The sequence below is a fragment of the Loxodonta africana genome, chromosome 7, assembly GCF_030014295.1.
Source record: "Loxodonta africana isolate mLoxAfr1 chromosome 7, mLoxAfr1.hap2, whole genome shotgun sequence".
NCBI classification, from domain to species: Eukaryota; Metazoa; Chordata; class Mammalia; order Proboscidea; family Elephantidae; genus Loxodonta; species Loxodonta africana.
Window position 1 is genome coordinate 30,810,472 of NC_087348.1, and position 72,089 is coordinate 30,882,560.

Here is a 72,089-nt window from a genome sequence, read left to right on the forward strand (position 1 = left end):
TACTGGTGAAGAGTGAGCATCTTGGATCAAGTAGATGCATGAGACCATGTGGGCAGCTCCTGTTTGGAGAAGAGATGAGAGGGCAGAGGGGGTGAGAAGCTGGCCAAATAGACACAAAAACAGAGATTGGAGGGAAGGAGTGTGCTGTCTCTTTAGAGGGAGAGCAACTGGGAGTATATTGCAAGGTGTATATAAATTTTTATAAGAGAGACTGACTTGGTTTGCAAACTTTCAGTTAAAGCACACTAAAAAAGAAAAAAAAAAAAAGAATTACAGCAATTCCCTCATCTCTCAAATGGCCTGATAATTACATAACTAGGAACTGGCAGACCTCGGCATAAAAAAAAAAAAGTTCAGAAGTTTAGAGCCCTTACACCCCTGGTTTTGGATTTTAAAAAGGTGGTGACACTATATCCCACAAAAAGGATATATATTTCCTGATTTATGTTAGATGTATAGTACCTTCTGTTTGTAGTCGTTAGGCGCTGTCTGGTCGGTTCCGACTCATAGTGACCCCATGCACAACAGAAGGAAACACTGCCCGGTCCTGCACCATTTTAGTGGTTCTCTGTTTTCTCCTGTAGCATGTAGGTTCTATTCATCAAAAACTTAATATTAATGTTATTGAATTCATAATTGCCTGTCTTGTCAGCCTGATACATTCATTATGCTGCAGCTATTCTTTTAAAGAGAATAGATTCCTTTTGGATCTCAAATCCAGAATGCAAATGCGGGGTCAAACTCTTGCTCAATGGAAATACCTCAGGAAGTGTATTCCATCTATGGGTACTCAACAGTATGAGGAGAAAACAATATCAGCACAAAGTCTGATGTCACAACAACCAAGACAGAAAGTGAGTATAAAAGCGTTAGTTTAACAGGAAAAAATCTTTAAAAACATGTTATTAAAAATATATATACAAAAAGTGGAAATGTGGAACATGTAGAAAGCTATCTAATCAAACTAATAATTTGTGAATTTCAAACAAATATTAAAATAGAAAAAATATATATTGGTAGGATTTATGCTCAAACTTCATTAACGGTTCTTCTGCAAATGGGTTGTGTTCTTCCTGAGTATAAATTCATTCATGAGAAAAACTTTTCCGACTCATTGACCAAATGTGTCTGACTTTGAATATTTCAATGAAATGTCTCCAAAAAGTAGACTGGGAGGGCACAAAGTTACTCTTCTTCTTCTTTTTTTAGATGCAAATACTGGAGAATTCGGGCAGTTCTCATGATATACCACAGTGTGAGACCAGGTAGATGACCCTGCAAATCTTTTCGGGTTGGTTCCTCTGCCATGCCCACATGTTGTTGGTGTTAGTTTCCAAGTCAGCTCTGACTCATGTCTACCCCACGTGTGTGGAGTAGAGCTGCTGTCACAGGGTTTTCAAGCCTGCGCCCTTTCAGAAGCAGAGCTCCAGGGCTATCTTCCAGGGCACCTCTGGGTGGGTCTGAACCACCAGCCTTTCAGCCAGTAGTTGAGCGCTTAACCACTTATTTCTTCAAAAAGCCTTGGCTCCTTTTATTGAAAAATAGTATTTAGAAACTAAGATCTGGATGTTAGATGTGTTTATTGGTATCACTTCTAACCCCTTTCAGCCAACATAACTGAGAATTATTGTATGTATACTAAGATATTTAAATACACAATTCTATATTTCTGTGTCTATTTTTCTATGTCATGAATTTGAGTGCATATCATTATCTCCAACTTTAACCCAGCATCACAGTGTTTATTCTAGTTTTCTCCGTTGCTTATCTTCAACATCTTTTTCTGACAGTGAAAAGCCCAGCTCTCTTCCCTACAATCTAATTACTGATCTGGTCAACTTGATGGCAAATAGTTTGAGAATTGCCAGTCTATAGTAACCTCCACATAATTCAAATACAGCTCAAAATATCATCTTGGGACTGTGAAACCCAAAATATTCTATAATACCACCTAGTTTAGTAATTCTCTGACTTTAACTTCCTAAGGAGCATCCAGAAATTCTGCTTTGCCAATGTACTCTTTCTTACCAATACTGTCATTGACATATGACTGAGCCTCCCCCATTCTTAAAAAGAAAAAATAAGACCTACTAACATTTCAAACTGGGGCAATTTTACCGACTACAGTGTCACTCATGAGAATGCAAGGTGCGTCAGGGCATGAGCAGCATTGCCAGTCAATCCTAAATGCGACACTCACAAAGGAAATGCTGACATATGGCAAAATTTGAGATCTAGACAGCCTATGTTTGTTGGATAAATGATTATTCTAATAATTTAAAGAGAGTACATTTTATCTTTAATAATTTTCCTAGGGGAAAATTAGATTGTGACAGTTATTATGTGTGGGAGATTTCTTAAGTTATTGAGATGACATTGAATTCACTGGCAGAGTTGGAATATCAGGGATTCCATATCTATTACCATTATTATAAATTAGTTTTTCAGTATGAAGAAATCTCTAAACTGAATAATGTATTTACCTTGTTCGGATAGGCTTAGTCCCAAAGTTCTCACCTAACAATCCCATGTCAAATTCAGGAGGGACTGTGATATTATTAATAGCGTCCCTGTGGAATCTTCTCAGAGGAGATGGCATGCAAAGAATACCTTGCCACAAATATAACAATAAGTATCTCTGTTTGATTGCTTACTTTTTGTTTGATTGTTACAGAAGTTAAATCTATTTTTTAAAAAACCCAAATCTATATTACTTTCACTCATATACCATACTGTTACAAGACTTTTGACAATTTTAGCATTTTGATGAAAAGAATACTTCATATTTTGAAGACTTTACCTATAAAACAGAGGTAATAATGATAACTACTTAAAAGTTAAAAAGACGTGGTGGTGCAATGGTTAGGTGTTAGGCTGCTAACTGAAAAGTTGGCAATTCAACTCACCCAGAGTCTCTGCAGGAGAAAGACCTGGCAATCTTATTCTGTAAAGATTACAGCCTAGAAAACCTTATGGGGCGGTTTTACTCAGTGTCTCGAGGTTGCTATGAGTTGGAATCAACTCAACAATATCTAACAACACACAAACATTATTAATAGAAAATAAAGATTGATAATTTATGTAAAACGATTAGCATACTGCTTGTATATTTGATAAACTTATTAAATGATTGTCATTACTACTGCAATAAAAATCTTAATGATAATAATGTGGTATGGTTTCGGATGGTAAAATTAAACATCGAGCTTCATCTATACAAAGTAATTCTTAAAATCACAAGGAATGATATTTACAATATCAACATAAAATATCAAATCTACTAGACAACACTGACCGTTGATTAAGCTTTATTATTTCTTAATCCAACAAAATTGCAAAACACAGGAGAGTATCCAGTTCAACAAAATGACCAGAGTCTACAGATAAATTTATATATCACATCTTTTCAAAAAATTGTAATATGTATTTAATTTGTGCAAGATAGTGTTCTAGGTCCTAAGAATACAATGATGAATCCAACAAATTTTTCTCCTCTTATAGAATTTCTATTCTAGTGGAAAGATTAGTAATAAATAAACAAGCATATAACAATACTATTAGATAGTGAGAAGCCCTTGTGACTATGGTGGAGAAGTGTTCCAGGAAGAGGAAATAGTAGATGCACAGACATTGAGGTTACAACACAATTGCCATGTTCTAGAAAATGCCAGAATGCCAATGTGGCTAGAGGGTAATAATCCAGGCAGAGAATTGCAGTGGGAAAAGAGAACACTTGTAAATGATAAAACAACTATCATTCTAGAGTCCTAATCCACAACTAATAGGGTCACTATGAGTTGGAATCAACTTGATAGCACACAACAACCAGTTGAATAAGCCTAGGCAAGTCATCAGAACTTTATGTTAGTTCCCCTGGCCATTCATTACCATCAATATGTTGACATATTTCTAACGGGGAACAACATATTGATCAGCAATGTTGTTTTCTGCACCAAGTAAGAGGAGTGTGAAATCAGTAAAATCCTTCCTTAATACTCTTCCACTGAAATGTCTTCAACTAGTAGACCGATATCAGTAAGAACAGAAGAAACTAACAAAAGACGCCCTTGACTAGTCAAACGGCTTTCTACGAATTGACTAGGCATCCAAAGGACTATCTTCTAAACCCCTCAACTTAGGGAAAAGAAATATGAGGCATCCTAGAGAAAAGCTTTCTTTGATTAGTTAAGTTAGCATTGTGACAAAGCTTTTAGTTGATACTTGGCATCATAACTTGTTTCCTTTATTTTAGGACAAAATTCCAGATGAATAGCCCTAGTTACAGAACGGGCAACTATAGTAGATGCTTTAGGAAACAGAGAGGTCACATAGACCTTTGGAATCTTATTTCTCAGAAATTCAGAAAAGCATAATTAAGTATGGAAACCCATGTTGTTGTTTTTTTTTGCATGTCATTGAGTCAATTCCAACTCCTAGCAGTGGTGTATGGCAGAGTAGAACTGTTCCATGAGGTTTCTTCAACAGTAATCTTTACAGAAGGAGATTTCCAGGTCTTTTCTCTCAGGGGGTGGCTGGTGGATTTGAACTGCAGACCTTTCAGTTAGCAGTCAAGTGCTTAACCATTGAGCCACCAGGGCTTCTTATGTAGAAACTCATAGACCCACTAAAAACAAGAAAGAGTATATTTTAGTATGAATCCACTTGTTGACAAATGTTAAAACACTGATATATTAATCTAATCTGATATTCCAAGGGGAAAACTCCTTAATTTACTACATTAAATTTGTTTATATGAGCAGCCAAGCTCTGTTCATTGGGCATGATCTTTATAGCATGATTGTTCATGCCATTATGCACTATAAATCTTGTGTGTGAGGAGATATGAGAGCTAGGAAACTGGTGTAGCAGGGCAGCCGTAGTCATAAATTGCATATAGACACTTACAGTGGTTGTTACAAATCTGAACGAGAAGCCCGTGAACTTACATTAAACAAAGTTACAGGTGAAATATATGCAAGATTCACTGTATGAAGTTTCTGAAGTCCTGTCTAAAAGACGGTGGTGTTGGCTTTCTGTGCCTTCCTACAGAAAGTCTTCTATCACTATTATATCTTTATTTAATTGCTTAACCTGCTACTATATTTTAAGAAACAAGAATTGCTAAATCAAATATAATTTCTAGAATACTTAAATTTAAATTCTTTGGTTCTTAATTGCACATAGGGTCAAACGGCCAGTTCAGGAACAGTACCCATGCCCCTAAGTTGGCTTTCTTGCTTGTTTTTTTTCCCTCTCTTAAGTATCCTACTGGAGTTATTGATTTAGTATATCAGTTCTAGACTACAAGTCATGGCATTTTACAACACAGCATAAGTAGAGAGAGGGCATTTGACCAAATGGACCAAATGCATTTGCCAGTCCAAAAAAAAAAAAAAGTCATTGTATATGCATAGAATAATTATATAATATCAGAAACTTATAGTTCGCATATATGTAATTCCCATCCTGATTACCATTCACAAAATAGAACCAGCCTGTGACCTCTAGGCATTGGCTACTTTTTCCTGTTTCAGTGAAAGTGTCACATTTATACACCATGAAAGCAGAAATGTAAGATTCTGTATTCCTCACAATTATATCTCAGGTCAGTGTTATGGTTAGAAATTATTTAACAGAAATATAAAGGGGAGATTTTAAATTCATAGCCAGTATATAAAAAACTTAAGTGCCCCTTTTTTTCTCCACACACTCAATCAACAATCTATTCCACAAGACAGTTCCTACCTGCTTTTCAAAGCCAAATTCAAAACCTAACACTGATATTCAATAACAACAAATGTATTTTTAAAGCAAACTAATAATAACATCTGAAGAGTTAGGGGAACCTTAGGGCAATATTATCATACTAAAGGTAGAAAAAAGATAAAATTTGGATAAAACTGTCCATCAGAAGTTCTTCAAAAACAGAATCACGTCTTCAAATCTACAGCCTTCCTTGGAATCCCAGTGGAGCTTGGATTGTAATTTTTCTGATAATTTTACTTGCATCATGCTCTCAGGATAAACCTTTTGGGACTGAAACACTGACAAAACCGTGCAGTCTGTTGCCACCCAGACCCATTCTAAGAAGAAATAGAAGCGTTCTCTACCCAGGTAGGTTAAAAGGCTATATTTCAAAATGGCAGACTTTGAGTCATTGGTGGGTTGAAAAAGAAAAAAAAAAAAAAAAAAGCTATAAGCTCAAGATAAGCAAGTTAAAAATGAAGTAGTGCAATATCATAGAGTAAAATTAAAACAGAGTATATTTTCTTAAATAAAGATAAGCAATGATATTTCATCTAATTTCAGTTTTGTGTATATTTATGTATTATGATATGGAAATAGTTCTTATTAGATTGAAGGAAATAAAAATCCCAGTTTATAATCTATGAGGAGGTTTGGAAAAATTAGGCTCTTGATGACCAGATTACTATCTAGGTCAAAACTCTCCATTCTACCTTTACAATAGCTAGAGATTTTACCCAGTACTAGTAGAGGGTACATTACACTGTGGTCATACATATATTACTAGTGATATTTCTCAAACAAAGCATATGCTTTAAGAATAAGGGGAATAAATATTAAAGCATTATTACAAAAATTCATCTTTAATTCCCCATTAACTACCATCTGAAGAGAATACATTAAGAAATGAATTTAAAAAAGCATGGTTTTGAACCATAAAATGTCTGTAGTCTGTCAGCAGAAGAGGTATGGAAACGTATATCACTATAAATGTAAGAAGAAATATAAACTAAGTATGTCTAAAGTGGTTCTAGAGCACAAACATGAAAGATGTCTCTACACGGGAAAAAAACAAACAGTTCTTTATAGAAGAGGTGATTTTTCAGTAGGATAAATTGGAGTTTTCCCTTCAATTGTCCAATTTTGTTGATGAGAATACAACTAGGACTGACACAGGCAAAAATTGATAAACATCAAAGGATGTGTTGCAATTAATGGATAGAGTCCAGTCATATTAACTGAACCAGTAGATGTCCATTGGGGTTTGGAGAGACTGGACTGGAATTGGGATTATAAGATATATTCAGGGACTAGATTGTGAAAAGTCACATATGCTTTTAAATATAATTCATACTTTCAGTATACCATAAAATAGTTTGTGTATACAAAATTTTAAAGACATTTGTGTTTTAGAAGTGGAGAAAAATAATTAAGAGGAAGAGACAAGAAAAATAGATAAAGTTGGAAAAACTTTCTTCCGTTCCAGGCTGGTCTATTGTTTGTTCTTTCACTGCTCTATCTTCAGCTTCTGAGTAGTGCTTGGAAATTACTAGGTCTCGAAATACACTATTAACTTAGGCAATGAGTGACTGAATAAACTACAAGAACGCCTAAGGAGGTAGCAGTTAAGTATACCAAGAGAAATTGTAAGGGTAGAACATGCACAGTCTTGGTCATAAATCAGAGTGGGTGATGATCTTAGAAGCTATTTATAGGTAAGTGTCTTATGCATTTATGCTAGTAAAAATGGTAATGTCTTATGGTGGTCTAGGCTGGAGTTTTTAAACTGTTCTGTAACTATGAGTAGATCATAAATTCGATGTATATGATCCTGACCAGCATTATTTGGATTAAATAGGATAAAACAGATTACAGTAGAACACTACAGAACATGCAAGATGAGTACATGCCAGGTATTGACAGTATTGTTTTGGATATGTTTATTAGTTTCATAACAAGTAGAATTTTTTTTTTTTTCTGTGGTTTTTGGCCAAATAATTTTGAGTCTGAAAGCAAGTAGTCTAAAGAAGAGTGTTGGTCTGAGTAGCCCTATAAACAAATTTTTTTTTATCTTAATTTTTCTATTTCCTTGTTCTCTTTTTCCTGAAAGTTGATTTTCATTTGTTTCACATGCAATTTAGACAGTTGAGATTCATGGGCTCCTCTGTCCTTATTTTCCTCAATTTGCATGTTGTTATCGTTACACATTAGATACCCATCTGTATTAGGGTTTCAGGAGGGAATACAACAATGTATTTAGGATACAATTAAGGTGAATTGTGGTATTTAGGATACAATTAAGGTGAATTAGTATTATTTGAAAGTTATAATTTACCACATAGTAGTTGTTCAATAAACATATTGAATGAAAAAAAAATCCCTGGTACGTAATTTCCTTGTTAAATTGAACAAGAATTGTAAGTACATAAGAGCTAATAGTAAATACTGACTAAAACCAAAAACCAAACCCTTTGCTATCAAGTCAATTCCGACTCATAATGACACGACAGGACAGAGTTGAACTGCCCCATAGGGATTCTAAGGCTGTAATCTTTACCTAAGCAGACTGCCACATCTTTCTCCCACAGAGTAGCTGCAGGGTTCGAACTGCTGACCTTTTGGTTAGCAGCTAAGTGCTTAACTATTGTGCGACCAAGCCAAAAACTTGTCGCCATCCAGTCACCACTCATAGCGACCCTATAGACAAAGTAGAACTGCTCCATAGGGTTTCCAAGGAGCGGCTTGTGGATTCAGACTGCCCACCTTTTGGTTAGAAGCCAAGTTCTTAACCACTGTTCCACCAGGGCTCCACTGTGTCTCCAGGGCTCCTTAAAATCTAAATAAATGTGAGGAAATACGCAATCTTATTTCACTTGCATAATAGGTATTGTTAGTGTAATTTCCAAATTATATAAAGAAATTTATTGAAGTTTTACTAACAAATATTTGTTCTCATTTTTCATGTGTAATGTTGAGAGAGAGAGAAGAAAAAACCAGAACTGGAGAAGGAGGAAGGAGAGGTAAAGATATGGCATTTGAAATTTGTGTGTTAATAGCAAAAACTCTAGTTCTATATTAGTTACACTTTCCTAAAATAAATTTTACGTGGATAATCAATAATTCAATTATGAAAATCAATTAAAAAGAATTAGAAAACAAAGAAAGACATTCAATTTAAAATACAGTAAGAAAATGAAAATCAGTACACAAAATATAATTCAAATATATATTTCTTTAGTAAATGCAAAAAAAGTTAAAAGTGGCAGGTTGATTCAAAGCTCTGAGAAAGCAGATACAAATTTTATGTTAAATTGTAATACACTTAAAAATTATTTTAGGATTTATTCTCGGCACTGTATCAAGCAAAACCTGGAAATAATCTGTGTGTCCAACAACAAAATAAATAGGGTATACTGAGAGCATAATGGTGATGTATTTGGACCCTTAGTCAGAAAGACATATATCTGAAACCCGCCTGTATTTTAGACCAGACTCCTAGTATGATAATCCCTATATAAGCAGCAAACTCTGTAAAAAATATTAAGGTACAAAAACACCATTTATAGAAATGGTAAAATAGATTTTTTTTTTTCTCTTATTCCTCATCCAGATGCCCTGGAGAGACACATGGCTCAGACGAATTGCACCCAGGTGACAGAGTTTATTCTTGTGGGTCTCACAGATCACCAGGAGTTGAAGATGCCCCTCTTTATGGTATTCTTATCCATCTACCTTTTCACAGTAGTAGGCAACCTGGGATTGATCCTAGTCATTAGAGCAGATGCAAGACTCAACACACCAATGTACTTCTTTCTTAGCCATCTGGCTTTTGTCGATTTCTGTTACACTTCTGTCATCACACCCAAAATGCTTGGAAATTTCTTGTACCAACAAAATGTCATCTCCTTCAATGCATGTGCTGCTCAGTTAGGCTGCTTCCTTACACTCATGGTATCAGAATGCTTGCTACTGGCCTCCATGGCCTATGATCGACACGTGGCCATTTGTAACCCTCTCCTGTATATGATCACAATGTCCCCAGGAACCTGCCTTCAGCTGGTAGCTGTCCCCTATAGCTATAGCTTCCTGATGGCCCTGTGTCATACCATCCTCACCTTTCGTCTCTCCTATTGCCATTCCAATATTATCAATCATTTCTACTGTGATGACATGCCTCTCCTCAGGCTGACTTGCTCAGACACTCACACCAAACAACTATGGATTTTGGTCTGTGCTGGTATTACGCTTATTTCCTCTTCACTGATCATCTTTGTCTCCTACATGTTCATCATTTCTGCCATCCTGAAGATGCGCTCAGCTGAGGGCAGGCGCAAAGCCTTCTCCACATGCAGTTCCCACATGTTGGCAGTAACCATATTCTATGGGACTCTGATCTTTATGTACCTACAACCAAGCTCAAAACATTCTCTTGATACAGACAAGATGGCCTCTGTCTTCTATACTGTAATCATTCCAATGTTGAACCCCTTGATCTACAGCCTCCGAAACAAGGATGTGAAAGATGCCCTAAAGAAAGTCATCATTAATAGAAACCAGGCACTTGTCTTCACGAGATTAAGAAAATAACTTAATAAAAGTGGGCTTTCCTTCATTACTTGCTTTTTTTTTTTTTTCCCACAATTAAGAAAACTAGTAGATTGCTTTGGTCTTGTTGATCAATAAAGATCTGTTCACTGCATAATGAAATCATTCTCTATTTTCTTTGTGAGTTTGACTTAGAGTTATATTTCCTGTGTAGAAGGTATAAGAATTAACATCAAATCTATCATTTCTCAAAAGTAAAAATATGTAAAAAAATAATTTACTGGTCTTCTCTGATGGCCACTCAAGGAGGTGCTGGCCCAGATAAACATGCAGACAACTTCAACATCCAGTTCAGGATTCTAAGAGTGCTAAAATAATATATTCAACATTGAAATCCAAGACACAAGTATAAACCAATGATTTCAATTCAGAATGACATTTCCCCCAGGGAATATTTGGCAATGTCTTGAAACAAGCTTGATTGTACAATAGTTTGATCCTATTGTTATCTAGAGGGTTGAGGCATGGGATGTTACTACATATCCTACAATGTACAGGAAAGCCCTCACACAAATAATGACCTAGTCCAAAATGACAATAGAGCAAAGGTTGGGAAATTCTGCCCTAAGTAATTATTTCCTTAACAATTGCTGTTGGGGGGAGGGTTCTATATATTTTTTTAGGTTGAAGCCAGTGATAGTGTCATTCAAGCAAGTCTTCTATATCCTCACTGATTTTGTTTACTTGTTCTATCTCTTATTAAGAGTGCTATATTAAAATACCCAGTTAACAATGTTGAATTACATCTTTCACTGTTCTTATATGTCACTTTTTATTTCATATATTTCGAGATGTTTTTGTCAGTTGTGCATGAATTCATAATCACTATACCTTATTTGGAAACCCTGATTTATATTTTGTCCTTAACATGTTGTCCATCCTCAGTTAAATACTTGTCTTCCTAAATTATTGGAAAAACAAGAACAAACACCACAGTTGGAAACAGAAAAATTGCCTTCCTGATTGCTCCCCGCCCCCGCAAAGTTTTTTGCAGTGTAGAGGATTATTTCCAGTTTCCTCTGAGACATATTATTTCTTATTAAGGACTGAAGCCTTGTTCTTCCTGTATACACTTGCTATGGCCAAAGGTAAGAAAACACCCGGGAGGGGTGCTCTTCCAATGAGTTCATCAAGGAACTTAAATAATAACAGACAGTAACAACCTAAATGAGGAAACCAATGCTTCATGATCGTTTCAAAGGGTAAGCCAAAGATGGAGTGTTATGCCTTACGATATCAGGAATAGATCCTTGGGGATATGGATATTCAGTCCTTTGAAAAGTAAGGGGTAAATATTTTTTGGAAGGTAATTCTTCTTATCTTTCTTTCAAAGACACATTAAAACCCCATCATTAAACAACAACAGCAACAAAAATATGATAAATTAAAACAATAAAGAAATAATTAGCATTTCAAAAATGAGGGATCATTAAGGCAATAATGTCATACTAAAGGCAGAGCTACAGATCTATGCTTCTTCAAAACCAGAGGAAGACATGAATTAATCTCCAACCTACCTTGGGCTCCCAGTGGAGTGTGGGATGTAATTTTTCTGATGATCTTACTTGCATCATGTTCTTAAAACCCTTTGGGACAAAGCTGCTAACAAAACTGAGGTATGTTGCCATGCAAACTCACTCGGAGAAGAAATAGGAGCACCCTCCACCTAGGCATGTCAGAAGACTATGCCAAAATTGGGGTGAAGATAAGCATTTGTAATAATGAGGTAAGATACAATCAATGTTTTTAATAAGGTAAAAACATAAAACTTCAGTGTACCCTAGTAATAATTCTGGGTATGTATATGATGGTGTCACTCTGAATATGTATATGTGTTTTATGTCATCTTATAAGATACATTTCTTACAGTGGGTCGTGGCCAAGAAATTCTGAAAGCCACTAATCTAGAGAAGGTTGCTGGTTTGAGGGGTCCTACCCAGAAGTGCTTAATTTTCTCTCTCTCTCTTTTTTTCTTTATTCTCTTTTTTCCTTAAAAGGACATTCATTTCTTCAAATGCAAATTAAAGCGCATGAGAGTTAAGATTTCCTAGATCTGTATTTTCCTCCATGCCAAATGTAGCAATCATTAGACATTAAAAATCCATCAGTGTATCGGAATTCCAGGATGAAGTTTAACACATGTATTTAGGATAAATTTAAAGTGAGTAGCAAGCTTTGAAAGTAACTGCTTACCACAAAGTAGCTTCTCAAGAAACATATTAAATTCAAGCAAAGCAAATAATCCATAACCTGAGACCTTTCTGAGATTACTTGAGCCAGAGTTGTAATATGCAAAAGCCATAAAAAAAACCCAGTGCTGTCAAGTCGATTCCGACTCATAGTGACCTATAGGACAGAGTAGAACTGCCCGATAGAGTTTCCAAGGAGCACCTGGTGGATTCTAACTGCCAACCTCAAAAGCCATTAGTTAATTTTAAAAAGAAAGTCAGGAAATATGAGTTCACATTTTATTTTTATAAAATGTATTCCAAGTTTAATTTCCAGAATGTACAAAATAATATATGTTTTTCTCAAAATTGTTTCTCCTGGGGCTGACACCCTGAATTTGGGCTTGTCACCTACTAGACAGTAGAGAATAAATTTCTCTTTGTTGAAGCCATCCACTTGTGGGATTTCTGTCAAAGCATCACTAGATGACTAAAGATAATGACCATGGTAGTTCAGAATATCTGGAACATGAAGGCTATATAAAGATTTTTGCAAGAGATGAGGTACAGGAAGCAGATTTCTAAGAGGTGTATGCCAGTCACATTAAAGAACTTGTTTATCCTAAGGGCACAGATAAGGCATTGAAGGACTTTGTCAGGAGAATAACAGGATGGAGTTTGTGTCTATAAAATTAAGATAGACCATAGTGTAGGGAATAGAGAAAAGTAGGAAAGACTGAAAGCAAGAATACAAGTTAGGTGTCAGTCCCAATAAACCAGAAAAAAATGTCCTTGGGCTTGGATCAAGCAAATGATAAAAGTGACTAGATTTGAATATTACATAAAACATAAAATTGTAAGGAACTGGGGATAAATTGGGTGTGGCACAAAAAAACAGGAATACGTCAAAAGATAACTAGACTCTGATTTGGAAAACAAAATGGATAATGGCATCATTCACTGAAATAAAAAAATCCATGCTCCAGGTCTTGAATATTAGGGCTAATGTACAGAGATGTAAAGTCCTTTGTTTACGTGACACTTTTAATGAACATCTAGAATATCTAAGTGGTAATTTTCAGGAAGGGGGCCTTGGTGGCAAAATGGTTAAGGGATTGGTTGCTAACCAAAATTTGGTGGTTTGAACCCACATAGTCACCCCATAAGAGAAAGACCTGGTGATCTACTTCCATAAAGATTACAGCCTAGAAAACCCCTTGAGGCAGTTCTACTCTGTCACATGGGGTTGCTATGAGTCAAAATCAACTTGCTGTCACCTAAAAACAATTTTCAGGAGGAATTTTTATATATGGGGTTGGAGAAGAGAAAACAAATTTTTCAATAGTAATAGATAGAAATTATGTCCCTGTGTGGCACAATCAATTTACAATCAGTTACTAACCTAAACTTTAGAGGCTCAAACCCGACCAATCGTGCCATGGAGGAAAGGTATGGTGATCAGCTTCTATAAAGATGAGAGCTAAGAAAAGCCTATGGAGCAGTTCTACTCTGTAACACATGGGGTAGCCATGAATAAAAATCAACTCAAAGGAAAACAGGCTTGGTTTGGTTTAATAGATGCATGATAGATAGACAGGCAGACAGAGAGACAGAAAGATAAATAAACAGGTATACATCTTCAGCATATAGGTGCCTACTGAGGACAGTGGGTTGAATAAAATCAAGAAAGTATGAAAAGGTAAGGGCAGAGGAGATTTGGATAAAAACTGAAAAGCTTATCCTCAAAAGCACAGGCAATGGAAATACAACTTCTAAGTTAGAGAAACAAGGAAATGGTAAATGAACTCAGAGACTGCTTTGCTCTGGAAACAAAAGATATACTCAACAGAGGCTAATAATGCTACAGAGCTGCCGAAGGGAGGGGGAAGAAAAAAAAAAAAAAAAAAACCTTCATTGAATTTGGGAGTAGGGAAGCTGATAGTGAACTTGTTGAGAAAATTTCAGTGGAATGATGGAAAAGGAAGGTGAATTACACTGGATTGAGTTATAAGTGTAATTCACATGCTCCAAGACATTTAATTGAGAAGTGGTAAACGGGAGACAAAAGATAAAAGAGTAACTTAGATAAAGGTTCTGGGTAGATGGTAGTCAAAGGGTAAGGGGAGGGGGTGTTTTTGTTTTTCTTTTATCTGTCTTACAGATCTGGAGCCCTGGTGTCACAGTGGTTAAGAGCTCGGCTTCGAACCAAAAGAACAGTGGTTCGAATTCACCAACTGCTCCTTGGAAACCCTATGGAGCAGTTCTAATCTGTTCTATAGGGCCACTGTGAATTGGAATTGACTCAGCCCCAAAGGTTTGCGAAGTAACTGAGACAATGTGGTAACAAAGAAAAGCCAAGTGAACTTATCCTCTGCTCTCAATGGGAGTGATTTCAATTCTGCAAGTTTTCAAAATTCAGAACCCAGTTTAGGTTTGTGGACATGGTCTGTGGAATTTAGTTTTTTAAACTCTTTCCAAATGCTGTACACTTTGGATCATATACATGCTTAAAGATACCAAAACCAAACCCACTGCAGTCGAGTCAATTCCAATGCATTGCAACCCTATAGGAGAGAGTAGAACTGCCCCATAGAGTTTCCAAGTAGTGCCCGAAAGACTCAAACTGACTACCTTTTGGTTGGCAGCTGGAGCTTTTAACCAGCACATCACCAGTGTTTCCTGCTTAAATTTACAGGGTAAAATAATTTGTCTTCATGGTCTAAAGCTGTTTATAATCTGGAAAATAGTTTACTACTGTGTATTTTGTAAAAGAGAAAAATACAGAAAATTAACAATCCTATTTTTCCTTAATATTAGTATCATAAGTTTATTAAAGGAAAAAGAAATGGAAGTAAGCAAAAAAAAAAAAAAAAAAAGTTTAAAAATTATACCAAACTGGATACCTAAAGATAAATAGTTTTAATATTTTGGTTTTGACTTGTCAAATTACATTTTCCACACTCATTCCTGATAATTCATAATTTATTTATTAATTGATATATTCAATCCATAACTTTATTAAATCAACTCAAAATATAAGAAATCATTTTGATATGTTCTGATAACCACTAACATTTTTAATGCTGCAACTTTTATTTTCCCTATATTTAAAGAAAATACAACATAGATTTTGCTATTTTATTGATTGTAAATTTTAATTGAAATTATCTTTCCTATTTTGCAATTTCCCAGTGGATTGGAATTTCTGCCTGGACCAAATCTATTCACACTGACAGCAGGAGTAATAGCCAAATATAACAGAATTCTCCTTCAACCGAATTTAAAGTAATGTCCTGGTGAGCCATGACCATCTTCCCATATGTAGATTGATCACTTCCTACAGAACCAAGTTTATTCAGACCCTGTGCTCTGAGGGGTTTCCTTTAGAAGAAATTGTATATCTATTTCATGGCCAAAGGCAATTATTCAGCAGTAACTGAGTTCATCCTCTTGGGACTCGCAGACAATCCAGAGCTTCAAGTCATTCTCTTTAGTGTCTTCCTAGGGATTTACTTAGTTACTGCTGTGGGTAATCTTGGTTTGATTGTGATAATTCAAATCAGTCCTCAGCTTCAGACACCCATGTATTTTTTTCTCTGTCATCTGGCTTTTGTTGATTTTTATGGTACCTCCTCTATCACCCCAAACACCCTGGTGAACTTTGTGCGTGAAATTAAAAGTATGTCATTTTATGCATGTGCAACTCAGGTGTGTTGTTTTATCACGTTCTCAGTTTGGGAATTATTACTGCTGTCTATCATGGCATATGATCGGTATGTGGCCATCTGCAACCCTTTACTCTATGTAGTTCTCATGCCAAGGAAACTCTGCATTCAAATGGCCACTAGCACATATATTTATGGATTCACTGTGGGAGTTGTACAGGCAGTGGCTACATTCCACATGTCTTTCTGTGACTCTAATGTGATCAACCAGTTCTACTGTGATGATGTTCCATTGATTGCTCTAGCTTGTTCTGATACACGTGTCAAAGAGCTGATGCTGTTAATTATTGCTGGATTCAATGTGTTTTGCTCCCTTATCATTGTTCTCATCTCGTATGTCTTCATTCTCTTTGCCATCCTGAGGATCCACTCTGCTGAAGGAAGACAGAAAGCCTTCTCTACCTGTGCTTCTCATCTATTTTCTATTACTATGTACTATGGAACCTTAATGTTCATGTACCTACAGCCCAAGTCAAGCCATTCACTGGATAAAGACAAATTTGCCTCAGTGTTCTATGTAGTGGTGATCCCCATGTTAAACCCACTGATCTATAGTTTGAGGAATCAGGAGGTAAAAAATGCCCTGAAGAGAATTATTGAAAAAATGTATTTTAATGATCAATAGTGAGATAAAAGTTGTCACTAAAAAAAAAAAAAAAAATGGCAGATACAGAGTTAGGAGATTCTTGAGTCAAGGCTTGCACAATGGTACAGCGCTAATAAGTACAGGGACCCTTGTCCTCTGGGACTCAGCTTCCTAAAGTCTAGTTCCTTGCAAATAAGTATTTTTCTCGTCCTTTATTTTACCTTTTTTGGTTTACACATAGTAGGCATTTCGTAAATGTTTGTTTAGTTGTTGGAGCCTAAAATGGAGAAAAAAATGTCAGCGCTCTTTGACCATCAGATGTTTCAACAATACAGATAAGCATTGAGTGTCTTGAAATAATGAATTTATCTTATTTCACTACGATTAGCCAACCACTTTACATTAAGATCAATTTATGTGTGGTCATCTTAAACTTTTATTACTGTAAAATGTATTTCTTTTGAAGCAATATTGTGTGGATTACTATAACAATGAATGTGGCAGTCTTTAGGCCAATGGAAGGTTTTATTCTCTCGAGCACTGTAGTTAGGGAAGGCAAATCCATATACAAATATGTATTGATTTGGTACACTGGTGGCTTCCTAGTGATTTACAGACAGTGGAAATTAGCCCTGGAGAATTGGTTAAAGTACTAGGAGTAACAGAACATGGCATTCTAGGAAAAAGAAGAGAAGGTGATTTCAATCTAAAAGGTAGATCCTCTAATCTTCCTCGCTGTTGCAAAACTCTCTACTGTAGCTACTCTTTAGTAGTTAAAAATTTAAATCAGCTTGCCTTGTGCCCATTTCTCTTTCCCAAATTCCATGTCTTGCAGTCGTGTTACTCCAAGAACCCTAACCAACTGTCCAGGCCTATTTACCATTGTTTTGAGTCAGTGTGTATCCATGCCTCAGGCCACAAGTTCTCCAGCTGAAGTGGGCAGTTAAATGCTCAACCACTGGGACTTTACATCTAAGTGGAGATGGGATGAGACATCAGTTTATGTCTAACTAGTTCTTACATAATGTAACAACCATCTGTGGATTAGATCCAAATACTAACCCCATCAGTTGGTTGTAGGGAATCTCTAACCCACGCAACCATGGAGTAGATCGACAGAAAGAACTTTATACAACAAACAACACTTGAGAGATAGATGATATAAAAATATCTTTCTAAAACAATTAATGAGCAGATTCTCAGGTCCATAGAGCTGTGTATATGCTGACAAGCATCTTTCAATCTTCCTTGGAATTCTCACATCTCTGTGGAAAATTACAATTAGTGCAACCATTACACACTAATTAGAAATAAAAGACTTCTGTAGAATTTCTGTGCAAGGTATTCTTGTTGTGGCTGTTAAACCCATGATATCAAAAAAGAAAAACCAAACCTGTTGCCATTGAGTCAATTCCAACTCATAGTGACCCTTGCAGGACAGAGCAGAGCTGTCCCACAGGGTTTCCAAGGCTGTCATCCTTACAGAAGCAGAGTGCCACACCTTTCTCCCATGGAGAGGATGGTGGGTTTGAATCAAAGACCTTAAGGTAGCAGTAGAGCACTAAACAGCTGTGTCGCACAGAATGATATTATTAAGAAACAGAAGAATAATGTTTCTTGGACAAAATATTCACATTAAATAAGATTGATTGTGTGTGTGTTTGTATAAAAATAACGGGCTGATTATGATTTTTCAATCAGTTCATCTTCCTGTTTATTCTACACAGACAGGTATGTGTGAAACGGGAATGAACAGACTTCACTAGAGGGTTTGATGTGTATATTCTTAAATGTTTTCCAGCACAGTGCTAGACATAAAATGAGTTATTTCTCAGTTATCATCCTTTGTGAAAGAATTTTCAGGCATAATTCTCTGTGACTGAACTATATACACCAGTAGGCCAATAAGAAATTCATGCCAATTGATAAATGTCAACATAATTGAGTTTCTCACCTAGAGTTGAATCTTTGGTACAATTCAAATCATTACTTAGCAGTAGATTAATCTCCTTTGATCTAATGAATATTATGGCCACTTATTGAAATTCATAAGTTTAAGAAGACCAATATTAAAGCATAAAAATATAAATCAAGTATAATTAAACACCTTCCATGTTGTTTTCCAAAACATTAGAATGATCTTTGTTAAGTAATTATTCTTTATTAGCAAGGTGATCTATTTCAAGTTGTTGTTCCTTGTCTGTGAGGCAAAATGGATCCCAAAAGACCAGCCATAACATAATTTGTTATGCTCGTGACTCATCATTACACTGTTTCATAAATTTTAAAGAATGATGTAATACAAGGAAAAGGCTCTAGAGGGACTACAAATGATCAAAATGTACTGACAATACTTAAGTAATCACAAGTGTTGTTGGCATCCCCAGAGCTGGCTTCAAGATTGATTGAATTCTTTTTGGTTTTGTCATAGATTACTCAAAGACGGCCATGAAGTAGAGAAAAATATTCAAGGTAATTAAGGTAATAAAAAAGGGTTTGGAGTAACCCAAACTTTGGATTTGTTTGTTCTGTTGCTCTACAGATACATTTGGAGTATCTACCAGTTGCTAAGTCCTGCTGGGAACTGGAGATAAAACTGAGAGAAATACAGAACTGTTTTGGCTTACCAAGAATTTGAAATTTTAAGTAGGTTCCAGACAAATTAACAGGTGGGTGAATAGTTCAGAGCTGCACTTGAGAGATAATAAAAAGGCTACAGAAGAAAGTGAAATTTCATCTGGAATTGGAAGGAGAAGTTGAAAGAAAATAGCCAGACAGAGAGGTGAAGATAAAGAAAGGAGTATTCCGGCAAAACTATGTACAAAATGTGTGGTCACATCTGAGAAACTGAGGCAACATGGCTGAGGCATGGAGATTACATGAGGGATGCCACAAGAGATAAGACTAGTCTGCAAAGCAAGGGTTTGTTTATCAAAGGTTGATTTAGCCACCTTAACGGCTTTGAACTTTATCTAAGGTCAGCTGGAGAACAAGCTAAGATTTGCAAGTTAGGAAGAACTCTTGGGCTACTATATGCACAGAGAGGGTTGGAAACTAGACGCCTGGATAAGTTAGAGAGTAATATTTAGGCTTTTCCTGCAGGAGAGGTATGATAGAAGTCTAAATAAAGAAAAGAATATATAATATAGAGAATACGAGAGAGATTGGATTTGAAAAAAATGGATTGAACAGAAGTGTTCAATAATTATTTGTTGGGTGGGAAAGAGTTATATGGAATGCTTTCTTGGTTTCTCACAGATTGAATGGCTGGAAGATACACCATTAATGGAGTTAGAAAATATATGCTCTAAAGCATATAGTGGGGTGGGGTGATTTTTGAATCTCTGGTTTTACTTTTGAACATGTTTAATTTAGGCACCTCAGATATATCTAAACAGCATTATCTGGAAAGCTGTTGGATACATGTACCTGGAGCTTAGAGAAAAATCTGTTTTAGATATTTAGATTTGTGCATCATCAGTACATAAATGACAATTATCTTCATATCATTAAATGAGATCTCTCAACAAGAATGCTCAAAAAGGAAATGAGTTGGCCTAAGGTAAAACTGTAAGAGGGTCATTTAAAGTATAGACAAAGGATACATAGTCATCGGGGGAGAGTAAAAATGGACAAAAAGATGGGAAAATCCAGAGATTCTGGTGACTTGGAAGTCAAAAAAGAATGTTTTTCAGGATAAAAGGAAATGCCAGTGGTGTTCAATGCTACAGAGAAGTCAAATATGAAGGTTTCGCTGGATTGGGAATGAGGAGAGTGTTGGTGTACTTGATGAAAGTAGTTTCAATGCAATGCTGAGAAAAGACATGACAATAATACAATAGGTCGAGATACGAATGTGAGAAAGGATGTAAGTGTGGGTGACTTTTCTATGGCGTTTGGTAATGAAGGAATAGAGAGAGTAGAAGACTTGGAGGGGTTTCTTAGGTAAAGGGAGAAGAATAGTGATGAAGGATCCCCGGTGGGGTTTTAACTATATACTTCATTTATAGTTCAATGTGAATGACTGAATAAATTAGCAGAAGGAGAAGATATGGAATACAAAGAAATATGTGATCAAAATATGAGTTTAGGTATTAGAAATAGTGGTGTGCCTGACCCCAAACCATGGTATTTTCAGTTGCCTCATATGCACGTGAAAGTTGGGCAATAAATGAGGAAAACAGAAGAAGAATTGATGCTTTTCAATTATGGTGTTGGCTAAGAATATTGAATATGTCATGGACTGCCAGAAGCATGAACACACCTGTTTTGAATGAAGTACAGCCAGGATGCTCCTTAGAAGCAAGGTTAGAGAGACTTTGCCTTATACACTTTCAACATGTTGTTATGAAGGACCTGTCACTCAAGAAAGGCATCATGTTTGGTAAAGTAGAGGGTCAGTGAAAAAGAGGAAGACTCTCAACAGGATGAACTGACACAGTGGCTGCAACACTGGGTCCAAATACAGCAATGATTGTGAAGATGGCACAGGGTCAGGCAGTGTTTCTTTCGGTTGTTTTTAGAGTCACTGTGACTGACTGGACAGAATCTAACAACAACATTAGAAATAGAACTAACCCCTCTAAAAAAAAAAAAAAGAAAAGTGCAGAAAGGATAGATTGGAAGCAGGTAGGTTTGTGCAACTCTTTAAAGAAATTAAAATTACTTTTATTTTATTACTTTAAATTCCTCTCTTTGGTGTCATGGATTGAATTGTGTCCCCCCAAAATATGTGTCTTATAGGTTAGGGCACGATTCTCAGTATTGTGTGGTAGTCTTTTATTTTGTGATCTTCCTGTGTGTTATAAATCATAATCTCCGCCTGTGGTTAAAGAAGATTATGGTGGGGAAAAACACCCTTACTCAGGTCACAATGTAAAGGGAGTTTCCCTGGGGTGTGGCCTGCACCACCTTTTATCTTACAAGAGATAAAAGGAAATGGAAATAAGCAGGGGAATGACTTCCTACCATCAAGAAAGCAGTGCCTGGAGCAGAGCGCATCATTTGGAGCTAGGGTCCCTGCTCAGAGAAGCTCCTACCTAGTCTTGGGGAAGGTTGATAAGAAGGCTGATAGAGAGAGAGAAAGCCTTTCCCTGGAGCTGAAGCCCTAATTTGGACTTTTAACCTACTTTATTGTGAGGAAATAAACTTTTCTTTGTTAAATCCATCCATTTGTGGTATTTCTGTTACAGCAGCACTAGAGGACTAAGACTTCTGTTGGAATTGTTGGTATGTACTGAGAGTAAGGGGGGTGGTATAGAAAAGTATGAAGAAATTCAAAGGGTATGTGATAATAGGTACATGTAGACTAATACACAGAAAGTCAATTTAAGAAAAAGGCCAATCTCCTGGACAAAAGTAAGTGGCTATTTTCAATATAAGTTTGTAATTGCTTACTTTTGCCTGGTTGCTGTTCTTGTTACCTCAGACACAATTGTGAAGAGAACATTTCAAAATACCCAGATTTTGATGTATCTGGAGAGAAATAAGACCAGGATGTTTGGGATGTTGACAAGAATAATTGTAGTAATAATCATGAAGTCTAAGGTGGGCAGGGGAAGAATTAAATAAAGGAGGTAACAAAAGAGAAATAATTAGTGGAAAACAGTGTTGTCAGTGGCATCTTGGTGTGAGAATTTGTTTTGTCATTTCTGAGATGTTAAAGGGAAGGGCAAATGTTTGTGATCTTAAGGTAATGTTTTAATTTTGGATTCGTAGTAGTCAATCAATTTCCAGATAAAACAAGATCCAAGATGGAGCCATGAGAGTTGGAAGTTCAAGCGTATTGGTGTTGGAGACATTGACATCAAGATTTTGAGAACTGTAGAAGCATTGTATTAAATGTGTGGTCTGTGTTGGCACTGATGTCAGCTTTATGGAAAAGAGACACAATGATCTTGGTGCCAAAATCTTCAATAAATAAGGAGTGACCTGGGCATAAATAAGTGACAACAATGAAGACAGGTATAAACTTCAAAGCATCAGAAGAGTTTACTCAATGCAAGATGATGAATCATATCTTATCTCGAGCAAATGTGAAATCTGTGGAGAGTTACAAATTGAGCAGCCTGCAGAGAGGTGGCCTGGAGAGAAGCAGGTCTTCAAGTGGGAGCCAAGTTTTAGTTTAAGCAAGGGTGGGTAAAATGATTAAAGATGTTGGAGAGAACAAAATAAAAATGATACTAAATTTATGGTCCAGAGATCAAGAGTATTCAAAATTTTATCTCTGATCTTTCATATTAACTCTTTGGGAATCAATTTTTGGAATTTATTTCCTTTTAATTACATTTTTTCAATTTATTACACTTTTATTTAAGGTATTCTCATAACTTTAAAACATATTTTGACATCTGTGTTCAAAAAACTCTATTTCCTTCTATTAAAATTAGATTACTTTAACAATTCTTCACATAATTTAATATTTTGAAATTTCTGCCTAGAATACATGCCTTTATTCTGAATGCAGAACTAGCCTGAAGTTTCTCCTGGTGGGTCAGAGCCACCTTCTAACATCTGTTTGATGATTGCCTGCAGACCCAAATTATTTGCAACTGTGATCTGGAGGGATTTATTGTGATTTTTCCATGGCCAAAGGCAACCATTCAGAGGTGACTCAATTCATCCTTTTGGGACTCACAGATAACCCAGACCTTCAAGTCATTCTCTTTAGCGTCTTCCTAGTGATCTACTTAATTAGTGTCCTGGGTAATCTTGGTTTGATTGTGCTAATCCAAATCAGCCCTCAGCTTCACACACCCATGTATTTTTTTCTCATACACCTGGCTTTTGTTGATTTTTCTTTTACTTCATCTGTCACCCCAAACACCTTAGTGAACTTTTTGTGTGAAGTTAAAAGTATAACATTTTATGCATGTGCCACTCAGGTGTGTTGCTTTATCACGTTTGTAGTTTGTGAAGTCTACTTGCTCTCAATCATGGCATATGATCGGTATGTTGCCATCTGCAACCCTTTACTCTATGTCGTTCTCATGCCTAGGAAACTTTGTATTCAGCTGGTTGCTAGCACATATGTTTATGGTTTTACTGTGGGTCTTGTACAGACAGTGATGACATTCTGTTTGTCTTTTTGTGACTCCAGTATGGTCAACCACTTCTACTGTGACGATGTCCCTTTGGTTGCTTTGGCCTGCTCTGACACTCAAGTCAAAGAGCTGATGTTATTAATCCTTGCTGGGTTCAATACACTTTTCTCTCTACTGATTGTGTTAATTTCCTATGGCTTCATTGTCCTAGCCATCCTTAGGATCCACTCTGTTGAAGGAAGACAGAAAGCCTTTTCTACCTGTGTGTCCCACCTGACCTCCATCACAATATTTTATGGGACCCTTATTTTTATGTACCTCCAGCCCAAGTCAAGCCATTCTCTGAACACAGATAAATTTGCCTCGGTGTTTTATGTAGTGGTGATTCCCATGCTAAACCCACTGATCTATAGCTTGAGAAACCAGGAGGTAAAAAATGCGCTGAAGAGAAATATGGAAAAGTTGTGTTTGGCTATCAGATAAATGAAGAACCATAGGGCAGGGATCAGGAAACTTTGAGTTATGGCTTTTCTAGTGTCACAGTGTTGGTAAATGACAAAGCCAATTCCATTACTTCAAATGTTCAGACTCACATTTCTGAGGTATACCTCTGTAGACTCTAGGGGAGTGAGATCCACTGTTTATTCCCAGTGACTTTTCACATGAAATACATTTTATAAATTTTATTTGGGTTGTTGAAAGAAGAGAGAAAGAGAGGGAGGGAAGGGGGCAAAGAGAGAGAAATCCGTCTTGGCCGTGAAATCCTTCATCAATAGAGAATTGGGAAATATTTATTTTACCTGAAATCCATGTGAAATTGAGAAATTCAAGTTACAGTAAAGTAGGTGAATATCTGGTATCTTATATTGAAAATCTGCTGCGTAGATTATCTAGAAAACATGCCAAAGTTTAATAGCAGGAATTTCGAGTTTGAGCACTCTGCATAGTTTCCCTAACCCTCCACTGTCTCCGCACCTGGCTGGGAAGGGCAGCACTAGCAGAGCTAACCTGTCATTGAGCATTTCGTTGCATTGACCCTGTACCCGTCTAGATTGCTGAGCAACTTCAAACCGCTGTAATTCAGCCGCCTGTTATATGTGAGGGTGTGGTTAGGCTTATTGTATACAAGCGTGTGGTTAGAACTTGGATTCTTCATTCAAACATTTTGGCTGACAATTTTCGCTTTACCAATTAATGTGATGAGAAAGTTAGTTCACATTTCTGTATCTCAACTGCCTCATCTGCAAAAGGCAGTAAGAGCTCCTTTCTCTTAGACTGATTGTGAGTAGAACTGCACCACAGAGTTTCGAAGAAGCCCTTCCAGGATTCGAATTGCTGGCCCTTTGGTTAGCAGCTGAGCTCTTAACTACTGTGCCACTAGTTCTCTGATTGTGAGAAGTAGATCAGGCTATAGATTTGAAGGACATTGCACAGTTCCTAACACATAGAAGCAATTCATAAATGTTGAGTATTTCATTTAATTATTAACATTATAATTGCATAGATGTTTCCTTTGATTTGGTCTTAGAAAATGCAGTAGACATTTTGAAAATGGTTGTCCACATGATAAATTTCATTTTGTTGTTGTTGTTAGGTGCTGTCAAATCGATTTCGACTCACAGCAATCCCATGCACAACAGAAGGAAACACTGCACTGGTATTGCTCCATCCTCACAATTGTTTCTATATTTGAGTCCATTGTTGTAGCCACTGTGTCAATCCATCTCCTCAGGATCTTCCTCTTTTTCACTGACCCTCTAATTTACCATGCATGATTTCCTTCTGGAGAGACTGATCCCCTCCTGGTAACATGTCCAAAGTATGTGAGACGTTATCTTGCCATTCTTGCTTCTAAGGAGCATTCTGTCTGTACTTCTTCCAAGACAGATTTGTTTGCTCTTTGGAAGTCCGTGGTATGTTATATATTCTTCGCCAGCACTACAGTTCAAAGGCATCAGTTTTTCTTTGGTCTTCCTTTCGCGTGCATATGAGGCAATTGAAAACGCCATGGCTTGGGTCAGGTGCACCTTAGTCCTCATGGCTACGTCTTTGCTTTTCAACACTTCAAAGAGGTCTTTTGCAGTTGATATTCCCAATGTTGAGCGTCTTTTGAATTCTTGATTGCTGCTTCCTTGGGTGTTGATTGTAGATACAAGTTAAATGAAATATTTGACACGGTCAATCTTTTCTACATTTTTCATGATGTTGCTTATTGGTCCAGTTGTGAGGATTTATGTTTTCTTTATGTTGAGGTGTAATCCATATTGAAGGCTGTGGTCTTTGATTTTCAACGGTAAGTGCTTCAAGTCCTCTTCCCTTTCAGCAAGCAAGGTTGTGTCATCTGCATAGTGCAGGTTGTTAATGAGTCTTCCTCCAGTCCTGATGCTGTGTTCTTCTTCATATAGTCCAGCTTCTTGGATTATTTGCTCAGCATACAGATTGAACAGGTATGGTGAAAGGATACAACCCTGATGCATACCTTTCCTGACTTTAAACCACTCAGTATCCCCTTGTTCTGTTTGAATGAATGTCTCTTAATTTCATGTATAGATTCCTCACTCCACATTAAGTGTTCCAGAATTCTCATTCTTTTGAAATATTATCCATAATTTGTTATGATCCATACAATTGAATGCTTCATCATAGTCAATAAAACACAGGTAAAATCTTTCTGGTATTCTCTGCTTTACTAACATACACATTTACTAACATACACGTAGCTGATATCTAGGTGAACCAGGTATTACTAATCCAGTTTTCTCAAACCACAAAGTTCAATTTTTAGATATTTTCTATACTTCCAAGTAAGTTGTACAATGTTGGATATATATTTTAAATTGAACAATGATTCACAAAAAGTCACTCAGAAAATATATGTGAATTAAAAATTTTATGTAAGTTCAAAAATACTCAGAAAGATAGATAAGCCTGAGTCTGGCACAGAATCTGGACCCTCCCCAGGTGTTGGTCATATACTCAGAAAAATAAAGTAAAGGGGAAGGTTATCACGCATACGGGGCCAGCTCTTCTGCCTTCATCATCCTGTCATCTGCCAGCGAAATTAACTTCAAGTGTGTCTGGGAACCTCCCGATTGCCCCCATAGCAAGATTCTTAGCTCTTCCTATAAAATATAACTGAAATTCCACTTTGAAACTTTCATGTCACTGGGCCCCATCTACTCAATTGTCTTGGTTTAGAACATGAGAAAAGGACACTGAAAAACTCTGATGCACAATTTTCTTATCTGTATGTATGGCCTGTAGGAGAAATGATCTGTAATGGATCTGAAGCTGTGTGATTACTAAGCTAGTAAAATGCCCACATCCTATGCTTGGCTACAGACCAAATTATGTTCCAAGAGGAAGGCATGAAAAAAAGTAAATATGTAGTATATAAATATAAACTAGTAGTTTGAAACCACCCACCAGCTCCGCAGGAGAAAGACCTGGAAATCTGCTCCCTTAAAGATTACAGTCAAGAAAACCCTGTGTTTTTGTTGTTGTTGCTCCATGCCATTGAGTCAGTTCAGACTCATAGTGACCCTACGTACAACAGAATGAAGCACTGCCTGGTCCTGCACCATCCTCACAATATTTCCTATCCTTTAGCCCATTGATGTAGCCACTGTGTCAATCCATCTTATCAAGGGTCTTCCTCTTTTTTGCTGACCCTCTACTTTACTAAGCATGATGTCCTTCTGCAAGGACTGATTTCTCCTGATAACATGTCCAAAGTATGTGAGACATAGTCTCACCATCCTTGCTTCTAAGGAACATTCTGGTTGCACTTCTTCCCAGACAGATTTGTTCATTCTCTTGGCAATCCATGGTATTTTTAATATTCTTCGCTAAAACCACAATTCAGTTTGTCAATTCTTCTTTGGTCTTCTTGATTTATTGTCCAGCTTTTGCATGCATATGAGGTGATTGAAAACACCATGGCTTGGGTTAGGTGCACTTTAGTCCTCAAGGGGACATCTTTGCTTTTTAACATCTTAAAGAGGTCTTTTGCTGCAGATTTGCTCAGTGCAACGTGTTGTTTGATTTCTTGACTGCTGCTTCCATGGGTGTTGATAGTGAATCCAAGTAAAATGATATCCTTAACCATTTCAAGTTTTTCTCTGTTTATCATGATTTTGCTAACTGGTTCAATTGCGGGGATTTTGTTTTCTTTACATTGATGCGTAATCCATACTGAAGGCTGTGGACTTTGATATTCTTCAGTAAGTACTTCAAGTCCTCTTCACTTTCAGCAAGTCAAGGTTGTGTCATGTGCATATGGCAGGTTGTTAAAGTCTTCCTCCTATCCTGATCCCAGGTTTTTCTTCATATAGTCCGGCTTCTTGGATTATTTACTCAGCATGTAGATTGAATAACATGGTGAAAGAACACAACTCTGAGGCATACCTTTCCTGATTTTAAACCATGAAGTATCCCCTTCTTCTGTTCAAAGGATTGCCTCATGATCTATGTATACATTCCTTATGAGCACAGTTAAGTGTTCTGGAATTCCCATTCTTCACAATGTTATCTGTGATTTGTTATATTCCACATAGTCAAATCTCTGCATAGTAAATAAAATTCAGGTAAACATCTTTCTCAAATTCTCTGCTTTCAGCCAGAATCCATCTGACATCAGCAATGATATCCCTGGTTCCACATCCTGTTCTGAATCTGGTTTAAATTTCTGGCAGCTCCCTGTATATGTGCTGCTGCAGTCACTTTTGAATGGTCTTCAGCAAAATTTTAGTTGTGTGTGATATTAATGATATTCTATGGTTTTCACATCCGGTAGGATCACCCTTTCTTGGGAATATGCATAAATATGGATCTTTTAGAGTAGGTTTGCTACGTAGCTGTCTTCCAAATTTCTTGGCATAGGCGAGTGAGCACTTCCAGGGCTGCATCCATTTCTTGAAACATCTCATTTGGTATTGAATCAACTCCTGGAGCCTTCTTTTTTTGCCAATGCCTTCAGTGCAGTGTGGACTTCTTCCTTCAGCACTATTGTTTCCTGATCACATGCTACCACCTGAAATGGTTGAATGTCGACCAATTCTTTTTGGTATACTGACTCTGTATATTCCTTCCTTCCTCTTTTGAAGATTTCTGCTTCTTTTAACATTTTCCTCATAGAATCCTTAAACATTGCAACTTGAAGCTTGAATTTTTTCTTCAGTTCTTTCAGCTTAAGAAATGCCGAGTAGGTTCTTCCTTTTTGGTTTTCTACCTCCAGGTCTTTGCACATATCATTGTAATACTTTGTCTTCTCAAGGTGCCCTTTGAAATTTTCTGTTCAGCTCTTTTACTTCATCATTTCTTCATATGACCCACAGAGTTGCTGTGAGTTGGAATGGACTTGAAGTTATCTAACAACAACAACAACAATTCATTGTCTATACCTCAATATTACCTTGAGGGGATTAAAAATATATAAAAGGATTATGGGCTTCTTTAAACTAATTCTTAAATAATAAATAGATTTCAGGGCATATGAAGGACTTACAATTTAGTCTACAAAAATGGTGTAAATTAAACTCCATGAGGATAATTACTTTCTAAATGTATTCCAGAATAATTATGATAAAAAATAATCCTGTCATCATATTAAGCTATATTTTCAAGGAATTTTAACTTCATTCATTTTTAAATTGTATGTTTTTTGATAAAAGGATTAAAGACCACTTAATTTATTTACTCTGTAAATCTCATTTTTCACATATTGAACTTACATGCTTGGCTATGACTTATCACCTGTGTAATTTGGATAAGTCATTTACATTCTTTATGTTTCACTTTTCAAATTTTTAAAACTGTAAATAATAATCACATGTACTTCTTGGTACTAATAAGAGGATTAAATGAATGGATAAATGCTACACACTTAGAATAGAGGCAACTAATGGCAAACAATAAATGCTAGCCATTCTATTGCTATTATCATTATTATAATAAATACTATAGAGATTTTAGAACTCTGTGATGCTCTTTTGTTCAAATATAGTGTTTAAAAATCTTATATTCTACAGAGGGGTCTCTGTTCTGTTTATAACAAGGCAGTCTTTACTCAACCAGCTGAAAATTGTTGAAAAGTAGCTGAGGCTGAGAAAATCTAATACAAAGTCTAAAAGCTTTAATACCAGTATTCAAAAACAATCACTTTGTTTTTTATTCAAATTATACTACTAATCCATTGTGGACACAAAATAATAATAATAATACCCTTGTTTACAAGAAAAGTCATTGTGATATGGTTAATGTCTCAGGCAGTATTGATAATAAACTATTTATTAAGCCTCCCTTGGTTTTCAGCCATTGTGCAACAGTATTTACATAGATTTCTATCTAAATTTTCATACTGAGACAGGAGTTGGAATCTACTCCAGACTCAACAGCAAAAAATGCAGCCTCACTAACCTCTTAAGTTTGTTTGACTGGAATAATTCGGGCTACTTGATTAAGTGCCTGGCCAAACAATTAATCCTTAGCAGAACCCAATAAGTTGAGTTCTAATATTTCTAAAATTGGATACAAACGGACACACATTTTAAGTCAGTTGTCCAAGAATACACAGCTAATAAGGAAAGGAAATTGTATTCAAACTCAGGCAGTCTTATTCCTGAGCCCCAAGAGTTAACAAAAATTTGCTCCTGCCTTTGCTTGGAAAACACAAGTGGTTTTTTGTGTGCATGTCTGTGTTTGTTTTTGAGCAAATTTTCGTAGTCTCTAAAGACATTGGTGGCCTGAACAGGAATCTAAAGTGTACAGACTTTCCAAGTGTGCCCCTGATACTTACAGAAAATGACAATATCTATTGAAATAACAGCCACTTTTTCAGTCAGTTGGGAAAGAATTATAAGAAATATAAGCAAGATATTTTGTTGCATGTTTTTAGTTAACAAAGCACTTATATTATTATTTTCATAACTGCAACATCTTTACAGTTTCACAACCTTTATCCAAGGCTTTCTTGGAGGCTTTTTTTCCCTCCTTGTTCCTTAGACTCTAGAAGAGAGGGATCAACATGGGGATCACTACAGTGTAAAAGATAGGAGCCATTTTGTCTGTGTCCAGTGAGTGGATTGCTGTAGGCTCTAGATACATGAAGATTAGTGTGCCATAGAAAATAGTGACAGCCACCATATGAGAGCCACAGGTGGAGATGGTCTTGAGTCACCCCTGGGTAGAGGAAGTCTTTAAAATGGCAACAATGATAAAGATGTAGGAGACGAGTACAATTGAAGAGGAACAGATCATATCAAAGCCAGCAAAAGAAAAGATCAGCATTCCCTTTGTGTGTGTCTGAACAGGACAGATCTAAGAGGTGAAGGTCATTGTAATAAAAATGGATAATTACATTGGGTCCACAGTAAGATAGACAGAAAGTGATACTGGTATGGAAGAGGGCAACCAGAAAGCTATATATATATATATATATATATATATATATATATATATATATACACATATATACACATATATCCATATGGATATATATATATGGAACAGCCACTAATTGAATGCAGACTCTTTTTAAAGTTAATATTGAGTAACGCAAGGGACTACCGATGGCTATGTAACGACCATACATCATGGAGGCTAAAAGGACACACTCAGTGATCATGCAGGTAAGAGAGTGGCCCAGTTGTGTTGCACAAGCGTGAAAAGGAATAGTATTGCATTCCACAACAAAATTTACCATCATCTTCAGGGTAAAGGCAGATGAGTAACAAAAGTCTGCAAAGGCCAGGTGGCTGAGGAAATAGTACACACTTTTAGAATAATCTCTTAATCTGAATCCAGTTTAGGTCTGTGGAAATGTTCTTTGGAATTTATTTATTTAGACTGTCTCCAAATGTTGTACACTGTACATCATTTAGGTGCTTAATGATAGAGGGTGAAAAAATGTGTCTTAATCATGTAAAGCTGTTTATAATATGGAAAATAATCCTATTTTTTCCTTAATATTAGTACTATAAGTCTACTGAAAAAAAAAATATAGAGGAAGAAGAAAAAAAAAGAAAGAAGTGGAAATGAAAGACAACAACAACAAAAAAGTGTTTAAAAATAGTACCAATCTGGATACCTAAAGATAAATAGTATTAATATTTTGGTTTTCATTTGTCATACTCAAATTTGCTAATTCATAATTTACTTATTAATTGATGTATTCAATCCATTATTTTTATGAGATGAGTTTATACCATAAGAAACCATTTTAATATGTTGTGAAAACCACTCACAGCCTTAATGCTACAATGTTTATTTTCCATATTTTTAAAGTCAATACAACATAGATTTTGCTATTTCACTGATTGTTAATTTTAATTGAAACATCTTTCTTCTTTTACAATTCTGCATTGGATAGGAATTTCTGCCGGAAACAAATCTCTTCACCCTGACAGCAGAAGACATATTCAGACATAACAGGGTTCTTCTTCAACTGAATTTAATAGAACGCCCTGGTGAACTAGGGCCGTCTTCTCATATATAAACTGCTCACTTCATACACAATCAAGATTATTCAGACCTTGTCCTCTGGAGAGGTTTCCCTTAGAAGAACTGTATATCTATTTCATGGCCAAAGGCATTATTCAGCAGTAACTGAGTTCATCCTCTTGGGACTCACAGACAATCCAGAGCTTCAAGCCATGCTCTTTGGAGTCTTCCTAGTGATTTTCTTAGTTACTGCTGTGGGTAATCTTGGTTTGATTGTGCTAATTCAAATCAGTCCTCAGCTTCACACACACACGTGTTTTTTCCTCTGTCATCTGGCTTTTGTTGATTTTTATGGTACCTCCTCTATTACCCTCCGACGTGTCTGTCAGTTCATCGTACTGTGGAGGCTTCTGTGTTGCTGTGTTGCTGGAAGCTATGCCACTGGTATTCAGATACCAGCAGGGTCACCCATGGAGGACAGGTTTCAGCTGAGCTTCCAGACTAAGACAGAATAGGAAGGAGGACCCGGCAGTCTACTTCTAAAAAGCATTAGCCAGTGAAAACCTTATGAATAGCAGCAGAACATTGTCTGATATAGTACTGGAAGATGAGCCCCCCACGTTGGAAGGCACTCAAAAGATGACTGGGGAAGAGCTGCCTCCTCAAAGTGAGTGGACCTTAATGACATGGACAGAGAAAGCTTTCGGGACTTTAATTTGCTGATGTGGCATGACTCCAAATGAGAAGAAACAGCTGCAAATATCCATTAATAATCGGAACCTGGAATGTATGAAGTATGAATCTAGAAAAATTGGAAATCGTCAAAAATGAAATGGAATGCATAAACATCGATATCCTAGGCATTAGTGAGCTGAAATGGACCGGTATTGGCCATTTTGAATCAGACAATCATATAATCTAGTATGCTAGGAATGACAACTCGAAAAGGAATGGTGTTGCATTCATTGTCAAAAAGAATGTTTCAAGATCTATCCTGAAGTGTAACGCTGTCACTGATATGATAATATCCATACGCCTACAAGGAAGACGAGTTATACGACTATTATTCAAATTTATGCACCAACCACTAGGGCCAAAGATGAAGAAATAGAATATTTTTATCAGCTGCTGCAGTCTGAAATTGATCCAACATGCAATCAAGATGCATTAATAATCACTGGCGATTGCAATGCAAAAGTTGGAAAAGAAGAAGGATCAGTAGTTGGAAAATATGGCCTTGGTGATAGAAACAATGCCAGAGAAAGAATGATGGAATTTTGAAAGACCAACAACTTCTTCATTGCAAATACCTTCTTTCACCAACATAAACGGCGACTGTACACAAGGACCTCTCCAGATGGAACACACAGAAATCAAGTTGACTACATCTGTGGAAAGAGACAATGGAAAAGCTCAATATCATCAGTCAGAACAAGGCCAGGGGCCGACTATGGAGCAGACCATTAATTGCTCATATGCAAGTTCAAGCTGAAACTGAAGAAAATCAGAGCAAGTCCGTGAGAGCCAAAATATGACCTTGAGCATATCCCACCTGAATTCAGAGACCATCTGAAGAATAGATTTGATGCATTGAACACTAGTGACCGAAGACCAGATGAGTTGTGGAATGACATCAAGGACATCATCCATGAAGAAAGCAAGAGGTCACAGAAAAGACAGAAAAGAAAGAAAAGACCAAGGTGGATGTCAGAGGAGACTCTGAAACTTGCTCTTGAGCATCAAGCAGCTAAAGCAAAAGGAAGAATTGATGAAGTAAAAGAACTGAACAGAACATTTCAAAGGGCCTCTCGAGAAGACAAAATAAAGTATTATAATGACATGTTCCTTGCTGGAGATGGAAAATGAAAAGGGAAGAACATGCTCAGCATTTCTCAAGCTGAAAGAACTGAAGAAAATATTCAAGTCTCACGTTACAATAGTGAAGGCTTCCATGGGGAAAATATTAAGTGATGCAGAAAGCATCAAAAGAAGATGGAACGAATACACAGAGTCATTATACCAAAAAGAATTAGTCGATATTCAACCATTTCAAGAGGTGGCATATGATCAGGAACCGATGGTACTGAAGGAAGAAGTCCAAACTGCTCTGAAGGCATTGGCAAAAAACAAGGCTCCAGGAATTGATGGAATATCAATTGAGATGTTTCAACAAACATATGCAGCGCTGGAGGTGCTCACTCGTCTATGCCAAGAAATATGGAAGACAGCTTTCTAGCCAACTGATTGGAAAAGATCCATATTTATGCCTACTCCCAAGAAAGGTGATCCAACTGAATCTGGAAATAATAGAACAATATCATTAATATCACACCAAGCAAAATTCTGCTGAAGATGATTCAAAAACAGTTGCAGCAGTATATCGACAAGGAACTGCCAGAAATTCAGGCCGGTTTCAGAACAGGACGTGGAACCAGGGATATCATTGCTGATATCAGATGGATCCTGGCTGAAATCAGAGAATACCAGAAGGATGTTTACCTGTGTTTTATTGATTATGCAAAGGCATTTGACTGTGTAGATCATAACAAACTATGGATAACACTGAGAAGAATGGGAACTCCAGAACACTTAATTGTGCTCATGAGGAATCTTTACATAGATCAAGAGGCAGTTGTTTGGGCAGAACCAGGGCATACTGATTGGTTTAAAGTCAGGAAAGGTGTGTGTCAGGGTTGTATTCTTTCACCAAACCTATTTAATCTGTATGCTGAATAAATAATATGAGAAGCTGGACTATACAAAGAAGAACGGGACATCAGAATTGGAAGATGACTCATTAACAGCCTGCGTTATGCAGATGACACAACCCTGCTTGCTGAAAGTGAAGAGGACTTGAAGCACATACTAATGAAGATGAAAGACCACAGCCTTCAGTATGGATTACACCTTGACATAAAGAAAACAGAAATCCTCACAACTGGTCCAATGAGCAACATCATGATAAACGGAGAAAAGATTGAAGTTGTCAAGGATTTCATTTTACTTGGATCGAGAATCAACAGCCATGGAAGCAGCAGTTAAGAAATCAAAAGACGCATTGCATTGGGCAAATCTGCTGCAAAGGACCTCTTCAAAGCGTTGAAGAGGAAAGATGTCACCCTGAAGACTAAGGTGCACCTGACCCAAGCCATGGTATTTTCAATTGCATCATACGCATGTGAAAGCTGAATAATGAATAAGGAAGACTGAAGAAGAGTTGACGCCTTTGAATTGTGGTGTTGGCGAAGAATATTGAATATACCATGGACTGCCAAAAGAACAAACAAATCTGTCTTAGAAGAAGTACAGCCAGAATGCTTCTTAGAAGCAAGGATGGCGAGACTGCGTCTTACATACTTTAAACATGTTGTTAGCAGGGATGAGTCCCTGGAGAAGGACATCATGCTTGGCAGAGTACAGGATCAGCAGAAAAGAGGAAGACCCTCAACGAGGTGGATTGACACACTGGCTGCAACAATGAGCTCAAGCATAACAACGATTGTAAGGATGGTGCAGGACTGGGCAATGTTTCACTCTGCTGTGCATAGGGTCACTATGAGTCGGAACCAACTCGACGGCACCTTATCAACAACAACAATCTCTATTACCCAAACACCCTGGTGAACATTTTGTGTGATATTAAACGTATGTCACTTTTTGTATATGTAATGTAGGTGTGTTGTTTTATCATATTTTCAGTTTGGGAATTATTACTGCTCTCTGTCATGGTTAATGACTGGCATGTGGCCATCTGCAACCCTTTACTCTGTGTACTTCTCATGCCTAGGAAAATCTTCATTCAAATGGTCACTAGCACATACATTTTTGGATTGACAGTGGGAATTGTACAGGCAGTGCCTACATTCCACATGTCTTTCTGTGACTCTAATGTGGTCAACCAGTTCTACCGGGATGATGTTCTCTTGATTGCTCTACCTTGTTCTGATACACATGCCAAAGAGCTAATGCTGTTAATTATTGCTGGAGTCAATGTGTTTCGCTCACTTATAGTTGTTCTCATCTCCTATGTCTTCATTCTCTTTGCCATCCTGAGGATCCACTCTGCTGAAAGAAGACAGAAAGCCTTCTCTACCTGGGCTTCTCGTCTATGTTCTCTTACTATGTACAAAGGGACCTTGATGTTCATGTACCTACAGCCCAAGTCAAGCTACTCACTGGATAAAGACAAATTTTCCTCAGTGTTCTAGGCAGTGGTGATACCCGTGCTAAACCCATTGATCTATAGTTCAAGGAATCAGGAGGTAAAAAAGGCCCTGAAAAGAATTATTGAAAAAAAATATATTCTAACGATCAATGGTGAGATTCATTTTCACGAAAAAAATGCCAGAAACACAGTTTGGAGTTTTTTGAGTCAAGTTTGTACAATGGTACAGTGCTAATAAGTGTAGGAATCCTTGCCCTCTGGGGCTCAGTTTATTGAAAATAGTTATTTGCTTGTCCTTTGTTTTATCCTTTTTGGTGGTGTTTCATAAATTTTTGTTTCATTGTTAAATTTTAAAATAAAGAAAAGAATTAACAGCCCTTTTTGACCATTAAATATCTCATCAATAGAGATAGAGCATACAGTTTCTTGAAATGATGAATTCTAAGTGGAGATGGGGTGAGACACCAGTATATTTCTAACTAGTACATAATATAACAACCACCTATGGACTAGGCCCAAATATTAACCCTGCCTTTTTGTCATTGTAGGGAATCCCTAACCCAGGCAACCATGGCATAGATCAATAGAAAGAGCTATGTACAATGAACAACACTTAAGAGATAGGTAATATAAACATCTGGACTACCTTTCCATATAACGTGTTCATACAATCCTGGAAATAGACTTTGTGGTTTCGACAGAGGGAAAGCAGTTTAAAATATCTCCGTAAACCAATGCGTGAACGTGTTCTCAGGCCCAAGTGTATTTCAAGCTACCTTGCAATTCTCTCACATCTCTGTAGAAAAACTAAAATTAAGTTAATAATTACAGATTAATTAGAAATAAAACAATGCAAAAATATATAGTGACTTCTGTAAAATTTCTGTTCAAGATGCTTTTATTGTGGTTGTTAAATTCACAAAACTAAAACACAAAAACCAACCCTGTTACCGTCAAGTCAATTCTGACCTCATACTGATCCTTGTAGGACAGAGCAGAGGTGCCCCATAGGGTTTCCAAGGCTGTAACCTTTACAGAAGCAGACAGTGACATCTTTCTCACACGGAGGAGCTGGTGGGTTTGAATCGTGGACCTTGAGATTAGCAGTAGGGCACTTAAACCCTGGGCCACCCAAAATGGTATTATTAAGAACTAGAAAAATAATGTTAATTGGACAAAATATTCACAATAATTAAGGTTGATCTTGTGTGTGTGTTTGTATAAAAAGAAGGGGTTGATTGTGATTTTTCTATCTATTCATCTTTCTGTTTATTATTCTACACACATACATGGGTGAAATGGTAATGAATAGAGTTCATTGCAGGGTTTGATCTATGTACCTTTAAATGCTTTCCAGCACAGTGCAGGATAAAATAAGTTCTTTTTCAGTTATTATCCCTTGTGAACAGAACTTTCAAGCATAATTCTCTGAGATCAAACTAAGTACACCAGTAGCAAATAAGAAATCCATGCTAGTTGTTAATTGCAACAGATTGAATTTCTTGTCTAGAGTTGGATATTTGGTACAATCCAAATTATTAGTTAGTGGTGGGTTAATATACTTTGATCTAATGCATATCATGACCACTTATTGAAATTTATAAATTTAGTAAGACCGATATTAAAGTATAAAAAAGTAAACCAAGTACAATTAAATGTTCTCCATGTTGTTTTCTAAAACGTTAGAATGATCTTTGTTAAGCAATTATTCTTTGTTAGACTTTGGCTCAGCAAAGTTATCTGTCATTTCAAATAATTGTTCCTTGCTTGTGAGGCAAATTGAATCCCAAAAGATCAACTATAACATAATTTGCTATGCTCATGAGACATCGTTACATTGTTTCTCATAAATTTTAAAGAATGATGTAATACAAGGAAAAGCCTCTAGAGGGACTACAAACCATACAAAATGCACTGACAGTACTTAAGTACTGGTAAGTATTGTTGGCATTCCCGGAATTGGCTTCAAGACTAATTGAATTCTTTTTGGTTTTGTCATAGATTACTCAAAAACAGCAATGCAGTACTGAAAAATATTCAAGGCATTTGAGGTAGTAAAAAAGGGTTTGGAGTAACACAAACTTTGGATTCATATGTTCAATTATTTTACAAGTGTTTTTGGAGTATCTACTGATTGCTGAGTCCTGTTGGGTATTGGAGGTAAAACTGGGGAAAATATAGAACCATTTTGGCTTACCAAGAATTTCAAATTTAGAGTAGGTTACAGACAAATTAACAGGTAGGTGAATAGTTCAGAGTAGCACATGAGAGATAATAAAAGCCCTACAGAAAGAAGTGAAATTTCACCTGGGATTGGAAGGAGAAGCTGAAAGAAAGTAGCCAACCAGAGGGGTGAAGGTAAAAAAAGGAGTATTCTGACAAAACTATGCACAAACTATGATGTCACATCTGAGAAACTGAAGCAACATGGCTGAGGCATGGAGATTACATGAGGGATATCAGAAGAGATGAGACTAGTCTGCAAAGCAGGAGTTTGTTTTCAAGGGTCGATTTAGTCACTTTAAGGGCTTTGAACTTTATCCTAAGTTCAGTTGAAGAAAAAGTTGAGACTTACCAGTTAGGAAGAGCTCTTGGGCTGCCATATGCACGAAAAGGGTTATAAAACTAGAGGCTAGGATAAAAGAGAGCAATATTTAGGCTTTCCCTCCAGGAAAGGTGTGATAGAAGTCTAGATAAAGAAAAGAATTCATGATATAGAGGACATTAGAAGAGGACGTATTTGAAAAAAATGGATTAAAAAATTAGAAGTGTTCAATAATTAATTATTTGTTGGTAAAAGAAGGAAGGTACATGAAATGTTTTCTTGGTTTCTCACCTGGATAAATGGCTGGAAGATGGTACCATTCACTGAGATAGGAAATATATGCTGTAAGGCATATGAATGGGGTGGGGTGGTTTTGAAACTCTGATTTTTCTTTTGAACATGTTAAATTTAGGTACCTCTGAAATATTTAATTAATGTTATCTGGAAATCTGTTGGATATATGTACCTGGAATTTAGAGAAAAACCTATCTTAGATATTTAAGTTGATGCATCATCAGTACATAAACGACAATTGTCCTCATATCATTAAATGAGAGCTTGCAACAAGAATGTTCAAAAAGGAAATGAGTTGGCTAAGGGTGGAACTCTAAAGTAAGATAGTCATTTAAAATATAGACAAAGAAAACATATCTATCAAGGGAGAGTAAAAGTGGACAGAAGGATGGAAAAACCCAGAAATTCTGGCTACTTGAAAGCCAAAAAACAATGTTTTTTAGGATAAAAGAAAATGGTGTCCAATGCTACAGAGAAGTCAAGTGTGAAGTCTTCATTGGATTTGGGAAAAAGGAGAGTATTGCTGTACTTCATGAACATAATTTCAATGCAATGCTGAGAAAAAACATAACAATAGTACAATAGGTCAAGATATGAATGTGAAAGAGGGGGTAAGTGTTGACAACTTTTCTCGGGTGTTTGGTAATGAAGGGTGAAAGACAAGAGCAGAGGTAGAGGGTTATCTTAGGTAAAGGGGCAGGAGTAGAAATGAAAGAACACTGGTGAGGTTTGACCATATACTTTGTTTATAGAACAATGCAAATGGTTGAATGAATTAGCAGAGGAGAAGATATGGAATGCAAAACAGCATGTGATCAAAATATAAGTTTAGGCATTAGAAATAGAGGTGTGCTTGATCCAAGCCATAGTCTGTTTGATGGCCTCATATATATGTGAAAGCTGGGCAATTAAAAAAGTACTACTGAAGAAGGATTGATGCATTTGAATTATGGTGTCGGTGAAAAATATTGAACATACCATGGACTGTCAGAAGAATGAGCACATCTGCCTTGGGAAAAATAGTCAGAATGCTCCCCAGAAGTGAGGATGGTGAGATTTTGCCTTATGTACTTTCCACATGTTATTAGGAGGAAACAGACCCTGGAGAAGGACATCATCTTTGGTAAAGCAGAGAGTCAGTGAAAAAAGAGGAAGACAACCAAAGAGAAGGATTGACAAAGTGCCTGAGACAATGGGCTGAAATAGTAATGATTGTGAGGATGGCTCAGGACCAGTCGGTGTTTCATTTTGTTGTAAATAGGGTTGCTTTGAGTTGGAACCCTACTGAATGCCACCTAACAACAGCATTAGAAAAAAAAAAAATCCTCCAAAAAAAAATGTGGAAGCTGGTAGTTTTACACAACTCTTCAAAAGAAGTTGAATTTTTTTTTTGTTTCATTATTTAAATTCTTATGATGGAATTATTGGTATTTTTTTTATTGAGAATAAAGGGGTGTTTTTTTTTTTTATTGAAGAGTAGAGTGTGAAGAAATTCAAAGGGCCTGAAATAATAGTTACATATAGACTGAGAGAAAGTTGATTCAGGAAAAAGCCAATCTTCTGGGGAAAAAGTAAGTGACTACTTTTGAATATAAGTTTCTAATTTTTCACTTTTGCCTGCTTGATGTTCTTGGGAGTTCAGGTACAATTGTGAAGGAAGAATATTTAAAAATACCTAGATGTTAGTTGATCTGGAAAGAAATAAGATCAGGATGTTTAGGATGTTGACAAGAATAATTGTAGTAATAAATCATGGAATCTAAGCTATGTAGGGGAAGAACTAAATAAAAAAAAATTTTTTTAAGGAGGTGACAAAATGGAAGAGAAATAATTAGTGGGAAATAGCGATATGAGTGGAGACCTGGTATGCAAAGTTGTATTGTCTGACTAAGATGTTAATGGGAAGGGTTGTGATCTAAAGAAAATGTTCTAATTTTGAATATTTAGCATTTAATCAATTTCCAGATAAACAAGATCCAAGATGAAGCCATGAGAACGGGAAGTTCAAGGCTGTTGCTCTTGGGATCACTGATACCAAGATTTCAAGGATTCAAGGAACGATGCATTAAATGTGTGTTTTTTGTGGGCACTGATGCCAAATTTATGAAAAAGTAACAGAATGGTCTTGGTGCCAAAATCTTCAATAAATAAGAAGGAGTGACGTAGGAATATCTAAGTGACAACAATGAAGATGGTTTTAAGCTTCAAATCATTAAAAGAGTTTACTCAAATTGATGATATAATAATAAGTAAAAAAAAAAAAAATGCCCTGAGCATGAATAATGCCTTGTCTTATCTCCCAAATTTGAAATATGTGTAGAGTTACAAATTAAGCCACCTTGAAGAAGTAGGTCTTCAAGGGGAGCCAAGATTTAGTTTAACCAAACCAAAAAACAAACAAAAAAACATTGCCTTCAAGTCCATTCCAACAAATAGTGAACCTATAGGACAGAATTGTCCCATAGAGTTTCCAAGGAGTGGCTATTGGATTCGAACTGCTGACTATTTGGTTAGCAGCCTACTCTTTAACGACTGTGCCAACAGGGCCCCATTAGTTTAAGCAAGGGAGGATAAAATGAAGATGTTGGAGAATTTGGTAATATCAGAGCAAGAGTTGCCCATATTTCAAAACAACACAACTATGTAAGTACTAGAGAGAATAAGAGCCAAGAGGGGCAGGGATCAAAGTTAAAGTTAGTGAGGCAATGGGAGAACGCTTTTCAAAATATTGCAAAACAAATAAACTCCTTGATAAATAACTGTGATGAGAGTACACACGGAGTAAGTCTCAATGTAAATAATATTAACACTATTAAGAGCTAAATTTTATTTAGCACATAGTATGAGATAATGGACAATGAATAAGGAAACCGAAGAAGAGTTGATGCCTTTGAATTGTGGTGTTGGCGAAGAAGATCGAATATACCACGGACTGCCAAAAGAATGAACAAATTTGTCTTAGAGGAAGTACAACCAGAATGGTCCTTGAAGGCAAGGATGGTGAGACTGCGTCTTACATACTTTGTACATGTTGCCAGGAGGGATCAGTTCCTGGAAGACATCATGCTTTGCAGAGACAGGGTCAGCGGAAAAGTGGAAGACCCTCAACGAGGTGCACTGACACAGTGGCTGCAACAATGAGCTCAAGCATAACGATTGTAAGGATGGCGCAGGACCGAGCAGTGTTTCATTCTGTTGTGCATAGGGTCGCTATGAGTCGGAACCGACTTGACAGCACCTAACAACACAACGTGAGATAGGCACTGCTCTAAGCATTTGACATGGACTTGGATTGCCTTTCCAATGCTGTTTTGTTTCTGGTAAGTGTGGGAAATCATTCCTCTCTGAAATGAGATCATTGAATAAACTATGAATTGAGGTTAGGGATTCAAGGCTGGGACTAGTTAGTGTGTTACTCTTCTTCATCCCATGCTGGTCAAAAAATGTAAAGAAAACCTAAACTCTCTTCCTCCATTTGTATATCTCAAAATAAAGGTGACACCTGTATTATGAACCTATAAGCTTGATAAAATCTGAGACAAAATAGTTAGAAAGACAAATCACTTTGTGGTAATGTAAAGTTCATTAAAAGGGCCCTCGTTTTGTTTAGCTAGAAACCAGCTTGCATTTCTACAAATTCGTTTTAGGATGTTTTCTTTTCCTGCTTTGCATTTGGAACTTGGAAGATACATGATAAATGTGCTTTGTGAATCACTTAATGCATCTTTAACTTGTTCTGCAATTTTCAAATAGAAAGAGTCTGTTTATATTTCCACGGTATTTTTCTCCTTTAATTCACAAAAACTACACAACAATTGAAGAAAAAAACAGGAATTACAGGTAGGAGAAAAAAATTAAAAAGATCCTGAGTTTATGGTAAAGAGATCAACAGTATTCAAAATTTTAACTCTGAACTTTTATATTAACTATTCTGGGATGAATTTTTGGAATTTATTTCATTTTTATTGTGATTTTTTAAAGGATTTATTATACTTTTTTTTTTTTAAAGGATTTAGTATATTGGGGCAGTACTACTCTGCCCGATAGGGTAGCTATGAGTCGGAATCGACTCTATGACACTGGATTTTAGTATACTTTTATTTAAAGTATTAAAATAACTTTAAAAAACATTTTGGCATCTGTGTTCAAAAATCTGCCAATCTTTATCTCCTCTTACTAAAAATAGATATGTCATAGATTTTTCAGTTATATGAAATTTTAAATAAAATGCCATCTTTTTACTTTTACTATTCCCTACATAATCTCATGTTTTGGAATTTCTGCCTAGATCAGATGCCTTCAGTCTAAACGCAGAACTAGCATGAAGATTGTCCTGGTGGGTCAGAGCCGTCTTCTAACATCTGCTTGATGATTACCAGCGGACTCAAGATTACTTGGAACTGTGATTTGAAGGGGTTTATTGCAATCTTTTCATGGCCAAACGCAACCATTCAGCTGTGACTGAGTTCATCCTCTTGGGACTCACAGATAACCCAGAACTTCAAGCCATTCTCTTTAGTGTCTTCCTAGTGATCTACTTAATTAGTGTCCTGGGTAATCTTGGTTTGATGGTGCTAATCCAAGTAAGTCCTCAGCTTCACACACCCATGTATTTTTTTCTCAACCATCTGGCTTTTGTTGATTTTTCTTTTACTTCATCTGTCACACCAAACACCTTAGTGAACTTTTTCTGTGAAGTTAAAAGTATAACATTTTATGCGTGTGCCACCCAGGTATGTTGCTTTATCACATTTGTAGTTTGCGAACTCTACTTGCTTTCCATCATGGCGTATGATCGGTATGTTGCCATCTGCAACCCTTTACTCTATGTCATTCTCATGCCTAGAAAACTCTGTATTCAACTGGTTGCTAGCACATATGTTTTTGGTTTTACTGTGGGTCTTGTACAGACAGTAGTGACATTCCGTTTGTCTTTTTGTGACTCCAATATGGTCAACCACTTCTACTGTGACGACGTTCCTTTGGTTGCTTTGGCCTGCTCTCACACCCAAGTCAAAGAGCTGATGTTGTTAATCATTGCTGGGTTCAATACACTTTTCTCTCTACTGATTGTGTTAATTTCCTATGGCTTAATTGTCTTAACCATCCTTAGGATCCACTCTGCTGAGGGAAGAAAGAAAGCCTTTTCCACCTGTGTGTCCCACCTGACCTCCATCACAATATTTTATGGGACCCTTATTTTTATGTACCTCCAGCCCAAGTCAACCCACTCCCTGATCACAGATAAATTTGCTTCAGTGTTTTATGTGGTGGTGACTCCCATGCTAAACCCACTGATCTACAGCTTGAGAAACCAGGAGGTAAAAAATGCACTGAAGAGAATTATGGAAAAGTTGTGTTTGGCTAGCAGATAAATGAAGAGCCATAGGGCAGGGATCACGAAACTTAGAGTTATATCCTGTCTAGAGTCACAGTCCTGGTAAATGACAAAGCCAAATCCCTTATTTCAAGTGTTCGAGCACACTATTCTGAGGTACAGTTCTGTAGACTCACGGTGAGTTTCATTCACTGTTTATTTCCAATAATCTCTACATGAAAATCATTTTGTAAATTTTATTTGGGTTGTTGAAAGAAGAGTGTGGGAAGGAGAGAGGGAGGGAGGCGAAGAGAAAAATAGAGAGAAATCCTTTTTGGATATGTTATCCTTCAGCAGTAGAGTTTTAGGAAATACTTATTTTACCTGAAATCCATATGATATTGAGAATAGATCAACATCTGATATCTTACTTTGAAAATCTGCTGCCGGGATAATCTGGAAACCATGTCAAAGTTTAATAGCAGGTGTTTTGGGTTGGAACACTCTGAATAATTTTCCTGGTAGTCCACTTTCTCTGCACCCAGCTGGGAAAGATAACTCAAGCAGAGTTACCCTGACATTGAGCATTTAGTGGCATTGATTCTGTATCAGTTTAGATCATTTGGGCTACTTCATACCATTATGATTCACTGCCCATATATATGAATGTGTGGGTAGGCCTGTTCTACATAAATGTGTGGTTAGAACTTGGATTCTTCATTCAAACAGTTTGGCTAACCATTTTAGCTTTTCCAATTAATGTGATAAGACAACTAGCTCACATTTCTGTATCTCAACTGCCTCATCTGCAATAGGCAAGAAGAGTTCCTTTCTCTTAGACTGATTGTGAGTAGAACTGCACCACAGAGTTTCCAAGACGCAGCTGGTGGATTTGACCTGTGGACCTTCTGGTTATCAGCGGAGCTCTTAAGCACTGCACCACCAGGGCTCTGATTGTGAGAATTAGATCAGGTTATGAATATGAAGACTATTGCCCAGTTCCTAGCACATAACAAGCAATTTATAAATGTTGCCTATTACATTTAATTATTAATATTATAACTACACTAATGGTTCCTTTGATTCAGTCTTAGAAAATAGAGGAGCCTTTTTGGAAATAGTTGCCAACATGATGTACTTTATTTTAAAATCAACAAAATGAAGCTATAAAAGCTAAAAAGTTATATTCTTGTGATCTTTTAAAACAATACAATGCTTTTAAATTTCTTTTGTGTGTGTTGATGAGCACATTTTTAATCGATTTTTTAAGAGGGAGCAATTCTCTCATACCAGCACTTCGATGATACTGATAATATGCATTGCTTTCTTGATAAAATGAATCAATTCATTCTTGTTATATTTAGTAAAGATTAGGTTAATAAATTATTAATTTATTCAGTTACAAACTTTTAAAATAAAATTGGAGTTAACATCAATTGTGTCTTTTTGGTGTGTCAGGTGGTTAGTGCAGTGTTTTTAAATAAACTGTTTCAGTTAATTTTCATAATACCCAGCTGAGATAGATATAATTCTCCATTCTATCAAGAGAATAGTCAAAGTTATTTACTAGCACATGCATAGCTGATATCTGAAAGAATAAATGTTTGAATCTAGTTTTGTAAAATCATAAAGCTCATTTTGTAATTATTTCTTATACTTCCAAGGACAATTGTACAATGATAGGGTATTTTAAAAAATTGGAACTAATTGAATGCAGACTCTTCAACATCAGTATTGAATAATTCAGGGGACTACAGATGGCTACATAGCAACGATAGACCATAGAGACTGTCTTTGTTATCTAGTGCTGCTATAACAGACATGCCACAAATGGATGGCTTCAATGAACAGAAGTTTATTCTCTCATAATCTAATAGGCTAGAAGTCCAAATTCAGGTCATCAGCTCTAGGAGAAGGCTTTCTCTGTCTGTCAATTCTCCAGGATGTCCTTGCCATCAGGCTTCCTCTCGTCTAGGAGCTTCTCCTACACGGGGACCCTGGGTTCAAAGGACATGCTACGCTCTAGGTGCTGCTTTCTTGGAGGTGTGAGACCCCCCATCTCCCTGCTCCATACTGTTTTATATCTCAAAAGAGATTGGCTTAAGACACAATTTAATCTTATAGATCTCATCAACACACCTACCAATAACCCATCTCCTTAACATCATAGTGATCAGGTTTACAACACATAGGACAATCACATCAGATGACAAAATGGTAGACAATAACACAATACCGGGAATCACGGCCCCACCAAATTAACACACATAATTTTGGGGGACACAATTCAATCCATGACAGAGGCTAAAAGGAAACACTCAATGATCATGAAGGTAAGAAAGCAGCCCAGTTGTGTTGCACAAGCATAGAAAGAAATAGTGTTGCATTCCCCAACAAAGTTCACCATCATCTTTGGGATAATGGCAGAGGGGTAAAAAAGATCCATGAAGGCCAGGTGGCTAAGGAAATAGTACATAAATGTGTGGAGTCGAGTGTCAATCTTGATTAATATAATCAATCCAATGTTCCCCAGAACTGTGACCAGATAGATGAATAAAAATACCACAAAACATGGGGTCTGGAGCTCTGGCCTGTCTGTAATGCCTTTGAGAATGAATTCAGCGACTTAAGTGATATTAACAGCAGCCACTTATATTCGGTGAATGTTGTTGCATTTGGAGAATAAAAATGGCAACTTTCGTGGCCTCTGTCAGTGTAGAGGAAAGATGGTCATTGATGTCTTGTCAGCCTTGAATTACATCATCAGATGGGTAAAAAGTGCACCTTAGCTTTTATCTGCCATTCAGAATAATCTTCTTAAAAGTTATTTTTCTTTCTAATTTTAGAAAGTAAGAAATCATCTTGGCTGAAACAAAATATTATCTAATTTAAACCCGTTGCAGCAACCACCACTAATATTTCACTGTTCTTGCTGCCGTTATCTTTTCTATGCACATATAAGCACAATGGGAGTCCCTGGGTGATGCAGATGGTTAATGTACTAAGCTGATAAGCATAAGGTTGGAGGTTTGAGTCCACCCAGAGGTGTCTCAGAAGAAAGGCAGAATGACCTACTGTTCAAAAATCAGCCACTGAAGACCCTCTGGAGATCTACTCTGACACACACAGGGTCACCATGATTTAGAATTTACTCAATGGCAACTGACGTTTTTACTTGCATATGGTATTTAAAAATACTCAATTTTTTATCACAAAGTCTTTTCTTTCAGTTCCAACCATGAAGTTATGATTTGAACCCTAACTGAGGATAATTATAAGATTACCATATAAGGTAATAATAAAGTAGGCCATCTTCACTGAAAGATGATCTCAGGGGAAGAGGTTTATTTATAATTTTTTTTCTTTTTTGCTTAAAATAGAAACAAGTTTTTTTTCTTTTATTGCTTTTATAAAACCTCAGGATTTATTGTTGTCCCAAGTTGCTTGTCAAACCAAAATCAGAGGAAACTGTATGGGGACATAAATGTATCAATGAGAACCTGAACTATGGTAGATATTTACTACTAAGTCCTGGTGGTGCAGCGATTAAGAGATCAGCTACTAACTAAGAAGGCAGTTCAAAATCCACCAGCCACTCTTTGGAGACCATATGGGGCAGTTCTACTCTGTTCTATATGTTCACTATGAGCTGGAATCAACTCAATGGCAACAGGTTTGGTCTGGTGGTACAAGCAATTTGCAATCAGTTACTACCTTAAACTTTGGAGGTTCAAATCCACCCAAGAGTACAATGGAAGAAAGGCCTGCTCATAAGCTTCTATAAATATTACGGCCAAGAAAACCTTATGAGGCAGTTTTACTCTGTAACATATGAGGTTGTCATGAGTCAGAATCCATCTGAGGGAAACAGGTTTGGTTTGGTTTAATAGATAGAGAGAGATAGATAGAGAGACAGACAGACATAATCAGCAATGCCTATTGAGGACATTGGATCGGACAAAATCAAGAGAGTATAAAAAGGTAAGGGCATAATAACCTTCATGAACCCCAAAAAACAGATCATCTAAAGCACAGATAATAGAAACAGAACTTCCAAGTTAAAGATTCAATGAAATAGTAAATAAACTCAGAGACTGCTTTGTTCTAGAAACCAAAATTATATTCAACAGAGTCTAATGCTATAGAGCTGCCAAAGGCGAAAAACAAACAGATAAACAAAAAGCCATCATTAGATTTGGGAATAGGGAGATTCATAGAGAACTTGGTGAAAAAATATCACTGGAATGATGGAAAACGAAGGTAAATTATGCTAGGTTGAGTTATAAGAGTAACTGAGAAAGTGGAGATAGATGCTCCAAGATATTTAATTGCGAAGTGGTAAAAGAGAGACAAAAGATAAAAGAGTAACTTAGATAAAGGTTCTGAGTAGATGGAAGTCAAAGGTTAAGGGAGGGGGGTTATATTTTATTTTATTTTATCTGTCTTACAGATCTATAAGGTTGATGTTGAAATAACTTGAGAAAATGTGGTAATAAAGGCAAGTCAAGTTAACGTATCCTTTGCTCTGGATGGGAGAGATTTCAATTACGCCAGCTTTCAAAATCCAGAACCCAGTTTACATTTGTGGAAATATTCTGTGGAAGTTAGTTTTTTAAAACTCTTTCCAAAATCTTTATATCATTTAGATGTTTAAAGGTAGAGGGTAAAGCAATGTGTCTTAGTCATCTAAAGCTGTTTATTACCTGGAAAATGGTTTACTAATGTATACGTTGTAAAAGACAGAAAATTAGCAATCTTAGTTTTTCCTTAATATTAGTATTTAAGTCTATTGAAGAAACAAAGAAAAGAATTAGTAGCAAAAAAAAAAAAAAAAAAGAATGTTTAAAGTTATACCAAACTTGATACCTAAAGATAAATAATATTAATATTTTGGTTTTGAAATTGTCATATTACATTTCCCACACTTAATTCTGCTAATTCATAATTTACTTGTGAATTGATATATTCAATCCATAATATTTTGAGATAAACTTACAGTACAAGAAATCATTTTAACATGTTGTAAAAACCACTCATATTCTTAATGCTGCAATTTTTTTTCCTATTTTAAAGAAAATACAACAGAGATTTTGCAATTTTATTGATTGCAAGTTTTAATCTAAACACTCTTTCTTCTTTTGCAATTCCCCAGTGGATTGGAATTTCTGCCTAAAAAAAAATCTCTTCACACTGACAGCAGAAGAAATATCCAAACATAACAGATTTCTCCTTCACCTGAATTTAACATAACATCCTGGGGATCCAGGATCATCTTCTGATATTGATCACCATCTTCTCTAAATTGATCATTTCCTACAGAATCAATATTATTAAGACCATGTGGTCTGGAGAGGTTTCTTGTAGAAGAATTGTATATCTATTTCATGGGCAAAGGAATTATTCAACATGACTGTGTTCATCCTCTTGGGACTCACAGATAACCCAGAGCTCCAAACTACTCTCTTTGGTGCCTTCATAGTGATCTACTTAGTTACTGTCATGGGTAATCTTGGTTTGATTGTATAAGCTCAAATCAGTCCTCAGCTTCACACACCCATGTACTTTTTCCTCTGTCATCTGACTTTTGTTGATTTTTATGGTACCTCCTCTATTACCTCAAAAACGCTGGTGAACTTTTAGCATGAAATTAAGAGTATGTCATTTTTTGCATGTGTTACTCAGATCTGTTGTTTTATCATTTTTTTAGTTTTGGGATTATTACTGCTTTCTCTTACGGCCTATGACTGAAATGTGGCCATTTGCAACTCTTTACTCTATGTAGCTTTCATGCCTAGGAAACTCTGCATTCAGAAGATCACTCAAAAAAAAACCTGTTGCCATCATGTTGATTCTGACTCATATCGACACTATAGGGCAGAGTAGAACTGCCCCATAGGGTTTCCAAGGAGTGGCTAGTAGATTCAAACTGCCCACACTTTGTTTAGCAGCAGAACTCTCAGCCTCTGGGATACCAGAGATCCAAACGGTCACTAGCACATATATGGATTCACCCTGGGAGCTGCCCAGGCTGTGTGGCTACATTCCACATGTCGTTCTGCGACCCTAATGTGGTCAACCAGTTCTACTGTCGTGATGTTCCCTTGGTTGCTCTAACTTGTTCAGACACATTGTCAAAGAGCTGATGCTGTTAATTATTGCTGGATTCAATGTGTTTTGCTCTCTTATCATTGTTCTCATTTCCTTTGTCTTCATTCTCTTTGCCATCCCGAGGATCCACTCAGCTTAAGGAAAACAGAAAGCCTTTTCTACCTGTGCTTCTCATCTATTTTCTATTACTATACACTATATACTATATACTATGTGATCTTTTTTTTTTTTTTTTTAATGTGATCTTAGTGTTTATGTACCTACAGCTGAAATCAAACCATTCACTGGATAAAGACAAAATTGCCTCAATGTTATATGCAGTGGTGATCCCCATGCTAAACCCATTGAACTACAGTTTGAGGAAACAGGAGGTTAAAAATGACCTGAAAAGAATTATTGAAAAAAAAAAAAAATGTTCTAGTGATCAATAGTGAGATATGTTGTCACTAAAAAAATGCCAGACACAGAGTTAGGAGATTTGGGAGTCAAGGCTTGTACAATGGTACAGTGTTGATAAGTGCAGGAATCTTTGTCCTCTGGGGTCAGTTTCCTAACATCTAAAAAAAGCTCCTTAAAAACAGGTATTTCATTGTCTTTTATTTTATCCTTTTTGTTTTACACATAGTAGGCATTTCATAAGTGTTTGTTTAGTTATTGAATTCTAAAATAGAGAAAAGAATTATCAGCCCTCTTTGACCATCAGATGTTTCAATAATACAAGTGAAGCATACAGTCTCTTTAAATAATGAATTTATCTTATTTCACTATGATTGGCCACCCACTTCATGTTAAGATCAATATGTGTGTAGTCATGTTAAACTTTTGTTGTAGTAAAATACATTTTTTTCTGAAGCAATGTTGTGTGGATTACCATACCAATGAATGTGGCAGTCTTTAAGCCATTAGAAGATTTCATTCCCTCGTACACTGCACTTACGGAAGGCAAATTCATATACAAAATATGTATTGATTCAGTGCAATAGAGTCTTTCTAGTGACTTACAGACCATTGTAAATAGCCCTGGAAAGTTGGTTAAAGTACTAGGGATAGTAACAGAACATGGCATTCTGGGAAAGAAAAGGGAAGGTGATTTCCATTTATAAGGCAGATGCTCTAATCCTCCTTGCTATTGCAAACATACTCTGCTGTAGCTACTTACTAGTAGTTAAAAACTAAAATCAACATGTTTTGTGCCCGTTTCTCCTTCCTAAAATTCCATTTTTTGTAGACTTGTTACTCCAGATACCCTAACCAACTGTCCAGGTCTGTTTACCACTGCCTATATTTTTTTTTTTTTTATGAGTCAGTGTGTATACAAATCTCAGGCCACAAGCTCACCAGATAAAGTGGACAGTTAAGTGTTCTACCTGCTGGGACTATTATATCTAAGTGGAAATAGGATGAGGAAATGTTGCTGGGTGGAAACCCCAGGATCTGTTCAGGGTGACTTGTCATAGCCAATAAACAAGAAGCTCAGGTGGGAGAAGAAAGTCACCTCTATTTTGTTGTACAAGGAAAGGAGCGATTGGGGGTGCTGCCTCCAAGACTGCTGGCAGACAGCTTGGGGAGGTGGGCTTTTACAGAAAGCAGACAAGGAAATGCAAATTCATCATGAGCATTCAGGATTGACCTTCACTCAAGTGTTCAGGGCTTGGGGATGGGTATGCATTTTCTCTAAACAAGGATTTGATTCTCTGGCAGGATATTTATGTGTATTTTGCACTTAATGAGCTAATAGGTTACCTGAAGTGTTGACATGGCATAGAAAATCTGCTAAGACCAGTTGAGGCCCACCATGACTTCAAGGACAATTTCTGGCCCATTTTATACTATCTTGTCAAGGACAGTTTCAGAAAAATGTGCAGGCTCTTCTGCTTAGTATAGGAGGAAAGCCAGAGCAGGTGTCTCTTAGAAGTGCTGAGCCCTGAGGCTACCTTTGTCTCCTTGAAGTGTTGAGCTCTGAGGCTGCCTGTCTCATTTCCTCTTTTTATTTGAACCGTGACCACTACTGGTCAGGGTTCATTCTAGACCACTGTGCAGCTGCATATTTTGCCTGGTGGGAAGACTCTGGTGAGGTCACAAGCTGGATGTAAAGTTCTGGGATTTTGTGGAGGTTAACTCTTCATTGTACCATCATTATTAAAGAGGTTTTGGGTCAGAAGGTATTAAAACATGTGGGAAAAAACTTGGATGCAACAGCATAGTAAAATCCATAAATCCAAAAACTCCAACCCCCCTGCCGTTGAGTCGATTTAGACTCATAGCGACCCTATAGGACAGAGCGTTCCCAAAGAGCACCTGGTGGATTCTTCAAAAAGCCGACCTTTTGGTTAGCAGCCATAGTTCTTAACCACTGTATCACCAGGGTTTCCGAAATGCATAAGCAGATAAAAAGAAATGAAAACACTTCTTGTATCCAGGAGGTACTGGGTAACCAGGAAGTGAGCCAGCTAAGAAGGGCAGTGGTCCCTAACACTCTGGAGCCAGATAACTTGCTCCCAAATATGTCTGACAATTTGTTCTACAATTCCTGAGTTATTAATCCACATGCAGGAAGAGGTATTGGCTATAGCCCAGACCCCTCCTTGATTAGCTAAGAAGAAGTTCATCACAACGTGGTTATCTAAAACCACTCTAGCTAAAGCATCTAAGGATGTTTGTTGGGTCCTAACAGCTTGAGTTGTTGAATAGGCAATGACTTGTGAGGAGTGGGACAGTTTGTGGAGGAGTAGTTCGTGGGAGGCTATGTCTATACAAGGGATAAAGAAACTAGCTCCAAATAACCCCCATTGGACAATGTCCTGTAGGCTGCGTTTAGTTCGGTGAGCTGTGGACACAGAACAGTTAGTTACATTAAACACTTGAAATGGGGTAGTGAGCCCAAAGAGCACTGCCCAGTCATTTTGGTGTTGAGGTGTCAAATAACCCATCTGTACAGGGGTCAGCTGGGCCAGACAAAGACATATCCTGAGTGGAGGGCACATGCTGCTAAGCAAGATGTGTTATTTAAGAAACTGGTGATATTTAAATATCAGGGGTCCTGGTGACAAGACCTATTACCAAAAGAGAAAATGTGGGGAGTTTTGGTCCTCTTGGCAAAGGCAGACGGTTAGTGAAAAACATGAAAAGTAACATTGGTATCACAGGTAGGTCTATCGGGATGGTCTACTAGCACACAACTTTCTTTCCAAATGGAAATAACTTGGTTACAAGATGGGGAAAACACTTCACTGGTTGATTCTCCTGGCTTTAAGGATACCGTCGATGCTCCCATTAGGCATTGGGAGTAAAAACTGTAATTGACATGGACAGTTTTACTGGGGGTTAGATTGAAGCATGTATCTGGAGCATGAGACAGGTGAATACTTTTATGGCCATGGACTCAGGGTTTCCTGGTGTCCAAAGGGAAATGCCTGTTAGGCTTTGGACAAATTGGGTCAGTAATAAACTGTCAGGATCTTCTGAACTCCATATTGGGAGAGGGTGACAGACCCAGCAGTTTTTTAAATGTCCTCCTGTAGCAACGGCTTGACTAAGTTTGATGATAGCCTTGTCTTTCTAGTCTTCTTGGACTGTGGTTTCAAGGCTGTGTGTAAGTTCCAATTAGTGGCCAGGGAAGTTGCCACTGATTGCACCACCAAGGCACAAAATGGGGCCCATTGTCACTGCCAATAGAGATGGGAAGCCAAAATCAAGGGATAATTTCGTTTAGGAGGTGTTTCACAACCTCAGTGGCCTGCAAGGAAAAGCTTCAACCCAGTTAGTAAAGGTGTCGATAAAAACTAGCAGATATTTGTAATTCCTGGAAGCTTGAGACAGTCAGTGAAATTCACTTGCCAGTAGTCTGCAGATATTGTCTCAGTTTGCTGGACCCCTGGGGATGATTCAGCAGTGTTCTTTGGATTATTTTTCACACAGGTGGGGCAGCTCTTTATCGTTGCTGAAATAGTGGACCTTTGGTCCAATTAATTGTCTCTTAACTCAATCATATAGTCCATCTTGTCCATAATGGGTGGATAGGTGGCCTCTCTGTAGAATAAAGTGTATGAGTTTTTATGGAACGAAAATCTACCCATGAAGGGTGTACAGCCATCCATCCTTGTTTAAAGTGCCCTCCCCCCGCATCTTGGCAATGTTTTTATCTTGTTAGGGACAGTCCAGGGGGAGGTCAGGTGGTAATAACTCTAAACGGGGAGTTAGCAGGGCTACTACAACAGGCTTCTGTTGGATCGTAGCTTTATTTTCTCTTGCATCTGCTTTGTAATTACCCTTGGCCACCATGGTGTCCCCTTTCTAATGCTTTTTGTAGTGTACTACTGTCCTTGGGTGGGTAGGAGAACAGCTCATAAACGCTGTAAGATCTCTTGAGAATATTTAATGTCCTTACCTCCTGCTTTTAGGAGGCTTTCCTTCCAGATTGCCACTGTGCATGCAATACCCCAGGCATGTACTTGGAATCAGTACAAATAGTTGTTCACTTACCTTTGACGATTTTAAGGGCCTGCCACATGGCAATGAGCTTGGACTTCTGGCAGAGGTACCTGGGGGAGGTGCTCTAGAACCTTTTCTAAAGTGACCACCACATATCCAGCTTCTCTTTATCCTTGTTCAATGTAACTGCTTCCATCAGTGAACAGCTCAAGGTCTGCGACTGGCGACAAGTAGATCATCCACATATTGAGGAAGACACCATTGGTTAGGGTCAGTTGTCACAATTCTCGGACTAAAGCTGATCTAAAAAGAGTGTGACTGTTTTTAAAGAGCTGTGGGAGGACTTACCAGCCAATGCAACTTCTGTGTTTGTCCTGTTCCTGGGTCCTCCCACTCAAAGGTGAAGGTTTCTTGAATTTTTCCTCCATTTAGATGCAAAAGAAGGCATCTTTCAGGCTTAGAACAGTGAACCTAGAAAAGGTGGGCAATAAGGTCAACAGCAGGATATATGGTTTGGGGACTACAGGGTGGACCATAACAGTTACCTTGTTGACAGCTCAAAGGTCCTGAAAGAACGGGTAGTCTCCATTTTTCTTTTTCATTGGCCGCACGGGGGGTGTTGAACATGGTCTGAGCAGTCCATGTTTCTGGTATCTGGTGATGATTTTGCCCGGTACCTGTCAGGCTTCAGCTCTGATGGGATACTGGTTAAGCCTTGGGAGAACTATACCAGGTAACAATTCAGTGACAATGGGAGGGACATTTTTGCTCTCTCCTGTACTCTGGTGGCCCACACCTATGACACTACTGCATCTCTGATAACTGGATCGACTAAATTTGGTATGTTCTTCTTTCCTATAATTAGTTGGGGGCCCAATAGTGTGGGCCATTTGTAACTGCCACCTGTTTTTTGTAAAGGAAGGAGTATATTAAAGATTTTCCTTGTATAGAAAAAGTTAGAGGTTGTAGGAAGGGAGGGCGTTCTTTTCTTGATACTCCCACAATGGACAGCGTCTGTCTCATTGGGGTAGCTTCTTTTATCATTAATTTTTTTTGAGGAGAGGAGTCAGAAGTGAATGGACTGCTCCAGTATCTACCAGAAACTTTACAGGTTCTCTCTTCCACCTTCATTATAACCAGAAGATCAGGTGAAGGACTTGCCTCAGTTTGACTCATCTTCTAGTGGCATGATTGGGCACTGCGTCACCTCTCTGTTTTTTAGTTCCTTTGGTTGGCATTTTGTACACTCTTATTCAATGTCTTTTTTCTTTACATCAGCTGCACCTGTTTCTTTTCAAAGGAATGTGGGGCCTTCTCATCTCCTGAGGCCTTCATCTCCCTCTTCTTATTTATTTCTTTAGGGGATGGCCTCCAGCCTGCAAGCCAGCAGCTAGGAAGGTTGCTTGGTGTTTTAGATTGTAACTTTCTTGCTTGCTCCTTATCTCAGTTAGAGTAAACTTGGCAGGCCAGTCCCACTAGCTGAGAGATTTTTAACCCTATACCTCCTTGTACTTTCTGAAGCTTTCCTTTAATATTGGGGGCACTGTGCCTAAAAGATTATATTAACCATGAGATTATTTTCAGGGCTTTTGGAATTCAGAGCAGTGAACTCATGAGCATGGTTCTAAGATACCATGACTCCCTCAAGAACTGGTGTCGACCGGGGTATTTTCATTTTCCCTAACAGACAAATGAGGGTGCCCAAAGTCGTTCCATTCTGTGTGTGAGGGCAGCGAGCCCACTGGCAGGACAGAATGACCAGGGAGGGGTGGATACGAAAGTTGAGGGGGCTTAACAGTGGGGGCTATACTGGTTGGTACGCATGCTGAAGCAGTGGGAGCTGTAAGATCCTCTTGGGAGTCAAGAGAGAGGACTGGCAATTGTGATTTAACAGTCTCTTTCTGAACTAAGATTTTACATTTTTCTGTAACTCTTTGTTCTAGTACAGAGTCATGAAAACTTTTACCTAATACTTTTTATCTTATTTACCCTTGCAAGGATAGAAAAGATCAAGATGGAGGACAGTATAGTTAAGAGACCAGTTTGCTGGCTACTTTTACTCATCTGCCAATTCATACTGAGGCTATGTGGCATTACAAAAGAAAATCATCTTTTTCTTTTTCATTGGGTCTAACCTGAAATAGCCCCAGTTTTTAAAGATGCATCTTATTTGGCTGCATTTCAGGATCTCATGAACTTTCCTCATTTCCCAGACTCACACACACTTATACTTTCACACAACCTAATTCAGTGCACCAACAGGCACCCAAAGTCTTCTACACTCTCAACCATCAATATTCCTGCTTCTTGGGACTCTTGTAAGAACTTATGTTGGAATTACCCTGTTACTTACCAAACCTAGAGCCTTTTACCCCCTCAATGGTAAATACTCCCTCTTCTTTGGACTCTTCTAAGGTTTTATCTGGGTGCTTACCAAATAATCTCAGATACCTAGAGCTTTTTATGCCATCAATGGTCAATATTCTTGCTTCTTCAGCCTCTTTTAAGGCTTTACCTAGGTACTTACCAAATAACCGTAGGCACATTTCATGTCGCTCACGTAGACACCATTGGGTCTGAGGCAGATGGGCCCTTAGGACTTCTTTGAGGTCTCCTGGAGAACTCTCCAGGTGGGCCAGATATCAGGCGGGGTCCCTGGCACAGCCCATCTCAGGAACCGAGCAATGACTCCTGACTGGCTGGCCAGAAATGCTGCCTGGTGGAAACCAAACTCAGGTTCTGCTCAGTGTAACTTGTTACAGCCAGTAAACAAAAGGCTGAGGTGAGAGAAGAAAGGCACCTTTATTTCATTGCACAAGGAAAGGAGCAATCAGGGCTGCTGCCTCCAAGACTGCTTGCAGGAAGCTTGAGGAGGGGAACTTTTACAGAAAGCAGACAAGGGAATGCAAGTTCTTCATGAATATTCAGGATTGAACCTAACTCATACACTCAGGGCTTGGGGATGACTATGCATTTTCTCTAGACAAGGGTTCCATTCTCTGGTGGGGTATTTAGGTAAATATTTTATACTTAATGAGCTAATAGGTCACTTGAAGTGTAGAGATGGCATAAAAAACCTGCTAAGACTGGTTGAGACCCACTATGGGTGCTTTGTGGTTATATTGTCAAGGACAATTTCTGGTCCATTCTATAGCTATCTTGTCAAGGACAGTTTCAGAAAAATGTGCACCCTATTCTGCTTGGTGTAGGTGGATATATCAGAAGTGTCTCTTAGAAAGGCTGAGCCCTGAGGCTACCTTTGTCTCCCTGAAGTGCTGAACTTTGCGGCTTCATGTCTCAACACCAGTTTATTTCTAACTAATCCTTACATAATGTAACAACCATTTGTAAATTAGGCCCAAATATTAACCCCAGCTGTTGGTTGTAGGGAATCCCTAGCCCATGCAACCATGGCATGGATTGACAGAAAGAACTTCCTGCAACAAACACCTAAGAGATAGGTGATATAAACATCTGGACTACCTGTCCATATAATGTGTTCCTATAATCCTGCACATAGAATTTGTGGTTTTGAAAGAGGGGAAGAAGTTTAAAATACCTTCCTTAAACGATCAGTGGACAGATTCTCAGGCCCATAAAACTGTGTATATGCTGGCAAGTGTCTTTCAAGCTTCCTGGAAACACTCTCATGTCTCTATGGAAAAAATACCATTAGCACAATCATTATAGATTAATTAGAAATAAAAAATGCAAAAGGATATACTGACTTCTATAAGGCTTCTTATACTGGCTTCTTATAGAAGTCAGCATAAGATTTCTGTTCAAGATATTTTTGTTGTGGTTGTTAAATCCATGATGCCAAACAAGAAAAACCAAACCTGATGCGCTTGAGTCAATTCCAACTCATAGTGACCCATATAGGACAGAACAGAACTCTTCCCTAGGGTTTCCAAGACTATAATCTTTACAGAAGTACACTGCCACATCTTTCTCCCATGGAGTGGCTGGCGGGTTTGAACGGGGGACTTCAGGTTAGCAGCCAAGAACTTAACCACTGCACCACTCAGAACTGTATTATTAAGAACCAGAAGAATGATGTTTTTGGACATAATGTTCATATTAAATAAGATTGTGTGTGTGTATGTATAAAAAGAAGGGTTGATTATGATTTTTCTATCTGTTCATCTTTCTACTTATTATTCTATACACACTTATGTGCGAAATAGGAATGAACAGAGTTCATCGGAGGGTTTGATTTTTATACCTTTAAATTCTTTCTAGCACAGTGCAGGAAATAAAATGAGTTCTTTTTAAGTTATTATCCTTTGTGACCAGAACTTTCAAGCGTGATTCTCTGAGATTCAACTAAATACAGCAGTAGGCCGAAAAGAAATTCATGCCAACTGTTAATTGCAACAGATTCAGTTTCTCATCTAGTATTGGATCTTTGGCACAATCCAAATCATTACTTAGTGATGGGTCAATATATTTTGATCTAATACATAACGTAACCACTTATTGAAATTCATAGATTTAATAAGACTAATAAAAAGACTTAAAAGGTAAACCAAGTACAATTAAAGATTTTCCATGTGGTTTTCCAAAACATTAGAATGATCTTTGTTAAATAATTCTTCCTTATTAGATGTGGGCTCAGCAAGGTGATCTGCCATTTCAAGCGATTGTTCCTTGCTTGTGAGGCAAATTGCATCCCAAAAGATCAATCATAACATAACTTGTTATGCTTCTGAGACATCATTACAAAGTTTTTCATAAATTTTAAAGAATGATGTAATACAAGGAAAAGCTCTAGAGGGACTAACAAACCATACAAAATGTACTAATAGTACTTAAGTAATGGTAAGTATTGTTGGCATTCCCAGAATTGGCTTCAAGGTTGATTGAATTATTTTTGGATTTGTTGTAGATTACTCAAAGACAGCTAAAGAGTAGGAAAAAAATATTAAAGGTAATTAAGATAGTAAAAAAGGGTTTAGAGTAACACAAAATTTGAATTTGTTTGTTCAATTATTCCACAAGTACATGTGGAGTGTCTATTAATTGCTGAGTCATACTATGTATTGGAGATAAAACTAGGGAAAACACAGAAGCATCTTGGCTTACCAAGAATTTGAAATTTAGAGTAGGTTATAGACAAATACCAGGTGGATGAATAGTTCAGAGTAACACTTGATATTGAAAGGCCTACAGAAGGAAGTGAAATTTCCCCTGGGATTGGAAGGAAAAGCTGAAAGAAAGTAGCCAACCAGAGTGGTGAAGGTAAAGAAAGGAGTATTCTGACAAAACTATGTACAAAATGTGTGGTCACATCTGAGAAACTGAAGCCACATGTCTGAGGCATGGAGATTACATGAGGGATGCCACAAGAGATAAAACTAGTCTGCAAAGCAAGGATTTGTTTATCAAGGGTTGATTTAGCCATCTCAAGGACTTTGAACTTTATCCTAAGGTCAGCTGGAGAACAAGCTAAGACTTGCAAATTAGGAAGAACTCTCAGGCTGCCATAAGCACAGAGAAGTTTCTAAAACTGAAAAAAAAAAAAAAAAACTAGAGACCAGGATAAAATTTAGAGAGTAGTATTTAGGCTTTTCCTCCAGGAAAGGTGTGATAGAAGTCTAAAAAAAAAAAAAATACGTAATGTAGAGGACATTAGAAGAGGATGCATTTGAGAAAAATGGATTAAACACTTAGAAGTTTTCAATAATGGATTATTTGTTAGAGGGGGAAAGAAGGTATATGAAATGTTTTCTTGGTTTCTCACCTGGATGATAGCTGGGAGATAGAGCATTCACTGAGAAAACATGTGCTCTAAGGCATATGAGTGCGGTGGGGTGGTTTTGAACATCTGATTTTTCTTTTGAATATGTTAGATTTAGGTATCTCTGAAATATCTAACTAATGTTACCTGGAAAGCTGTTGGATGTATGTACCTGGAGCTTAGAGGAAAATCTGGCCTAAATATTTAGATTTGTGCATCATCGTTATATAAATGACAATTGTTTTCCTATTGTTAAATGAGAGCTCTCAACAAGAATGCTCAAAAAGGAAATGAGTTGGCCTAGGGTAGAATTCTAAAGCAAAAAGGTCATTTAAAGTATGGATAAAGAAAGCATACCTATCAAGCAAGAGTAAAAGTGGACAAAAAAATGGAAAAATCCAGATATTCTGGTGACTTGGAAGCCAAAAAAGAATGGTTTTCAGCATAAAAGGAAATGTCTGCTGTGTCCAGTGCAACAGAGAAGTCAAATATGAAGCTTTCATTGGATTTGGGAATAAGGAGAGTGTTGGTGTACTTGATGAAAGCAATTTCAATGCAATGCTAGGAAAACACATGACAGTAATATAATAGGTCAACATATGAATGTGAAAGAGAGGGTATTAGTGACTTTTCTAGAATGTTTGGTAATAAAGGGATGAAGAGAAGAGGAGGGGGGAGGAATAGCTTAAGTAAAGGGAGAGGAATAGAAATGAAAGAACACTGGTGAGGTTTGACCATATACTTTGCTTATAGATTATTGTGAAAGGTTGATTAAATTAGAATAGGGAGAAGATATCGAATGCAAAAGAGTATGTGATCAAAATATAAATTTAGGTAGTAGATATAAAGTTGGGCCTGACCCCAAGCCGTGGTATTTTCAATTGCCTCCTATGTATGAGAAAGTAGGACCGTAAATAAAGAATACTAAAGAAGAATTGTTGCATTTGAATTATAGTGGAGAAGAAATGACATAGCAGTTGTAACGATGGGTTCAAACATAGTAATGATGGTGAGGATGGTGCAGAGCCAGGCAGTGTTTCGTCGTGTTGTAAACAGGGTCGCTATGAGTCAGAACTGACTTCATGACACTTCACAGCATTAGAAATAGAACATCCACCCACCACAAAAAAAAAAAAAAAAAAATGGAAAGGATAAATGTGGAAGCAGGTAGGTTTGTGGAAATTTTCAAATGAAGTTGAAATATTTTGTTGTCATTGTTACTTTAAATTTCTCTCTTATGTTGGAATTTTGGTATCTATTTTTTTTTTACTGGGAGTAAGGTGGGTGGTATAGAAATGTATGAAGAAATTCAGAGTCTGAAATAATAGCTACATACACACTAAGAGATGGTTGATTCAAGAAAAAGCCAACCTTCTGGACACAAGTAAGTGGCTACTTTTGAGTACGATAACCTTGTAATTGTTCAGTTTTGCCTGGTTGATTTCTTGGTAGTTCAGGTACAATTGTGAAGAGCAGAACATTTTGAAATGCTCAGATTTTGATGTATCTGGAGAAAAATAAGACAAGGATGTTTAGGATGTTGACAAGAATAATTGTAGTAATAAAACATGGAATCTAAGCTATGTAGGGGAAGAATTAAAGGAGGTGGCAAAATAAAAGAGAAATAATCAATGGGAAATAGTGATATGAGTGAAGCCTTAGTATGAAAAGTTGTATTGTCATAACTGAGATGTTATAAGGAAGGGCAAATGGTTGTGATCTTAAGATAATGTTTTAATTTTGGAAACTTAGCATTTAACCAATTTCCAGATAAAACAAGATACAAGATGGAGCCATGAGAGTGGGAAGTTCAAGGGTATTGGTTTTGGGGTCACTGTTTTGATCTCAAGATTTCAAGAATTCAAGAAGCAATGCATTAAAGGTGTGGTCTGTGTGAGCACTGATGCCAACTTTATGGAAAAGGGACAGAACGATCCTGGTGTTAAAATCTTCAACACATACGAAGGAGTGGCCTAGGCATATATAAGTGACAACAATGATGATGCATATTAGCTTCAAAGCATCAGGAGTGTTTACTCAAATGAGAGGTGTAATAATAAATAAAAAACAAAGCTCTGAGCATAAATCATGCCTTACCTTACCTCCCAAATTAGAAATATGTGGAGAGTTACGCATTAAGCAGCCTGCAGAGAGGTGGCCTGGAGAGATGTAGGTGTTCAAGGGGAAACCAAGTTTTAGTTTAAGCAAGGGAGGATAAAATGTTTGAAGATGTTAGAGAGTTTGGTCATATCAAAGCAAGATCTAAAATATCACAGAGATGTTAGTACTAGAGAGAATAAGATCCATGTGGGACAGGGATTCAAGATCAGAACTTAGTGAGGCAACAGGAGAACATTTTTCAAAACATTGCAAAACAAACTCATACATCCATTACTATGCTGGAATTACACACGTTTCTGCAGAGTAAGGCTCAACATAAACAATATTAATACTACTAAGAGATAAATTTTAATTAGCATATAGTATGAGATAGGCACTATTCTAAGCATTTGACATGGACATGGGACGCCTTTCCAAAGCTGCTTTGTTTCTAGTCAATGGGGCAATTCTTTCCGCTCTGAAAATTAACTATTTGAATAAACTGTGAGTTAAGGTTAGGGATTCAAGGCTGGGACTAGTTAGTGAGTTATTCTTTTTCATCTCATTCTGATCAAAGACCACAAATAAAAACTAAATTATCTGCCTGAGTTCATATATCTTCAAAATAAGGAAGAAAGCTATATTATCAACCTATAACCTTCATATAAATATAATCTGAGACAAAAGAGTTAGAAAGGCAAATCACTGTGCTCAGGTAAAGTTCATTAAAATTGACCACATTTTAATTATCTAGAAGCCAACTTGCATTTCTACAGACTCAGCTTAGGATGTTTTTCATTTCCTGTTTTGCATTTGGACACTGCATCATACACCATAAATGAGCTTTCTGAATTATTTAATGCATGTTTAACTTTGTTATACAATTTTCAAGTAGGAAGAGGCTATTCATATTTCTATGCCATTTTTCTCCTTTAATTCAAAAATACTGCACAATAATTGAATAAAAAAACGAAGAATTACAGGTAAGAGAAAAAAAGAAATTATCATGAATTTATGGTCCAGAGATCAACAGCAGTCAAAATTTTAAATCTTTAAAAAAAAAATTTAAATCTTAAAAAAAAAAAAAAAAATATTAACCATTTTGGAATGAATTTTTGAATTAATTTCCTTTTAACTAAAATTTATTTTCATTTATTACACTTTTATTAAAGATATTTCAATAACTTAAAAAAAATATTCTGACATCATGTTCAAAAAAACTCTTTCTTCCTATTAAAAATAGATTAAAAAATGGTTCAATTATATTATTATATTATAATTTACATTTAAATTTTTAAATAAAACACTACCTTTCTACTTATACAATTTAAAATAATTTCAAGTTTTGGAATTTCTGCCTAGATCAGATGCCTTCATTCCGAATGCAGAACTAGCCTGAAGATTCTCATGGGGGGTCAGAATCATCTTCTAACATCCGCTTGATCTTTACCAACAGACTCAAGATTGCTTGGAACTGTGATTTAGAGGGGTTTATTGTAATCTTTTCATGGCCAAAGGCAACCATTCGGCTGTGACTGAGTTCATCCTCTTGGGACTCACAGATAACCCAGACCTTCAAGCCATTCTCTTTAGTGTCTTCCTAGTGATCTACTTAATTAGCGTCCTGGGTAATCTTGGTTTGATGGTGCTAATCCAAATCAGTCCTCTGCTTCACACACCCATGTATTTTTTTCTCAACCATCTGGCTTTTGTTGATTTTTCTTTTACTTCATCTGTCACACCAAACACCTTAGTGAACTTTTTGTATGAAGTTAAAAGTATAACATTTTATGCATGTGCCACTCAGGTGTGTTGTTTTATCACATTTGTAGTTTGTGAACTCTACTTGCTTTCCATCATGGCATATGATCGGTACGTTGCCATCTGCAACCCTTTACTCTATGTCGTTCTCATGCCTAGAAAACTCTGTATTCATCTGGTTGCTAGCACATATGTGTATGCTTTTACTGTGGGTCTTGTACAGACAGTGATGACATTCCGTTTGTCTTTTTGTGACTCCAGTATGGTCAACCACTTCTACTGTGACGATGTCCCTTTGGTTGCTTTGGCCTGCTCTGACACCCAAGACAAAGAGCTGATGTTGTTAATTATTGCTGGGTTCAATACACTTTTCTCTCTACTGATTGTGTTAATTTCCTACGGCTTCATTGTTTTAGCCATCCTTAGGATCCACTCTGTTGAAGGAAGACAGAAAGCCTTTTCCACCTGTGTGTCCCACCTGACCTCCATCACAATATTTTATGGGACCCTTATTTTTATGTACCTCCAGCCCAAGTCAACCCATTCCCTGATCAAAGATAAATTTACTTCAGTGTTTTATGTAGTGGTGATTCCCATGCTAAACCCACTGATCTATAGCTTGAGAAACCAGGAGGTAAAAAATGCACTGAAGGGAATTACGGAAAAGTTGTGTTTGGCTATTAGATAAAGGAAGAACCACTTAAAGTTATGTCTTGTCTAGTGTCACAGTGTTGAGAAATGACAAAGCCAAATATATTACTTCAAGTGTTCATGTTCACTTTTCTGAGGTATAGTTCTGTAGACTCAAGGTGAGTCTCATCCACTGTTTATTCCCAGTATTTTCCCCAGGAAATATATTTTGTAAATTTTACTTGGTTGTTGAAAGAGGAGAGAGAGAGGGAAGGAGAAAGACACAGAGAAGAAGGGAGAGAGTTAGAGAAAGAAAGAGAAATCCTTTTTGGCCATGATATCCTTCCTCAATAGAGTGCTGGGAAATACTTATTTTATATGAAATCCACGTAATATTGAGATCAACATCTGGTATCTTATATTTCAAACCTTTTTGCATAGATAATCTGGAAAACCAGCCAAAGTTTAATAGCAGGATTTTTGGGTTGGAACACTCTGGATAATTTTCCTAATAGTCTACTTTCTCTGCATCCAGCTGGGAAGGACAGTGCTCGTAGAGGTACCATGGCACCAAACATTTAGTGGTATACTGATTCTATATCAGTTTAGATTGCTGAGCCAGTTTACACTACTATAATTCACTGCCTGTTATATATGAATATGTGGTCAGGCCTATTCTATATAAGTGTGTGGTTAGAACTTGGACTCTTCATTCAAATAGTTCAACTAACAATTTTAGCTTTTCCAATTAATGCGATAGAGAATTAGTTCACATTTCTGTATCTCTACTGCCTCATGTGCAATAGGCGGTAAGAGCTCCTTTTTAGACTGACTCTGAGTAGCACTGTACCATAGAGTTTCCAAGAAGCAGCTGGGTAGATTTGAACTGTGGACCTTTTGGTCAGCAGCCAAGCTCTTAACCACTGCACCACCAAGGCTCTGATTGTGAGAATTAGATCAGGTTATAAATGTGAAGAACATTGAGCATTTCCAAGCACATAAAAAATAATTCATAAATTTTGGCTATTACATTTAATTATTAATATTATGATTGCATTAATGATTCCTTTGATTTTGTCTTAGAAAATGGAGTAGCCTTTTTGGAAATACTCATCAACATAATATACTTTATTTTAAAATCTACAAAATGAAAGTATAAAAGCTAAAAAGTTATTTTCTTGTGATCTTTTAAAGCAATGCAATTCTTTTCAATTTCTTTTTATGTGTGTAGATTAACATATTTTGAATAGATTTTTTATTGGGGGGGCAGTTCTCTCATACCTGCTACACAATGTTACTGATAATATATATCATTTTCTTGAAAAAAAATCATTTCACTCTTGTTATATTTAGTAAAGCATAGAATAATAAATTATTAATTTACTCAGTTACATACTTTTAAAATCAAATTAGAGCTAACATCAATTCGGTATTTTTGTTGTGTCAAGTGCTTAGTGCAGTGCTTTAAGTCGACTTTCTCAGTTAATTTTCATAATACCCAACAAAGAGATATAATTCTCTATTCTACCAAAAGAATTGTCAAAGTAGCATTTGCAATTTACTTACATACACATAGCTAACATCTGGAAGAAAAAAGATATGAATCTAGTTTTGTCAGACCAGAAAGCTCAATTTTTAATAACTTTTCCATATTTCCAAGTACCTGTACAATGCTGGGATTTTTTCTTAAATTAGAACTAATTGAATGTAGACTTTTTTTTTTTTTTACATCAGTATTGAATAATGCAGGGGACTTCAGATGACTAGCAATCGTGCACCATGGAGGCTAAAAAGTAACACTCGGTGACCATGAAGGCAAGAAAGTAGCCCAGAAGTGTTACAAAAGCATGAAAAGGAACAGTGTTGCCTTTCAGAACAAAGTTCGCCATCATCTTTGCAGTAATGGCAGAGGAGTAGCAGGCCTGGTGACTGAGAAAATAGTTCATAGGTATGTGGAGTAGAGTGTCCGTCCTGATTAAGATAATCAATCCAATGTTCCCCAGGACTGTGACCAGATAGATAACTAAAAATACCACAATGCCTTTGAGAATGAATTCAGTGATTTAAGTGATATTAACAGTAGCCATTTATGCCAGCGGACGTTGCAGATTTGAAGAATAAAAATGACAACTCTCGTGGTCCCTGCCAGCGTTGAGGGAAGATGATCACTGATGTCTTATCAGCCTTGAATTAGGTCATCCAATGGGCAAAAAGTGCACCTTAGCTTTTACCTTCTATTCTTGCCCATGGAAGGTTGTCTTTCTTTAATTTCAGAATAGCCTTCTTAAAAGTTATTTTTTGAAGAGGCAGGGCCAAGATGGCAGAATTGCCAGACACTTCCAGCAATCCCTCTTACAACAAAGACCCAAAGAAATAGTGAAAGGATTATGACAAGCTAGGAGCCCTGAACATCAAAGGCAAAGTTTGAAAACAGACTGAGCGGACGGGGGAGGGAGAGACTGTTCAGAAGTGGAGAGGAGTTACTGGCCCTGAATCTCCAGGAAACCTCAGGCACTATGCCCTGGAAATGCTGGGGAGGCTGGTGGTAGTGTTCGGCCGCAGTTTCCTCAGGTAGGAAGAGCCTGCTGCACAGCCTACTCACAACTCCAGAACCAGAGAAGAACAGCGCTCTCGGCAAAAGCTAAGTACTTGTGTGTATTTTATTATGTACTTGCCCCCCAAGCCTCAATCAGTGGCTGTTAAGTTTCCTGAGCCTGATATAGGTGCTGTTGAGCTCCCTGAGCCATCCTCCCAGTCATGGAGAAGGAATAAATTCACAATTAGGGAAAAAGACAATATGCCAGCTCCACTAACCTGGGGAGCTCAGGACAGAAGTGGCTCCTGTCTGGGCATAAAGAGTCTGTGGGCTTTGAATACCTTTCCCCCACGCTTGGACATGTGTGGGCTGATTTCAGGAGAATAGCCCTTTTTGGCAGACTGCACCCGTTTTAGCTGTGTGTGGAGAGTTGGGTGTTAGATGTTTGACACTGCTTTGCCTGTTAAACAGGGTCCTTACCTACTCATATCAGGGACCTAAGGGCTGGTGGCTCCACTCAGGTTACCCAGCCACCCATGACTTAGGTCCAAGGATAACTGGTACCTCCCAGTTCTTACAAACAAAAGCATTGGGTGCCCATGGCCCATCTGCAAAACCCACCCACCTGTATGGACGAGGGAACAGGGATGCACTTTCCTCACAGATACTCGGGGGATGGTTCTCAGCCCCCTGCCTTGTTCAGAGCACGACCTCCTGCTGCAACCAGATACTGGTACATACACCGATCACCCCTGCCCTCTAAGACTGTGGGACAGAGGTGTACCACACACTTGATGACCAACTACCTGGACAAATGAGCTGAATCCATACAAGAAAAGTGAATGGACTCCTAGACTGATACACCTGATAACAGCTCTAGTCATCTGGTGACAGGACATCAGAGCTTCAAAGGTGAAAATAGTCAAGCTAGCTTACTCAAGCAAACCACTCTGGCATATCAAAACAAAACAAAGCAAAAAGCTAGGATGTTGTTGTTGTTGTTAGGTGCCATCGAGTCAGTTCCGACTCGTAGCGACACTATGCACAACAGAATGAAACACTGCCCTGTCCTGAGCCATCCTTACAATCGTTATGCTTGAGCTCATTCTTGCAGCCATTGTGTCAATCTACCTCGTTGACTGTCTTCCTCTCTTCCGCTGACCCTGTACTCTGCCAAGCATGATGTCTTTCTCCAGGGACTGATCCCTCCTGACAACATGTCCAAAGTATGTAAGACACAGCTTTGCCATCCTTGCCTGTAAGGAGCATTCTGGTTGTATTCCTTCTAATACAGATTTGTTCATTCTTTTCGCAGTCCATGGTATATTCAATATTCTTCACCAACACCACAATTCAAAAGCGTCAACTCTTCTTCGGTCTTCCTATTCCTTATTCATTGTCCAGCTTTCACATGCATATGATGTGATTGAAAATACCATGGCTTGAGTCAGGCACACCTTAGTCTTCAGGGAGACATCTTTGCTCTTCAACACTTTGAAGAGGTCCTTTGCAGCAGATTTACCCAACACAATGCATCTTTTAATTTCTTGACTGCTGCTTCCATGGCTCTTGATTGTGGATCCAAGTAAAATGAAATCCTTCACAACGTCAATCTTTTCTCCATTTATCATGATGTTGCTCGTTGGTCCAGTTGTGAGGGTTTTAGTTTTCTTTATGTGGAGGTGCAATCCATACTGAAGGCTGTGGTCTTTGATCTTCATTAGTAAGTGCTTCAATTTCACTTTCAGTAAGCAAGGTTGTGTCATCGGCATAAAGAAGGTTGTTAATGAGTCTTCCTCCAATCCTGATGCCCTGTTCTTCTCCTCATATGGTAAAGAATACAACCCTGATGCACACCTTTCCTGACTTTAAACCAATCAGTAACCCCTTGTTCTGTCCAAACAACTGCCTCTTGATCTACTTAAAGTTTCCTCATGAGCACAATTAAGTGTTCTGGAATTCCCATTCTTTGCAATGTTATCCATAGTTTGTTAGGATCCACACAGTCGAATGCCTTTGCATAGTCCATAAAACACAGGTAAACATCCTTCCGGTATTCTCTGCTTTCAGCCAGGATCCACCTGACATCAGCAATGATATCCCTGGTTCCATATCCTCTTATGAAACCAGCCTGAATTTCTGGCAGTTCCCTGTCAATATACTGCTGCAGCCATTTCTTAATGATCTTCAGCAGAATTTTGCTTGCGTGTGATATTAATGATATTGTTCTATAATTTCCACATTCAGTTGGATCACCTTTCTTGGGAATAGGCATAAATATGGATCTCTTCCAGTCAGTTGGCCAGGAAGCTGTCTTCCACATTTCTTGGCATAGACAAGTGACCACCTCCAGCGCTGCATTTGTTTGTTGAAATATCTCAGTTGATATTCCATCAATTCCTGGAGCCTTGTTTTTCACCAGTGTCTTCAGAGCAGTTTGGACTTCTTCCTTCAGTACCATCGGTTCCTGATCATATGCCACCTCTTGAAATGGTTGAACATCGACTAAATCTTTTTAGTATAATGACCCTGTGTATTCCTTCCTTCTTTTTTTTGATGTTTCCTGCATCATTTAGTGTTTTCCCCATGGAATCCTTCACTATTGCAACTCAAGGCTTGAATTTTTTCTTCAGTTCTTTTATCTTGAAAAATGCCGAGAGTGTTCTTCCCTGTTGGTTTTCCATCTCCAGCTCTTTGCACATGTGATTATAATACTTTGTCTTCTGGTGAGGCCCTTTGAAATCTTCTGTTCAGTTCTTTCACTTCACCAATTCTTCCTTTTGCTTTAGCTGCTCAACACTCAAGAGCAAGTTTCAGAGTCTCCTCTGACATCCATCTTGGTCTTTCTTTCTTCCTGTCTTTTCAATGACTTCTTGCTTTCTTCATGGGTGATATTCTTGATGTCATTCCAACTCGTCTGGTCTTTGGTCACTAGTGTTTAATGCATCAAATCTATTCTTCAGATGGTCTCTAAATTCAGGTGGGATGTATTCAAGGTCATATTTTGGCTCTCGTGGACTTGCTCTGATTTTCTTCAGTTTCAGCTTGAACTTGCATATGAGCAATTGATGGTCTGTTCCACAGTCAGCCCCTGGCCTTGTTCTGACTGATGATATTGAGCTTTTCCATCGTCTCTTTCCACAGATGTAGTCAATTTGATTTCTGTGTATTCCATCTGGTGAGGTCCATGTGTATAGTCACCGTTTATGCTGGTGAAAGAAGGTATTTGCAATGAAGAAGTCGTTGATAGTGTGCAAAAACTCAACTACAGAAAGACAAATAACCCAATTAAAAAATGGGGAAAGGATATGAACATGTCCTTCGTTTAAGACATTCAGGTAGCTAACAGATAGATACTTGAGGAAATGCTCATGATCATTTGCCATCAGAGAAATGCAAGTCAAAAGTATAGTGAGATTCCATCTCACTCCAACAAGGGTGGCATTAATCCAAAAAACACAAAATAATAAATGTTGGAGAGGTTGTGGAGAGACTGGAATACTTATTCACTGCTGGTGGGAATGTAAAATGGTACTACCACTTTGGAAATTGATTTGGCACTAAAAAGCTAGAAATAGAACTGCCATACAATCCAGCAATCCCACTCCTTGGAATATATCTTAGAGAAATAAGAGCCTTTACACGAACGGATATATGCACACCCACGTTCACTGCAGCACTGTTTACAACAGCAAAAAGATGGAAGCAACAAAGGTGCCCATCAACAGATGAATGGATAAATAAATTATGGTATATTCATACAATGGAATATTATGCATCGATAAAGAACAATGATGAATCCGTGAAACATTTTACAACATGGAAGAATCTGGAAGGCATTGTGCTGAGTGAAATTAGTCAGTTTCAAAAGGACAAATATTGTATAAGACCACTATTATAAGAACTGGAGAAATGGTTTAAACAGAGAAGAAAATATTATTTAATGGTTAAGAGATGGGGGAAGGAGAGGGCTTTTCACTAGATAGTAGATAAGAACTATTGTAGGTGAAAGGAAAGACAACACACAATACAGGAGAGGTCAGCACAACTGGACTAAACCAAAAGCAAAGCAATTTCTTGAATAAACTGAACCCTTTGAAGGCCAGCATAGCAAGGACGGGGGTTTGGGGACCATGGTTTCTGGGTACATC

The 72,089-nt window shown here is 37.3% G+C and overlaps 5 protein-coding genes and 1 pseudogene across 5 annotated transcripts; 5 read left to right on the top strand and 1 right to left on the bottom strand.

The window, feature by feature from the left end:
- Positions 1-9,238: 9,238 nt before the first annotated feature.
- On the top strand, positions 9,239-10,335 carry LOC135231915 (olfactory receptor 8U8). Its single transcript, XM_064289131.1, has one exon. The coding sequence runs from the start codon at positions 9,373-9,375 to the stop codon at positions 10,330-10,332; it is 960 nt and encodes a 319-aa protein (XP_064145201.1). The 5' UTR covers positions 9,239-9,372; the 3' UTR covers positions 10,333-10,335.
- A 5,275-nt stretch (positions 10,336-15,610) lies between these two features.
- On the top strand, positions 15,611-17,127 carry LOC104845396 (olfactory receptor 5AL1-like). The gene has a single exon (XM_010602286.3). The coding sequence runs from the start codon at positions 15,927-15,929 to the stop codon at positions 16,866-16,868; it is 942 nt and encodes a 313-aa protein (XP_010600588.2). The 5' UTR covers positions 15,611-15,926; the 3' UTR covers positions 16,869-17,127.
- A 4,732-nt stretch (positions 17,128-21,859) lies between these two features.
- LOC100666892 (olfactory receptor 5AL1-like) lies at positions 21,860-24,851 on the top strand. The gene has a single exon (XM_003422858.3). It carries the CDS (start codon positions 23,414-23,416, stop codon positions 24,353-24,355), a length of 942 nt encoding a protein of 313 aa, XP_003422906.2. The 5' UTR covers positions 21,860-23,413; the 3' UTR covers positions 24,356-24,851.
- Positions 24,852-27,066: 2,215 nt separating this feature from the next.
- Positions 27,067-31,574, bottom strand: LOC135232105 (olfactory receptor 8U3-like; annotated as a pseudogene).
- A 12,115-nt stretch (positions 31,575-43,689) lies between these two features.
- LOC100653711 (olfactory receptor 5AL1-like) lies at positions 43,690-44,690 on the top strand. The gene has a single exon (XM_064288097.1). The coding sequence runs from the start codon at positions 43,749-43,751 to the stop codon at positions 44,688-44,690; it is 942 nt and encodes a 313-aa protein (XP_064144167.1). The 5' UTR covers positions 43,690-43,748.
- A 19,828-nt stretch (positions 44,691-64,518) lies between these two features.
- Positions 64,519-65,460, top strand: LOC100667179 (olfactory receptor 5AL1-like). Its single transcript, XM_064289132.1, has one exon. The coding sequence runs from the start codon at positions 64,519-64,521 to the stop codon at positions 65,458-65,460; it is 942 nt and encodes a 313-aa protein (XP_064145202.1).
- The last annotated feature ends 6,629 nt before the right edge of the window (positions 65,461-72,089 follow it).

Bases quoted from the DNA above. Each gene is read 5' to 3' on its own strand.
- LOC135231915 (XM_064289131.1), top strand. From the start codon at position 9,373: ATGGCTCAGACGAATTGCACCCAGGTGACAGAGTTTATTCTTGTGGGT.
- LOC104845396 (XM_010602286.3), top strand. From the start codon at position 15,927: ATGGCCAAAGGCAATTATTCAGCAGTAACTGAGTTCATCCTCTTGGGA.
- LOC100666892 (XM_003422858.3), top strand. From the start codon at position 23,414: ATGGCCAAAGGCAACCATTCAGAGGTGACTCAATTCATCCTTTTGGGA.
- LOC100653711 (XM_064288097.1), top strand. From the start codon at position 43,749: ATGGCCAAACGCAACCATTCAGCTGTGACTGAGTTCATCCTCTTGGGA.
- LOC100667179 (XM_064289132.1), top strand. From the start codon at position 64,519: ATGGCCAAAGGCAACCATTCGGCTGTGACTGAGTTCATCCTCTTGGGA.